Below are 58,888 nucleotides of genomic sequence, written 5' to 3' on the forward strand. Positions count from 1 at the left end.
GTCAAATAACTTTGACTTATTATTTCAACTAATTGTTCTGATGAGTATATGTATAGACTTCATGGATATTTTTAAGACATTTTTTTATGGATATTTTAAAGGCATAATATCATACTAAAGGAAGATCTATGACACAATTACATGATAGCTATATACTAAAATTAAAATCACTCTTAATACCAAGATTGTGAAAATATGATCAGACATAGAACTAGGAGTAGTTCAGAGTTCAAGGGTTCAAACAAGGTCGAATCAGATGATTTAATAAATATGAAAATTATTTAAATAAAATTTAAATGCAAGAATAATCATGCTTGTAATAATATAAATTTTTTATTAAAGAATAAATTGGATTCACACATTAATAATATTTTATATAATTTTAAATTTAAATATATTTATTCTTTATATTTAATTCAAATTTAAAAAAAAAATTAGCTTACGTATAAATTTATAAATTTAATATAAATTATAATTAATTTATATTATATATTTAAATATAATTTACACCTATAAATAATTTATTAAATTTATATTTATAAATTATTAAGATTAGATAATTTATTAATAAAATTAATAATAAATAAATAAATAATTTTATAGTACATAATTAGAAATGAAATATATAATTTATTTAACATTATTAATTAAAAATAAATGCCATTTACATCATAAAAAGTATACTTAAAAAATCTATTTAAAAATATATAATGTATGCTATAAACTTAAGAAGTAAAAACTTTAAATTATTTAGTCTCACATCACTTAAAAAACTTCATCTTAGCAATGCTTACATTATATATTGCCTTTTGAGTTTGAATGTGATAAGAACTCACATTAAGTGATAGAGCCTTATGAAATGCGTAATTGGATATTTTTTATATAAAAATTAAGTAAAAAATATTTTTTCATATAAAAGTAATTTTTGTTGACCACTTATTAACTAGAATGGGTTAAGAAAAAAAATATTTTTTTTTTTTATTAATTCCATGCGATTTGAATTCAAGAAAATGAAAAAGGTCATATCTGCAAATAAGACAAATTAAAAAAATAGCAGCATTTAAAATAAATAATTAAATAACAAAGCAATATCACCAAAGAAAGATGAGGGCAAGGCAACCATATAAATTAGAAGTCATTAAAATCTTAACGTTCTTCTTTGTTCATGGCTTCATGCCTTCCCACCTACAGCTAATGCCTGAACGAAAACATAAAAATAGGAAAGAACACCCAAAGATATTATTTCCTGGTTGCCCTAAAACAAACCAGTAAGAATACCCTCTCTCTTTCTCTCTCCTTCCAGGTTTATTCCCTAGAAGGATCTTAAGCAGTTAAGAGGCCTTAAATGTTTCCTTCAAGTAGCTCCTACTCCAAGAAAGTCTATGAAAGTTGGTGAGGAAGAAGAGAGAGATCTTTCAATATTTCCATGGCTTCCATCCATTCTAATTACCTCAACCTCAGCAGAATGCGCAGGAGTTTCTCCTGATGAGGATGATGAAGCTGCTGAGGTATTGTAAGGAAGATATCTAGGTGATTGATGCATTGCAAACAAAACTGAAGCTTGATGACTATAAGAGCCCTGCAAGATCTGAATCTCATGATCGTTTTGCCTGAACATATCCGTCCTCTCTTGATCAGCATTGTGGCCTGGAAAAGTTTGCGTAAGCTTCCAAAATGTATGATGGCTTTCCATTAATTTAATTTAATGGAAAGTAAAGTTAAAAACTTCAACTTATTAAGTGAATCAAAAGTCTAATGTTTATTAAGAATAGATTCAGTCCTTTCAGCTTTCGATGCCATTTTAAGCTAGCTTCACATGGTGCTCAATGGCGAAGTGTTAAGAAAACTATACCAAACTAGTCCATATTTATTGGGTAAAGTTTCATGATATATAGAAACAAGAAAAGACCGCACAGAAGCAACAGAGGGGGATCACATGTACTGTATATTCAATGTTACAGATGGAACAATATATGCACGTAATTTTATGTCAGTGGCAAATGCCAAGTCAGAGATATCAAAAAATTCACAACCAGGGTAAAACCAATCAGAAGAAACAAGAAAACTATGTCAGTATTGAATTAATGGCAGATGGACGCAGTACTGGTAGAAATTAAAGAAGAGGAACTAGCTAACTAGAGAAGAAAGGTAACATACCAGAAATGATGAAATCAGAGGGTTTTTGCTTTAAGGAGCCCATTCCCGCAGTTGGTATGTGATAAGCTGGGGGAGTGCTTGAACTGACCATGGAAGAAGAGAAATAGAAGGGGGGGTGAGGCCTTGAAGATGTAGTATTCTCGTCAAGCCTCAAGTGCATGGCTTGGCTTAGCTTCCTCCTCCTATAAGCAGTAGATTGCTCCCTGTACTTCCTTGCCATGATTACATGCCAGTGATTCTTCACTGCATTATCAGTTCTGCCAGGAAAGAGCCTTGCAATCATAGCCCATTTGTTACCATAAAGTCTGTGAGCAGCCATGAGTTTCTCCTCCTCTTCTTCAGTGAAAGCACTTCTATTGATCCTTGGATCCAGTTGATTGAACCATCTAAGCCTACAACTTTTTCCTGGAAAAAAGAAAAAGAAAAAGCACAAGTCACAAGACAAAATTAAGAAATAGCTAGCAAGTATGTATTCTTATGAGTAATTATAATAAATATGCACCTGATCTTCCCTCAAGCTTCTCGGCTATGAGATTCCAGTTCTGAGGGCCATAAATAGCAACAAGTTCTTTTAGCTTGGAGTCCTCTGCTGGCCGCCAATGGCCTCTAGCGCAGAGCTTGGACTGGTCACTGCTGTCATTTGTGTTCTCACCTCCTCCATCTCTGCTGATCTCCTCCTCTGCAACATCTATAGTGTGTTTTTCCCCAAACAACTCACTTGTATCAGAGCTTTCCGTGAAGGGAAAGAAGTGATGAGTTGAGTGAGAGGACGAAGGATTAATGGAGAGGGAAACCATTTGAGAAAAGAAAGATTTTGTGGAGGAAGGAGAGGAAGAGTGGGAGTCGACTTGCTGAGGTTGAGCTTGGATGAATCTGTTCACCATGCCATGGGCAGTGCCACTGCAGTGATGCAGGGCCATGCTAAGGGAAAGGGAATTGGAAGAAAAAAAAACGAGAAAAAGATGAAAGTGAAAGAGAGAGTTTACTTCTCCTCCTAAAAGAAACCTAGTAGAAGTCTTCTTATCTTTCACCAATCACCAGGCTGACTCTGGCCCAGCTCTTTCCCCTTGCCCTTCTTTTACTTCCCAACCTCTCCTACACACGTGTGTTCAATTCATATACATGTGTGGCAGTACTGCTTTAAGGCAAGACACGAAAACATTAACTTTAACCTACATACTAACATAAAAATAATAAATGATTAGGCTTTTATTCATGAACTTAGTTCAGTCACTATTATATCATATCTGTATTTCAGCTTTGTTGGTCTAACCTCGCAAAAATAGGAGAGATTATTCTGTACGGACATCAGACGAAAAGAATTGTCCGATTTTATTTCTGTGAATGAGAAAAATGCAGGATAAACAGTAAAAGCGCAACTGAGTTTTTATTGTTCAAAGAGACAAAACGGACGGTTCTCCCCGTCCGGTGCCCTCACAGAATAATTCATCCAAAAATAGGGGCCTCTTACATGGTTTCTCAATGCTTTGCAAGGTAAATTTAATGATTTACATGATAACTTAAAATATTTTTACTGTTAGTAAAAAAAATTATGACCTCCCAGCTTATCTTCGGAACAAGCTTTTATCTCAAGTGTCCAACTGAATTTTTTTTCTAATAAAAGCTCTCACTCACTTTCACACAATACCGCCTCTCTCTCTCTCTCTCTCTCTCTCTCTCTCTCTCTCCTATGTAAAGAAAACCCACTGTGCTGGCTGGTTGCGTGAGAGCAGCAGATCTCCAACCACACCTTTCTTTTCAAATGACAGTAAGAGTGGAAATTTTGTTCTACCACAGTAAATATCTCAGAAAAACCATTTTTTTTTTCTCTTGCAAGTTGAAACTCCTCATTTCTCTCTCTAGTGTTGCAAATGCAGACAGAAACAGTATGTCTCTATAATTGAGTTCACTTGCTTTCGGCTAACCACCTGAAGACGACCGACGAAGGAAGAATGATGTGAATATGTTATTTTATCTAATGGGAACTGTTCGCAATAAGACATCAATTGTCTATCCTTCTTCTTGTTACTTTCATAGCCTTTTAGAGTTTTGGCACAAAGTCATTTATGGAAAATTTGTAAAGAAGCATGCAGTTTGGTTGTCAATTTTTTTTTTAATTTTTTTTTCTGCAAATTCAATCAAGGCATTCGAAGTCTGATGTGTATGTTATGCCTCGGCACTTATCATTTCAATAAATAATAAAATAAATAAATATTAATTTAAAAACCACTTCATCTGAAATGCACTTATGTATCAATGTTTTGAAATCAATATTTTTTTTAATTTTTTTTTCCTTCATTATTCATGGATCAATTAGTCATGTACCAATTTCTAGCTAAATAGTATTATATGTATCCCACTTTGTTCTAGGTGTTAGGTGTTTTGGCTCTAATCATAAAGTCTTAAATTTGAGGTTTAAGATATAAGAGAGAGTTTGTAATTAAATTCTCTCGGAGTTCTACCAATTTTTTATTACTATCTTTGCCAATTATAGGAAAGTATGGACTTTTATAACTTCAAGTATAATAGATTATTTCATATGGTTCAGATCCCATGATAATTTCCTTTTCGAGTTTTCCAAATGAAATTTTTAGTATATTCTACATTCTTTATTTTCTACTCCCTGGAATGTCATTTGAGGCTTCGTGCATGTTGGTCATGTGACAAATTCAGGATCTTATCTAAATTATCACAATTCATATCCTAATAGCACTAAATAAATCTTATGATTGGCTCTTATCTATAGACTTAAATTTTAGATTGAAATGAATTTACAAATGGTTTAATTAGCTCAACTTTAATCACTATTTATTCTAGATTCACTAGCAAACAATATAATATGTAATGCTACAAATTAGTAGATATATACAACACGTTAGACTATTCCATTTCACTTATGTCATAAGTCACTCTCCATTATGTATACTAGATGACTTAACAAATTAAAAACAATAAGTCTATGTCCATATGTTGGAGAGAATCCATGATGATGGATGGTGATCTCTATTGATAGAGATGATGCCCCCCAAAATGACTTTGGTTAGTTACGATATGCATGAAGATTGGTGGATGTGAAATGGCAGATCGGACAAGCGACCTTCTCCTTCATATCAAGTCTAAAGTTTCTTTGGGAGAGTAGACAAGGGCACGTTTTTGGTCTCCAACTATTTAGTTTAACCAAAGAGAGAAATGGACAGAATACACCACACCAGCCAAAGACAATTTACAAGCAAGTACTTCATTATCCTAGCTGACATCATATTATCTTCATCTTTGGCCTAATTTATGAATGATTTGTTAACTAGTTTACATCACATTTACTGCAAATGATCTAATACAATGCTATCATATGCTTATAAAATATATTCCCAAATACTTTATATTTATCAACAATCCATTTTAGTCAATCATAAAGAAGAGAAAACAAATTGATGTGACCTTCTTTACAACACTAACATACAATGAGATCTACAAGAAAAGAAACCTACTATTTATTTAGTGTTTTGAAAATAGTTGAGTGCTACCCCCACTATTAAATAAGTAGGCCATGCAATTTGAGAAATTAGAATAGGTACATGCATGATAACATTAGTTAATTCGATGCAACTAGTTCATATATAAATCTATGGCTTAGGTTTGTTAACTAAAGTAAGTAACTAGTCAAATCAGTTGCTTGATGTCAGGAGTTTGTTTGTTAATAAAGAGGTTTCCTAAAGGTAGAATCTAGCTAGTGGCAGCCTACCGGCAATTTTTTGGGTAATCAACATTACTTTGGCCCTTTGTTTTACACTTTCATGAGCATAAATAGAGAGTAACATTTTTTTATGGTAATTAGGTAGGTTAGAGTAGCACTCAAGCTAGCTTAGCTTCTATAGAAGTATAACGATGCTATCTAATTCAATTATTTCAATTTTTTCCCCTTTTAGACTTGTGGGACATTTGTACTGTTGTAGTGTTTATTTTTAAAAAAAAAATTTAATGGAAAGATGAGCTCTTTTGACTATGATTGATTAGGAATTAATAAATTAATTCACTCAAGTGCAGGCCAGGATGAGGAGCAAAAATTCATAACAATTCGTTCGTATATATATAATAATCATGTAATTTCTATCAATATATCTATGCAGAGTAAAATCACGAGAATTTAAGAACTTGGTGAGATAGTGCGCGCAGCTCGCTGGTTGAGTGAAGCTTTTCCTCCCATGCAGCTGATGTTCGAATCCCCTAATTGTCCAAAAAAAAAAAAAATTAAGAATCTGGAGAGAATAATTGAAAGAAATGAGGGGACCAACTGGTACATTAAGTCATAAAACTAATTTTGTCTAAGTGGCCAAGGACATTGTTGCAATATATGTCGTACATAAATAATAATCTTTATAGAGATACTTTTATATGAATAAAGTTGGTTTAAACTGATTCCAAATAATTCACTCTCAAATGGGTTAATATCATTTTCAAGTTAATTAAAACTCAAAGAAAAAAATCAATAGATCTTCAATTTTCGAATAAAATGGTAAGCTTGTCTCTGATTTTTGAGAGATTATTCTGTGCGGTGTCCGAATGCATTCGGAGGTCAATCCTGATGCTCCTTGTCACCAAATACACAGTGTATTGAGTGACGTAGCATATCAAGATTAACCTCTGGACGCATCCAGGCACCGCAGGCAATAATTTTGTCTGATTTTCTAGTAATTTCTCTTAAAGCTATTGCTGGTACACTAATTAGGAAGCATAAGGGAATACAAAACCAAACATCAGAAAAGAAGAATCCCATAGAAATCAGTGCATTGGGTAATACACTAATACTTATCTCCTCGTGTAGAACACAGACAAATCCTTACACAGAAAGGCTGTGTAAGAAAATCAGCCAATTGTCAAATAGAATATGTTAGTTTGCAGATGGGCCCTCCATGTAAAAGAAAAGTCTGTAGCACAAGATTGATTTGAAGCTCTTCCTTTGGATTTATTTAGAAATGATAGGTTCAAATTCGCCATCATACTTGATGATGCTTCCCCCTAAATTTTATTCTAACAATAGAGGACAAAGCAACAGCTGCAAAAGTACTGAGAAACTATTGAGGCAAAATAACATAGTAGCAAGAGAAAGCGAAGGGCATCCAGTATTGAACCATAATAAAGAAGACTTGTTTTCTGCTTTTCCACACTTTGCAACTTTTGCCATCTATCAACCTAGCAAGTCATCGCAGCATCCAATGTTTTGAAGCTGGACAAAGTCCATCTACATATTGTATTAGTGGTGTCATTGATCAGTTGAGCTCCCGTGATCTGGTTAGCTATGGCTAACTTGAATATCAAATTTTTTTAGTTCAGTCTGGCTCGTACCCAAAATGTCCGAGTCAACTCTAAGATTTTATTTGGGACATTTTTATTGCTACTATCTAAAACGGCTTTTAAGTACAAAAATTTCTAGTTCAAAAAAAAAAAATTGTACTGAAAAGTTGTTTTAGAAAGCATCCAAAAAAATTGTCCCAAACGAAACCTAACGTATAACTCAAAAAACAAATCCAAAATTGCTAGCTTGAAATGACTTCAAATTGACATGTGTTAAATATAAATATATTCAATATTTAATGAATAATATACATACATAAATCTTTATATATTGCAATAATAATAATTTTTTAATATTTTATATCAAGATGATCAAATAAAAAGGTTGTGACATGACTTGACCTGTAATGACTCCATTTTTAGCTGACTAAAAATCAACATGACTTCGATTTTTGGCGAGTAGCCGAGTACTGCCGCCCATTAGTTTTATCTATTACAACCTACACAGAGGCAACATAGAAGCAATCTTTTAAATGTTTTTTCCACTACATATATATATAAGATGAAGTCTTTGAAGAATGGTTTAATATTGAGTTTATTCATAGAATCGACAATAAAAACAAACTAAGATCTTTATGTGTTAGTATTAATTATGCCCTAAAAGAGCATGTTATCTCTTTGGAGACATCAGACAAAATTGGAACGATACAGAGAAGATTAGCATAGCCTCTACACAAGGGTGACACGCCATAAGTCGAGAAATGGTCCCTAAAAGGGAAAATTATTAGGTCCGGTGACGTAGAGATACGTTCGAACACCAATAAAATATTTACATGTGGAATGTACACGTGTCTGCGGAATTTTAAGTCAAGCGCGTCAAAAGCACAGGTAAAGCGCAGGTGAAGTGCAGGTAAAACACAGTCAAAGCGTATGTAAAACACAGTCAAAGTGCAGTCAAAGCGCAGTCCACGTAGTAAGTTTTAATTTGAAGTCTGGACTTATTTTTAGGTCCAGTGATCAGACCTAATAATTTTTCTTCTAAAAGAGCCTGTTTGTGTTAGTTCATTGACCTTTCTCTTCTAATTAAGGGATCTTGAATCAAATATTTCAAGCACCGGAGATGTACTGAAATATCTCCACGTGGTTCATGACCTATGATTATAGATTTTTATCTCATCATGAAAAAAAACAATTGCTTTATTACAGTATTCCTCATCTTTACAATTACAATGCACGGAATATACTGAAGGGGATGAAGACATGCATATTTTTACGTGTACGTGCATCATTTTCCATGCATTTTGCATGTCCAATTTTTTTATGGAAGTGTGGACCTCCTAAGCAATTTTTGCAAAGGAAGTATGCATAGCCTTTTGAAAGAACTGAATTGATATGTTGGTTGGGAGGATTTTTTTTTTTTTCTTAAATTTGCATATATAATATGAATAAATTTATAATTAAAATTTTGTTTGAAATAATTTTTTTACTTCTTTATAAAACTGTTGTAGGGAGAGTAAATTCTTAAAGTTGTTATAGAAACAGAGTTCTAGTACAATTTTTTATAAAGTAGTAGACAAAAAGCAGTAGCCCAACTGAAATTATGGTTGCGATTTGAAAAACAAAACGGTAATAAAATTGTCTAAATGAAGACTAAGGCTTCGTTTGGGACAGCTTTTTTATTGCTTTCTAAAATGGAGTTTTAGTACAAAAATAAAAAAAAATTGTACTAAAACTCCGCTTTAGAAAGCAATAAAAAAACCGTTCCAAACGAAGCCTAAGGTCTCGCTTGGGCTGGCTTTTTACTGCTTCTTGCAGCAGCTTTTTAATACTAAAATTTTAATTTGTATCTTAAAAAGTTATTTTAAGAATAAAAAAAAAGCTGTCTCAAACGAAGTCTAAATTGATTCAAAATTATATATGACTTTCCAAACTCTCGTATTTTTATTTAATTATTAGTATTTTTTAACAATAGAAAATCTATGATATTATGATAAGTAAGATTTTAAACATGTGCCCTTAAGACTTTGCTTTGAAGCATAATTGAGATAATTATAGGGCTTTCAATAATATATCAGTCTAGTACAAACTGTAAATGTTATCTGATACTAAATGGTAATCAAAATTGAGAAAATAGCTGCTTTCACCTTAAAAATAAAGGGAAAATAAAACAAAAAAAGTTGGATGAAATGGAGAATGTATAGAGGATTAGAGGGGTCAAGATTTGACACGACACGAAAATCCGACCCAGAATTTTCGTGTTAGACCCGACCCGTTTTTAAAACGGGTCGGGTTCGGGTTCCCGGATTCGACCCGTTTAAAAAACTGGTTGGGTTCGGGTTGACCCGGCGGGTTGCCGGGTCAACCCGGAAACCCGTTTGAAGCCCTGCCAGGGTTAGGGTCGATCCGTTTGAACCCGGGTCAGTTCCGAGTCCGACCCGTGACCCGAAATTGACACCCCTAGAGGATAACGGCCTAGCAAATTTTCTAATTAATTAAGCATATTTAAACCTTACTGAATTACAAGACAATTTAATAAAATATATAAAAAAAAGTCTAGAGAAATTCAATCACTAGATATGAGATTTGACCACATTCCCGAACTTCATTAACAAAAAAAAAAAGGTTAAATCAAAGTAACTAATTATATCGCTATAGAAAGATGAACAAGAAAGAACATTTTATTTTTTTGATAGAAATATATGAAACAATCTATCTAACACAAATTGATTAGAACCACTCTAACCAACTATAAAAACCCAAAGTTCTTAAAATGGATTTATTTGAAAATTTTGAAATTTCTCAATTGATGGGGAGCAATGCTGGGGCGCTGGAATTTGACACGGTGGTGCTAAGCTGTATGTTTTAGAATAACTCTGGATTGAGCATATAGTGTTGCGGCAGTGGATCATAAGCAGTACGATGCTATGCACTGAATTGTATTATATATATAATTTTTTTTCTACTCATCCATTTCCTTCCCTCCTTATTAGGCTTACCAGGGAAGGAAGAGAAGAATGCAGAGATGAGAAGTGGAGAAGGAGAGGAGAGTGAATCAGTAGTTATTTTGTGTGCCTTGTGGTCATCCTCCACTACAGAAAAATCACTTAGTACCGGCGGTTATCATAAGCTTTCCAGCGGTTTTTTAAAAAACTAGCGGCTTTGCGGCGGTTTAAAAGTCGCCGGTAAAAACCGCGTAGGAAATCGTTTCCAGCGGTATGTTTCCGACTGCTTTAAGCACCGGCGGTTTACCGGCGGACCATACCGCCAGTAGTTTTCTGGCGGTCATAACACTGATGACCGTCGGTTATTTACCGGCGGCATACCAGCTGTTTAACCGCCAGTTTGGTTGGATTTTTTCGGCGGCCAAACCGCCAGAATACCGTCGGTCATAGTAGAAGGAATTACCAGCTGCGCCACCGCCAGCATATCACCGGAGAACCACCGGTGCGTATCGTCGGAGAACCGCCGGAAACTACCGGCGGTTATAGTGAACTTCTAGTGGCTGACGACCAGTATCAAGGTTTCCAGCGAACAAACCGCCGGTTGGCCGCTGGAAACCTGTAGCATTTGAAAAAAAAAATTATTAGCTTTTTCCTTCTGTCCTTTAGGTGATGAGGTGTGCACTTTTACCATATCTAAGATGCTTTTAATGGAACTAATACATTTAAATTATTTTTTAAAATCTTTTAAAGGTCATGACAAATTTTTTTTTGTTGGTTACACTAGCTTTAGACTTTCTTGTGTAGGATGTTTATTTCTTGCAATTTTGTGAAATTAACCCAAAATCCTAAATCATTAACCCAAAAGTTGTCCTACTAGTTCCATGAATCTTTTGTACCACCAATTTATATTATCTTTGAAGAAGGGTCAAAGAAATTTTCATCAATAGTTCTAATAAGATTCAAATAAGTTCAAGCAAGGCTTTGACATTTCAAAGTTGGTTCAAATAATACTAAATTGTTGGTTTAAAATGTTACTAAGATTCATGAAGGTTCGGTCATTGTCAACTATTGTTTGATCATGCCCTAATCATATTCAATATTGGTGGAAAAAACATGACCTTTAGGATTGCAGAGTTTACTTTAGTGACTGGTTTGAATCTTTAAGTATTTATAAATGATGCTTAGTTCACGAGAATGACAAGAAGTAGCATGCTATTTGAAAGGTACTTTGATGGGGGTAAGAGTCTCAGGAACATAGACATTGAAAACTAATTGAATGAAGTGAATTAACAAAAATGATTTATGAAATCTTAGGTAGTGCTTCTTTAAAGATGGCATCCTTCTTAACCATGAGAAGCACAATGTTGTCTTCGTTAAAATGATTCTCATGGTAACAGCTTAGGATGTACTTTTTTAGGTACCTGTGAGATAGGATGTCATATGAGATGATATGATGAGGACCAAAAAGAGACATGTTGCACTATGAGGCATATATAGTAGGGAAAAGTGCCTTAATTAGTCCAATACAATGTAATTGTACATATAGTATCACTAGGATAGTTTGCTTATGAAGAGATGAAATGAATTTTATTTTCATTTTAGAGTAAGAAATAGTTAAATAAGGTGGAGAGTAGCTAAATAATATTAAAGAATAAATAAGATTAGAGTAGAAGTAGATGCATTACCAATCTTCCACAGAGCTTTTTTATATTGGCCATCTCAAGAGAGGACGGATGAGGATTAAGAAGAAAGTGAGAAGGTGCCTACCATTGACCCAACCTTTGATTATGAAAGAACAAATCATAGGAGCAAAATACCCATATTTGAAAGAACAAATGATTAGGAGTATCATTGATACAGAAGGTGCCTACCATTTCCCTTCCATATACCCATTGCACTACCATTGCTAGCATAGGAGCAAAATACCCATTGCCCTTCCATATATTCACAAAATCCTAACCTGTGAATATGAAAGAATAAATGATTAATTAAAAAAAAACTCAAACCTATGGGACTCGGATACCAGTTTCATGCAGGAGTGGGGGCGAGATCTTCGACCTTGCTTTGATGCCAGAGCGGGGACCAGATATTCGGCCAGAGGAAGCTTGTCGGCGGTCGGAGGGAGTGTCTCAATCGCCAGAGGGCGGAGAAGACGGCGGCTACTTTCAGAAGGGAGAGAGAGGACGATGCAAGCAAATGAAATGGAAGGCTGGAGATGGCTAATTTTAGGGCTTTTTTTATCGGCGTTTTGGTAGTTCTGTCCGCCATAAAAAATCACTTAACACTGGCGGTTTAAACCAATGGTAAGAACTAATGCCGGCATACTAACCGGTGGTTATTTGACCACCGCTAATTCCGACAGAGGTCAATTAAATAATCGTCAGTTAAACCATCGATAAACACTGGCGGTCTAACCGCGGGTTAAACCACCGTTAGTACCAGAGGCTACATAACCGCCGGTCCGGAACGCCAAAAATTCATGAATTTTTTGTAGTTCTCGCTCCCTGGTTTCAATTCTTCTAGTTTTTCTTTCTGCCCCAGCCTTGCTCTCAATCGAATGGAGCTATCTCCTTCCAATCCATGGGGCTCAACCAAACCATCCTCCACAGTTAAAAATCAAGGCCTATTTTTTTTTCTGGTTCTAGTATTTTCTCTAACTTATATTCTTTCAAAGATTGGTTGTCGGTATGAGCTCTTCCTCATTTCTTTCTTTTTTCCTTTATGAATACTAATGTTAAGGGTGTCCCTATTGTAATTTTTATTGAGGATGTGTTGGAAAAGTTTCCTGCTCTATTTGAATTTACTTTGGTTGAAAATTTTGTTATGTGAACGACCGAATCTAAATGTTATCAGTGAGTTATTCATAAACCTTAACTATATGGTATGTTTTCTGTTGGCCTTATGGATATCAAACATATTGTCATTTAACTTGCTAATGACTTGGACTATAATAGGGTGTTTGCAAGAGGTGATATTACTATATTAATAATTATCAAATATGAAGTTGGCTCTCTTCTTTAATATTAAGGATGAGTCACCTATTATTCTTGTTAGGATCTCGTTTCGTAATCTTAGCTTACATGTATTCAACCCCCAAGTCTCACATGCCACTGGCTCAATTTTTGGTCATCCACTTAAAATTGACCAAGCCACTACCTCATGTTCACTTCCTTCTGTTGCTAGAGTGCTTATTGAATTGGATATTACCAAAAAAAAAAACATCCAAAAGAAATATGATTGGATTGGCCCTGAATCATTTGGTTATATGTTGAAAGTTGAATTACAAAATGTTCCTATTTTTATAATTATTGCAAAATTCATGGTCATGCTTCCGCTCAGCATTTTATTTTATATATCCCCACTTGAGAAAAAGAGAAAACCAAAGATATTGACAATAACATGCCTCTTAATGTGCTTTATGTTGATAGTGATGATGCTAACATTCAAGATGTTAATAAGGATTGTGTGAATCCATATGATATTATTCCTACTGATAGCCCTAAATCCTTGGAGGATATTGAGGAATTTGTTTTTATGGCTATTATTAACTCAAATTTAGAAACTTCTCCTTTACTTAATCTTAACTTTTGTAGGTCGATCATGATCATTCTTCTACTAGTATTGATATTTCCAATTTAATTCCCATAGTTTTCATTCCTTTTTATCTTGCTGGTTTGTCTCAGGCTAATTTGTAGGGTTTGCATCAGAAGGTCATGCTTTCTTATGAGGATCGTAATGATCCCTATGTTAGATTTTTCCCTTATGGTCATTCTGATTCTATTTGGGAAGATGGAGAGCTTCATTCTGTTGATTATTTTCATAAATATGTCGATTTAAATGTTATACAAGACACTAAAGATGATTCTTTTCTTGCTTCTGGTAGGAAAAAGAGGAAAGATAAAAAGAAAATTTTGAAGAACATTCTATATAAAGTTAGAATCACTAGATGCAATGATGCTCTTACTTTTAGGTATTAACCTAGTTTTGGCTTCTATAAGTATGTTGATTTTTTTTCTTGATTTTGTTGGTTGGTGTTGCTTATGAGGGTATAGTTTATACACTACATAAAAGTTAGAAGTTTGCAGCAAATTTGAGGCGAACTTTACGACAGATTATTTTTTGCCAAAAACGATGATGAAATTGCGATGGAAATTTTTGTGGAGATTGGCAGTGAAATTTCTGGTGCCAATTTACGACGAAAATTATTGTCGTAAATCCGCTGTAAGATGAGTTATAATATAAATAAAAAAAACTTTTTAATGTGTTTTGTCTCCGTGACCGAGTGGGGAAGGGAGATGATTTTTGAGTGGAGTTGGTTCGATCAAGGCTGGAAGCCAGTCAGGTGGGAGATGGAGCTGGCAGTCAGATCAAGTGTTGGAAGCCAGTCATGCGGGAGAGGGTAGCAGGTAGTCTGATTATGCATGAGCATCCAGTCAGGACCGGAGATGGTGCTGGCAATCGGAAGTCCGGTCAGGCTGCGGCAGCAAGCAGTCTGGTCAGGCGTGGGCAGCTTGCCTATTTAGGAAATATTATAATAATTATTATTGCTTAAATTTAGCCGCAAATCCATCGTAAATCCTCAAAAGTATTTGGGTGGATTTTTTCCCATCGTAAATAATTTTATGACGCTACTTTTGGCGTCAGATTATATTCCACTGCAAATCATATATATTTTGTAACATATTTTACTTATTTTGCAGTGTATTTGTCCACTGCAAAAATGCAACTTTTCTGTAGTTATATCTTGTTGGTTTGATTAATGTTGATTTATTTATGTTACATTTTCCTTTATATCTCTTTATGGAGTTGGTGGTATTATAGATGGTTATTATTATTATTATTATTTTGCTTGGACTGTATTTACTTTTATTGGGGGATTGGAGAAGGTTTTTCTTGCAATGATTGTAATTTTTTGGCAATGGTTGAGAAGTTAATTTTACAGCTACCAATATTGATGTTCAATTTTGGACTTTTATTGGTGATTTGGTCTATTGGTGTAAAGTGGTTTATGGCTAGTTGGGTCTTTTAGTGCTTTATCAATGGTTTATTAAAGCTCAAGCTTTGCTTTTATATATTGCATTCATTTTGAAGGGTTGAGGATTTGGACTTTCCTAATATTATTGGTAGGGTTGCTGATTTTCTTCTCTAATGGTTCCTTTTTGTTGGCCGGTTGGATGCTAATGACTCATATTATGCAATTGTTTTGTTAACTTCTCATTATTGTTTAATTCATGATACTACCCTTTTTTGAGCTTGTGGGTGTCCTTCTCTTGCCTCCATGCTTCCAACTTGCATTTATTTGGTTGGTTTTCCTTGACCTTTTTTTTCTTTCATTTATAGTGTTATTTAGTGTTTGGTGTTTGGTTGTTTGTGTGGGTTCAAGGCTCGGGTGTTTGGCTCTATATCCCAATGTGATATCTTTGCTTGATCTGTGATATAGTGTTTGATTCTTGTTTGATATGATGATGCGGTGGGTTGGGTTTGTAGCCTTTTTTGGAGTTATGCTGTTGTGCTTGTTGTCTTTTGATGATTCTTTGTTTGTTCTACTAGCTTGGTTGAATCCGTTTGCATCTTATGTTGCTTTGTTGTTCGTTCCGATTCCTTTTCAAGTTTTGGTTATTGTTGAAGTTTGTTGCTAGTGTGCTCAATAAATTGCTTGGTGAACTACTTGTGGTATTGTTGTTGGTCCTATTTGGGCTGCTAAGTTGGCTTGAGCTTTTGGGTTTCTTTTTTTGGAGGGGTGGCTCTTTGTCTCTCTTTAGTCCTATTTATCTTGTATCTTATTAGAAATTGTTGGCTCCTTAGATTTCTTTTTTTTTTTTTTTACTGTAGCTCTTTGAGTATTAGTAAGCTTTTGATTCTTTAAAGTACTTGTAACCTTTTTGTTAAATTAACACATAAGTCTATTATGAGTTTTTTCCAAAAAAAAAAAAATCAATACATCAATCATCTAATTAAGGATAAATCATTCCATTAATGATTGTTTGCATAATATTAGTCATTGTACATAAAGTATATAAGAATTAAATAGTAACCAAATGTATGTTGATGTTGTGCTATAATATAAATATATAAGAAATAATTTCCTCCAAGCCCAATTAGAGAGATGGATAAGTATGTAATTGTGTCATCCAATCATGAATTAAGCTATGAGAAGAAATGCAAACTATAAAACAAAACTTTAATATTTTAGGCCTTTCTAAATCAAAATAGGTGAAAAAAAAAATACCCTTAATTACTGATTATTACCAAAATCTTGGCTTGGTTTAATTCATTTATTTTCATCTTTATCCTTTTTTTATTTGTGAAGCAGCTCATGTTTCTACACAGAGAGTGTGTAATTTTTTTATTTCTTGCATCACATTAAAAGAGAAATACCAGTTATATATACATAAATATAAAGCTGATGAGCAACGTACAAATCACATGCATGCCTTCAAGCCAATTCTCGAATCAAAAACTTCTTGAATCTGGTCAAAAACCCTCAAGATTAAGAGATGGAAGAGCAGAACAGAACTACTCGTCTGCTTCCACCATTATTCTGTACTTGCTTACTATTACTTGCCAGCAAAAAAAGTTCTTGTAGCTTTTACCAGTCCACAGTTCGCGGATGGAGCTCTTCTCTGTCGGAATGAGTTGCCAATTGAGTAGATTTCTTGTCCAATCGGCTATAACTATAGTTTACCAGGAAACTTTGATGCAATATTATAGAGAGAGAGTAGGGCCGCAAGCGAACCAAACGTCCGACGAGCTACTCGCTGTTCGGTTCGATTAAAGCTCGTTTGTGATCGTTTAATTAACTAAACAAACAAATTTGAACAATATTTTAAATACTCGATTCTTAAATAAACAGACTTGAACACTAATGCGTTCGGCTCATTTATGTTCGCGAACAACATCATGAGAGAGAGAGAAAGGTTCTGATCAGGTAATTGTTGATGAATGCGTGCATCATGAAAGAGAGTGATACAATTCACGTGGGAATAGCTCACAACAAATCTAATGGACAAAGCCTTCTCCTGCACCCGCCCATACAATATTTCAGAGTACTAGCGAAGGTGGAGGTCTTATTGGAAAAGACTGGAAATGAAAGGACTTTGGATGTATTTGAGCTTTCCGGTAAACCTTCTGCAGCAAGGGTAATGATTTTTCTTTTATTTATGTTCAATGAATTTTGCTTTGGTGTCGTTATTTGACTCCATATATTTATCTCTTGGATTAAGATTTGCATCTCTGACAATTCTATGAGATATATTTTTATTGTAAGTAAAAGTATGAGCTACACTCTTACTAAGAATATAGTAAATCAAACTCAAAGATTGCTCTTAGAGTTTAACTAACCATAATTAATTGTTAATTATTGACTTAAAGAGAATTTTCCATTTTCAATTATTTTCAAAAATTCATATTGTTACAACTAATACTCTATTGTACTGTGTAATGCCCTTCATCTTTCGTGATCACAATTGATACGTCATCAAAAAAGTATATTGATCGGGCATGAATCTCGATGCAAAATCAAGTTAGAAACTTTCGAAATTAAATTTGGGACCATCCAAACTACGATTTCAGTAAACTTACAGTCAAACTGAACGTCTCGGAAATACGAACCCAACGCACCAAATTCGACTCAATCCGAGCCCAAATGAGTACAAATCAAAGGACCTGAAGTACTGTTGGAAGGTTCGAACCACAATTTGGATTACCAAATGGTTTCCAAACATTACGTGCTTATAGTCGAATTAAGCGGCTCGACGAGATGAATCCAACGAGCCCAAGATCGTCGAATTCCGACATCATTAAGACCTTCAAATGTCTGACAAACGATCCACGATCAAGGGATTCAATATCGATCGTCCATCCAATCACTCTCCATTTACCCTTGATCTCTCACCTATTTACGGGCCATGCAACTCCAGAAATATATAAATAAACTCATCCTTTCTCTTGAAAGGAGGGCTCCAAGCAAGAGAGCAAGAGAGAGATCGAAGATCACTCTTGTCTCATCGCTCCTTCTCGACCACCGCCTGAGTTTCGCCGGACCACCACCTGACGTCGTTGCTCCGCTGGACCACCACTTAAGGCCCTGAGCTCTGCTGGACCACCATTTGAGGCCCTCACCTCCGCCGGACCACCGTCTGACATTATTGCTCCATCGAACCACCACTTAAGGCCCTGAGCTCCGCTGGACCACCACTAGAATCCCTCACCTCCACTGGACCATCGTCTGACGTCGTTGCTCCGCCGGACCACCACTTAAGCCCCCGAGCTCCACCGGACCACCACTTGAGGCCTTAATCTCCACCAGACCACCGCCTGACGTCGGTTCTCTGTCGGACCACCACTTAAGGCCCTTAGTTCCGCCAGACCACCACTTGAGGCCCTAACCTCCGTCGGACCACCGTCTAATGTCGTTGCTCTGCCGGACCACCACTTGAGGTCCTGAGCTCCGCTAAACCACCACTTGAAGCCCTCACCTCCACTAGACCACCACTTGAGGCCATGAGCTCCGCTGGACCACCACTCGAGGCACTGAGTTCCGTCGGGCCGCCACTTGAGGCTCTAAGCTTCGTCGGACCACCACTTGAAGCCCTCACCTCCGCCGGACCACCACTTGAGGCCCTGAGCTCCGCCGAACAACCACCTGAGGCCCAGACTTCTCCATGACCACCACCTGAGGCCCGAACTTCTGTCGGACCACCACCTGACGCCCGAACTTCTGTCGGACCCTCACTTGAGGCCCTGTGTTCCACCATGCCACCACTTGATGCCTGAACTTCTCCCGAACCACCAACTGATGCCCAGACTTCTATCGGACAACCACTTGAGCCCCGGACTTCTCCCATACCACCATAAAATACCCGGACTTCTACCAGATCACCACCTAACACCCAGAATTCTACCCATGATACCTCCCTTTTACTATGATCTTTCGAACCACTATCTCCTGCCGACTGTGGTCCTTCCGACCTCCTTCACCAGACAACGGCCTTTCTGACCCTTGTCTCTTTCCGACCTCCATCGCCTACTACGATCTTTCTGACCTCTATCTTATCGACTATGGTCATGCCGACCAAGCAAACATGTCTATGCTAATTATTGTAACAACCACCATGTAATGTGCTCTATATGACATACATTTGTGACATCAAGCCAATGTCTTCTCCCTAAGAAGGGCCTCATTTGTAATCGACTGCAAATACTAGTAGATTCATTCAAATTGCGTCAGACCCCGTGATTTTTTTCCCCTTTTCAGAGGTTTCCATGTAAAAACTCTAATATGTCTCTTATGAATGCTACACCCTCTCTCTTATCTGCTTGTCTTCTGGATCTTTGTACAACGCTAAGACATTAAAATTATATATTTCTCTACCGCCGTGAACATTTTAGGATGCAACAACAACATTCAACAAATATTTTTTTTTCTATCGTAACTCTAATATATATGTCATAGTTTGTATTATATTTGTGCGGTCCCTTCTTCTCGATCACCTGAAAATTCAATGATCTTCAATCATAGTGTTAACCACATCACCAATCTTTGTAATAATGACAATATCCGAAACCAAGTTATAAATACAATCTAGATAAATATAAATTGAGAAAATGGGCTAGCAAGAAGAACTTGATCCAAGCCTTAATTTTAATATCAAATTGGGGCAAAGCATAAAGAGATAAGAGATCTGAACTTGAGCCCTGCTTGACTCAAAACTCAAGCTTCCTAATAAACTCCGGCTGAGCTTAAGCCTTCTTAAAGCTTTCAATTTCACCAACAAAGTAATAATATTAAGAAAAAAAATCATTCATTTAAAAGAACCTACGATTCCATTGGTTAAAGAAGATTTATACAGACAAGGTCATGAGTTCATTTACACACTTAGCATTTATCACTTATTATTTATTAAAAAAAAAATACTTATAAAGATCAGAATCCTTCACAGTAAGAAGAATTGGAAGCTATAATAATTATATGAAAGCTCATAACGCTTCCCTTCAATGCAGCACCACTTCCAAATTCTTATTTGAGGAAAATGGTCAAGTTTTGGCAACTGACAGGTGGGTTGGCTGCAGTAAATTACAGCAGAAGAGGACCACTTAGCCTTGTCAGGCTTTTGTTAGGGCTCAGCCAGCAAGATTTTGGTCTTTAAGCTCTCTCTCTCTCTCTCCCCCCTAAGGCAAAGGACATGCTATGACGTCCAAATAACGCAACCATTGCTCCCCAGCCATGTCCTGAGCTCTGCAGTTGCTGAATGCACTGAGTCAGAGAAGCACAGAGGCCAAGGAAAAGTGAAAGACAAGAGAGAGAGAGAGAGAGAGAGAGAGCAGGAGGTGGCTCCATGATCTCGTTCTGCATTTAAGGAAACCATCAGAAATGGAGGAAGGGACACTAATAGAGCTTCCGAGTTCCAAACTCAATCAGGAAGGAGAGGAAACAGAAAATCTAAATGTAATCAGAACTGTTTAAGAACTGTAACATGGAAAGAATTAACTAAGAGGTTGGCACTGCTTGTCTTTTACCTTAAAAAATATATTCTCTGGTCATCGTTTCTTACTTTTGGCAAACATAAATAACAGTAAACTTCAATTTTGAAAGAAATTTTGAAAGAGCACTGCAATAATGGTTAGATTGCAACCAATAAGGTCCCCTGTAAGAATAACATCTATAATTGCAAAAAAGAAAAAGATTGCGTGTATCTCCACACTCCATATAGTGCCCTCATTGACCAAAGCTCCATGAAACAAGCCCAAATTTTAAAGTGAACCTCTCTCTCTCTCTCTCTCTCCCTGCATTTATTAAAAGCTTAATCAGTTCCAAGGACAGTAGACCGTTTAAGGCAAAAGTTAAGGAAAGAATAACAGAAGTTATAAGCATGTTATATAGCTATCTTCACGCCTTTCTAATGGCTTATTTACAGAAAAACCTCGTGTAGAAAAGTATGGGGGAGAATACTGATGAGCAGAGTTAGATACTAGACATCATGACAATATTGGATCAGTCCAAGTAAATATATTTCCATCATAGAATAAAATTACTGCATTTGGAACTAAAATATTTCATCTCTGAAAACAAACAGACATAAAATGCCATAATTTTCAGTACAGATATTTTGCTCATCGCATCCATCTTATGATGTCAAAGCTAATACAGGCGCCTGCAGAATATCAGCAACATCTTAGTTTCAGAGTACTGCCTTCGTTGAGATATCAAGCTTTTCTATATAACAATCTTTTTCGATGCAAAAATATTTACAAAAGCCCATTTTCTTTTACTGACCAAACCTTCGTAACAAATCATTATTTGCTTACAAAATGCAGAACATTAATTTTCAATGAGAAGTCTCTATCAAAGAGGATTAATTATTATGTGTGGACGCCAAACATCATCCGAAGACCAACGAGAATGTGACACGTCACCCTTTGCTCGGTACCACGGCTCCGTACTACTTAGTACCACGGCTCCGTACTATTCGGTACCGCTCAGTACTGCGGCTCAGTACTGATGATGTAGCGCATTCTGAATAGCCTTCGGACAACGTTTTGTGCACGGTCTCCCGCGCAGAATAATTTCTCATCAAAGAGGCATGTGGATTCAGGCACCATCACTAACAACTAAGAAAAAGAAACAGATGGCAATATGAGCTAGTTATCCCGCTCCCTTTCTCTGGTCCTTGGTCAGTCAGGCAGAGAACCTTAACTGCAGAAGATTCGAGGCAGCAACCTTAATTGCAGACGATTCGTCCTTATCTCTCAGTATTATTCCAATCTGTTTCTCTCTCCTTGTGGGGGACATTGAGAGTTTTAGCTCAAGTTATGCCAAAGGAGATAATTTACAATTATAAAACATCAAAAACAGAGAAAGGGGAGTAGCTAAAACAAACAAGATCTGTAGCAACCCATGAAAAAATTCAAACCTTAACAGAATAAAAAAACATCAATACAAATCTGTGGGCCGGAAAGCCAGAAGTGGATTCAAAGGACTCCAAAAGCCTAAGCCATGGAGGCAAGGGGGCTGGATCCGTCAACACAAGAGAAAGAGAGAATAATCTTCAATGTATTCATCTCCTTGAGGGAGGAAGACCTTTATAAACAATTACATGTATATTACATAAAAAGAGGATCTCTCTTAATATGGAAAATAACTTCTAAATTTATAAAGTAAGAATATCCTATAATAATTATATTAGTATGACAAGGACTGATTTTAGGAATATAATCAATGGGTGATTTAAAAAGTGATCCAGAGAAAAATATAACACAATCTGTGCTGATATTCTTTTTTAAATTCATGCATAAATATCAATTATGCCCAACTTGATAATTGCATCAAAAACAACTTTTTCTATACGGATTTTGTGAGAACATTAGTTGGTTGATCTTCAAACTACACAAATACTTAGTCTTGACCTTGATACTTAAATTCCAAGGAAGTATTTGAGTTAATAAAAAATCTTTCATTTCAAACTTCGCTCCAATAAGTTTTTTGTAAAAATATTAATTTTATCTAGGTCATGTCCTATCAATATCATGTCGTGCATATACACATTCACAGTTACCTTACCACTTATGTGTTTTATAAATAAAGCATGGTTTGACTTACTCTACTTATAACCATACTCTTTAGTTGTGGATGAGAACCTACTGATCAAGACTAAAAGAGACTACTTTAGTTCATATAATGGCTTTCTCAACTTGCATACACAACATTTTCTTGAATATTTGCATTTAGCTCCAAGAGGTAAATCCATATAGACTTCTTCTAAGTATCCATTATGAAAACCATTACTTACATCGAACTATAACAAGGGAAAATATCAATCTGCTGCGATGAAAATGAGAATCCAATTAGTGTTAAACGTGGCTATTGGTGCAAAAAGTATCTTAGTAATCAATTCCATATTTATGTGTGTATCCTTTTGCAGTTAACTTTACTTTCTATCTAGTATTATTGTCATTCTCGTTGAGTTTAATTGTGAGCACCCATCTAGATCCAATGGTTTTCTTTTTCTTTGAGTAAATGGGCAAATTTTCCGAAGTCGTATTCCTTTGAAGAGCATATCTCTTCGTTCATAGCTTTAGTCCAATTTTGATCTGTTAATGCATCATGCACACAACTAGGAATATATAGAGGATAATTGATTGATGATAATTGCATGAGTCCCATAGTCCTTAAAGAGAAACATGATAACTAATTAGGCATTTTGTTTTGGCCTTAGAATCAGCCTCATATTATTTTTTTTTAGTATCTCTAGTGGATCTCTATGGATATTTATTAGCAACATTTACTTATAAGCTTGAATGTTTCATTTTGAATCAAGATTACCTATGGAGGAACATTTTAGGTAGATACTTTGATTAATGGTGTAGACATGGGCAGCTCACACAACTCAATTGATGAATAAAGGAGAAAAAAGGAGGTGGGGGTCTTGATCACTCAAAAATTCTAATTTTCTGGAAAATGGCGAGCACCAATGTGTTGAACTATTTGTGATTGACCGACAACAAAAACAAATATGATTCAAGATAAAATAAAGAGTTTTAAAACTAAAAAATAAATCTAATGTTTATTTTTTAAATAATGTTTATTTTTTTAAATAATCAAAAGAGCAATGTACAAGCCTTCAGTGTCAGCCAAATATTTTCTCGATTTTTATCTTCACCCGTTTGATTTGCTTAACTAAGCTTCATATAAGAGAGGATGTGATTTGGCATATAATAGATCATATTCAAGGGACGAAAAATCCCTCCCCAATAAAAGGAGATGTACTGCAATTAGCTATCAAAATAATGAATTGCGAAGAACGGAGAAAAGTCATGTCTTGTGATCAGATGCACCAATATCAATAATCCATGTATTATCATTACAATTGATAGGATAAAACAAAAGCTTTACCAAGAATACCTATATGGATAATGTTGGTTGTAGGTTCCTCTTACTTTTCTTCCTCTTTGAATGCTGACATAGCCTTAGCCTTTTGTTAGACCGGCCCAAGGGCTACTGAACCATTGATGGACCGGTTCACATTTACAGGAGGCGGGCCAAAAGGGGGGGCGAAACTAGGGAGGAGCCCACGCACTAATGAAACTTTGGGTTGAAGAGAAAATTCAAATTAGGGGATGTTTAGGGATTAATAATTTGTCCTTTTGCTTTAATTAGTTTCTTCTTGCTAGGATTAGGGCTATCTTGCATTAAATCTAAAATTTGAGATCTTTGTGTTGGTTTTGGACTCTAGACTTTAGCTAGAGATTTGGAGAGCTGAATCTTCCTCTCGAATTGAAGATTTGTTGCTTCGGGTTGTTTCTTTTCTTCTATTATTGAATTTCAAGAGCTTTCTTCTTGGTTTTTCCTATAGATTTTGAAAATTTTGCATAGTGATTGCTAAATTTCTCTGAAATTCAACAGTTTTATCTTTTTTTTTGTGGCTATTTCCTATCAACTTTCCTACAATATTCTTTCAAGATTTATTTTTCTCGTAAAAATCTCGTAATATTTTTTTTTCAATTGATCGATTTTATCACAATTAGAGCATACCAACCCTTCAGTGGAGAAAGGAGTGTTGGTTTTTCTCATGTATTTGCCACATAGAAAATATGAAAAAGAATATAAAAATAAAACATAATATATTCAAAGAAAGAATTTGAGGGAGATTAAACAAAAGAATACGAATGAGATTCAAAGAAATAGTATAGACATAACTCAAACCTGCTCTGATACCATCTTAGTGTTGACCTCGTTTTTTATCATGTGTTTGTTACAAATGATGATTACATACAAATGTTATGGATTCCTTTCTCTATGGATTTTGATAATGGTAGATTTTCCCTATACTTACTAAATTTTATCACTTCTTATTTTAATATTTCGCACATCAGTTGATTTAGATAATAATAATACAACAACAACAACATCAAGCCTTTTCCCACTACGTGGGGTCGGATACATGAATCCTTTTTCATCATTATGTCCTACTAAAAGTCAAATTCTCATTTAAATCTAATAAAGAAATATCATTTTTAATATTTTCTAACCAAGACTTTTTAGGTCTACCTCTACCTTTCTAGTTGATTTAAATAATAATAATAATAATAATAATAATAATACTTCTTAATGATTGGAGAAGGCAAGGTGTGTGGATATGTCATGATTTAAAGCGGATTTGAAAAATTCTATATGTCAATAATCTTTTGGTGAGAATTACACTTGTTATCCTAAATGGCTCCTAATTTTGTAGAAGTGGCTAAATGTTCTTTCTTTAAAATTTTAAGAATGGCTAATTGCATTCTCTTTCTTTCCCAAGCAAAAAGAGACAATAATCTAGAGCCTTTCATTGCTTCCAAAACTCATTTGGGCACAAAAGCAAGTTTCTAAGTTTGGGTTAAAGCTCCTTTTGAAATTTTTGGTGACATATAGCATGAAAGTAGAAAGTTTGTTGGAGAGCAATCATATATCTTCTTTCTTAATGGCAAGCATTCAAATGTCCTTTATGGTATTTTGAAGAAGAGTTCGAGAATTTTCATACTCCTCAAATACGAGTATGGCATAGATCCAAGAGCAATATTGTTTTATGTTAATTGGAATATTTTCTTGAATTTTGGAAAGAATAAAAAGGCATCGAATTACCTTTCTACTTTTAATTTCATTTAGAGGAAAATGTTAGGTTAAAACATGAGCATATCTTAATTTATCTTTACTTGTTTGAGTTTTATGTGGAAAGTCATGCTGGCATGTATGTTGGAAAGTTTCATATCTTATGTTTCAAGTATGAGTTTGGCATGGAGTCAATTTAACATTGTGTTGAATAGTTGAAGTATTTTCTTGGAATGAGGGAAAACCCGGTTGCATTGAATCCTCCTTAAGATTGAACTTTAGTTGAGATTCAACATCAAACGAGTTGTTCACTTGCTATGATGCACCGACACTTCTCCTCAAAGAGGCGTGCAGTGTCCGGCACCGTGTCCGACACGACACTCGTCCGACACTCCTCCGACACGTGTCGGACACGCCGAAAATGTGTCCGATTAAAAAAATATTAAAAACAAATTGGACACGCGTATCTTAAATATTTTATAATTTTTTTAAAAATATAATTTCTTTTTTTGGCAAGATTTAAACTAAATTTCTTATTTTCTATCCACAACACCAAATCAACGTCTGCATTTAATACCATTCATCGAATATTCTCATTTTTATTTCTCTTTGGCAGTGAAGGTATTTTCATCTCCTCTCTTTTTGCACAATTACAAATCTTTTTCTTGTTGAACCAGAGTTGAAAACAGTGATATTCAATGATGATGATATTAAATGCCAAAAGCAAACCTCTAAAGCTAATCATAGTAGTTGAAGCTTGAATACTTGATGTTGTAGTAAGTGATTATTTGCTTGTATTTTTGTGGTTGTACTAGACATTTTGTACTAAATATTTTATATTATAAGCTAGAAAAGTTATCAAGTCATTCATTTATTATTGTTTGTCATTTTTAATATGATATTACATTAATATTTATACATTGTATAAAAAATGTATTGCCGTGTTTGCGCCGTACCCGTGTCCTATATTTTCAAAAAAAAACCGTGTCCCGTGTTCGTGTCGTGTCGTGTCCGTGTCGCCGTGTCCGTGTCCGTGCATTATAGTTCACTTGTCATTTGGTTTGGAGGAGTACAGTTTTGGTTTTCATTCTCAAAAATGTGTATGGTTTCATTGTGATGGCTTTGGTGAAAGTATGAAAGGTGATTTAATATATGTTCAAAACTCCATTTTTAATCTTCAAAAGCATCTTTTATATATTGTATTAGTTACTTGATGTGTTAAGGAAATGTTTTACACTATCTTGTTTTGTGTGTTTATTTTGGGAAGAATAATGTTGGAATATATCTTTACATGAGTAAAATGAGAAGTTACTTGAAATGCTTCTTATTAGTTTTGGTGGAGTGAGGTGTGTTGGAAAGTGAGTTTGTTTGGATGATTATTCAAAAGTGGTTTAAAAGAGAGGCATAGCTCCTTTTCTCCTTCTTTCTCTATCTCTCTTCATTCTTTACAGTTTCTCTCTACTTGTTAAATGCTTCCAAAATCTAAATCCCAAAGAACAAACAACCAAACTAGTGTGCAAGCCCGAAAAAAGGTACGTTATTTAAATTGCATTTATTTATTTTTATTATTTACATATTAAATATTAACATGCACTAATACAATCTTTGCTTTCTTTTTAGTGTTCTTTGCGATGGACTTTTGGAGAGCAAAAAAGAAAGGAGCTATCAGGAGCAATAGACGAAGGAGCCTACATATATGAGTATTAGTCGCCATAATTCATTCCGATGGGGGTGCTATGGGCGAAACCACTAGGTCATAGCCCCCGGTGTTGTAAATTTCCTCAAAACTTAGAAAGCCCAAGGAGCCTTTTGGTGTGTGCGCCCTCTCAGCATAAGGATCTTGTAGAAACTTCATTTTTTTTACTAGGTTGTGTTTATTTATTTTAGATCCCTACACTTATTTACACATATGCGTATGTCTAAAGGGTTAAAAACAAACTATTTTCCATCCTATCGAACACTAGTGACATTTAAGGACAAAAACCAAAAATTAAGTCTTAGAAAATTTAGACTTATGAGGCATACACCTTTTAGGATAGAAACAGGGGGTAAAACCCCCGCACCCCCCAGCAAGCACGATAAACTTGAGGTCCAAGGCAACAAAACAACCTAATTAATCAACACAATTAGATCCCACACATAACACAAACTATGCTCCAAGAGGATATGAAGAATATAGCAATAAAGTCATATGCACAAGGGAATGAGTTTCTAGAGACTTTAAAAATAGCTTTTTGAACTTCCATATTAGAGATCAGCTTTGTGAGGACCTATAAAGAGACATCAGCAAGAGAAAGCTAAGAGGGTAGGGAAGGTGAGATGAAACATGATTGTTGTTTAAGAGGTTAATATAGTAATTTGGTAAGGTCTTGGCAAAATAAGATGGAGAAGTGAGGGAACCAAAAGAGGATATTTCTCAAATTTTCATTTTTCCTAACCATGATCTTGGAATATTAAAAATTAAGATCATCTTCATCTTGGTAAGTCACTTGGCCTTAGCTCTTTAAGCCGCCCAAGTGGATTCTCGTCTAATAATATGAGCAATTTAAATTCCAAAATGAATTCTTAATCAATAGGGTTACCATGTAAGAGAGTGAGTAAAGCAGATTTTATTTGTCCATAATAGAGTTCATGTTCTCAGCAAATTTAGAAGTAAAACACTAACTTTGGCTTTTGAGTGTGTTTCTAAAAGCTTATGATTTTGATAGATAATGGATATGGGACCAAACCAAGCTCAAGATCTGCTTATCTCAGTCATCAAAGTTCAAAAGTTTGTAAACATAAATTAATGAGATCGAGTAGGAAATAACCCAGCAATAATATCACGATAGGAGAGTGATCTTAAGCTTAACAGCAGTAGAACTTTGACTTGTGATACAAGGATATTGATCCAGCCAAGACAGGTTGGCAAGAGCTCGATCCAATTTAGCCCCCATGAGATCAATCTTATTGCTAAAACAGGAAAATAAATGTGAAAACTCAATAGATCAGAAAGGAATAATGGAGGATATAAGGTTCTCGGACAACGATGAAAATGATGACCATAACTCCAACTCTTGGGAGCTTGCGGAATGATGAAAATGATGACCATAACTCCAACCCTTGGGAGCTTGCGGGCGTTTTGAGGGGCAGTTATCCTACACATCAGAAAAAAAATAACAATTAAAGAATAAATAAGATATTTTCAATCGTAAAAAAAAGCAGTTATCCTACAAACAACCAAAAGAATGACAACGAGAGCATACACAAGATATTTTCAATGGTAATTAACCTTCTATAAGAAATTATCTCTTCTCTTTCCAAATCCTCAGGGAGAGACAGAGGGATGACAAAAAGAAAAGGTAATCCGAAACAAGGGAAGAACCTAGCAAGGAATTATTACAAATCTGAAATTAAAAAAAAAAAATTATATGGATTTGCCACGTGTTAAGAAGCAAACAGGAGGATGCAAACATTTAACTTACCAGCCTGTCTCAATTTGGGCTCACGAGGGTGGAGGCAAATTGATGGAACAATTACTTGGGTATCCATCCCATTCCCATTATCTAACAGTTCAATTTAAAAGTATGCAGGTAACTTGATTCTCTCAAATTTTAAAAGCTCCTAGCATTCATTGTAAGATAGTAGCACCATAATCTCTATTTTAACCAAAAGAATTCAAAAAAAGAATCATTTTTCACTTATGAAACATTACAATGGCTCTTTCATCAGTTAAAATCACATAAACCATCAGTACTCATCAAAATATCCTCACCAATAAATAGAAGACCAACAAAATAATGAAGTTGTAGCTTCTTGGATATTAGAATGTCTAGTTCTTGATATCACGATCAGAATTATTTTAAAGAAGCAAAGGTTGGTGAAGAATGGCATACTACTTGGGATGCACGCATATACCATCACATGGTAGATGAAGCTAAGAAATCTACATACAATTACCTGTTGATTTTAAATGATTATCTTTGATAGAAAATAGATAAAACCTACTCAAATATAGAGAGCCAAAAAAAAAACATAAAACAGAAAAGAAAATAATCACACAAAAAACATATTTTTTTTTATGTAAGTTCACTCAATTGATGACTACCTCCTATTGAGGTCGCTATAAATTTCATTCTAATTTTATTGTGAAGAATTATAATCACAATTCTTCTAATACAACAGAAAGACCCCCCATCCCACCTTTTAAGAAGAAAACCTTTAGTTAACCAAAAATATAATAAATTTTCAAAATGCCCTTAATAAAATAACTACAAAGATTGGATATCTTTCAAGGGATCCACTCCTAAACCACTGGGAGAGGGGCTCCCCACCCATTGCAATCCCTGCAACGACCTTGCCATAACTCAACATGCAACTAAGTATATGACGTATGTTTTCTAAGAATTAAAATTGTGCTCCACAATTTAACAATCTTCCCATTATAAATGCTTCAAATTCAATATTTTTCTTCCCTGTATTGGATTCTACATCAAGAAGTTCACTGGAACGCAAGTGCCAAAGAACAATACTCGTAAAGCTTTAGAGATAAGAGTAAAAGGAGAGGAAGTTATCAGCTTAGATCCTGGCAGGAAGATATCCGATCCAGTATCGTTTCTGATACAATGAAAGGTAAATATCGTGCAGCTTATGCAGTGGACAGAAGCTGGTACAAGCTGTGACAGGATCTGTATTTTGCAGAGTTTTCAAAAAGCAACAGGCCTGCCAGTCAAACCAAACGACCTGAAACCAGCTGTCAATCCAATTCAATTTGGTAAGCTTCAAACCAACTCTTTCAGAATGCATTTTATTAAGTTTGGATGTAATTGAAGAAGTTAAAATAAGTTTTTTTAGGTCCTTAAATTATACCACCTCTAATGTAGTCATTGCTTATTACTTGGAATTCTATAACTATATTCAAAGGTTAAAGGAAATTGTTCCTAAATTATAACATCTTCATTAACTAAATGGATTTTGTTGGGCGAGCCAGCGGGGTCGGACCTGCTCCAAGTTTGTTAACATTGTTAGGTTGGCAATAACATTCTGGAATTTTAATTAGCATAACAACATATATTACAGCGTTATAGCAAGAAATACAGTAAATAACAATCGCCTCATTTAATTTTGGTTAGTAATACAAGATGCATAAATTAGAATTAGATTTTTGAACTAAAAGTAAACCTACAATCACAATCATATATAATCACCTAGAATACTCATGTAGTCTCACAATCCCTTTCCTACATGCCAACCTATCAACTAAATCAATCCATCTCATAGACAATAATATTGTAACAATATTAATTAATTATATGACTTGTCACCTCGCATATTTTTCTCATTTTATTCCCAAAATACCTCTCCCCTTTTCTAAACTCATCTTTTTTAGTTCTGTGGCAGCCATTCCACAATTAGCTAAAGGAGGTGAGGGCAAAAGAGTTAAAGAGAGAAAAGGAGAGATCGAAGGTTGTAAAGGTCGATTTAGGAGTTGGTCTAGCTGGAAAAATTGTTCACCGTGACAATTTAAATTTCCCTACCCCAAAAATTAGTGAATTCAATTCACATGCGTTTTCTTATTCTTTCATCATATAGATGAAATGAGGATTTGATAACTTATGGAAAGCTTTTACCAAGGAAATTTAGGCATTTTACATCCTTAGCATTCCCATTTATATTTACCATTCCTACCAAAGTTTGGCAAGTCAATAATGTGAGCTACGCATTCTTCCAACATTCTACTCTATGAGATGGTGCTTTATCATGTGTATGGATGTGGATTGTGATGTTATGATGTTTAATTATCATACTACCTACTATTCCATAGGCAACATGCAACATACATTGCAAACATGATTTGCATGTCATCCAATCCATAAGGTTTTTGTCGTAGATGTGTTCTTATGCGCTAGGTGGTGTTCCACATGCAATCATACAAATTTTACAAGTGATCCAACATGATTCTGCTAATGTTCATGCATATTGGAATATGCCTATAGTCCTATATTATTATATAGAATTACCTATTGTTACACATCATTCTATATTCTCTTTACTGTCATGAATGAAGTGTATGAACTAAAGAACCATGGCTATGTTATATAAATATTGAGAAACTATACATATGATGGAAAGATCATACCTGTTAATGGCAAATGGTGCACCATGGCGCAAAGGTCCCTTTGGAGCTATGGCGCATAGCGCACGGCGCGGCGCGCGCCATTTTGAACATAGCGCAAACTATATAAAAATTATAAAATAATAAGCATGAATATAAAATATTATTAAAAATGAAATGCAACCATAACATATACAAGTTCGACTAAGTAACATCCAAATATCTCATAAATCAAATATTACAATCTTTTTTTTTAAGATTAAATAAAAATTTAATCTACACTTCTTGGGAATCATCGTCATCAGCAAATTTTAAAAAAGCTTCATTATCTTCATCAACATTGTCTCCTATTTCATAATCCTCTTCATTACCCTCCTCATCCTCATTCTCAATAGCAACATCATGCCTAATTGAAGATTCCTTCTCTTTTCCTTTAGATCTTTCCCGAATATTATAACTTTTATCATAAACACCATTAGCTTTAGCAACATTTGTCCAAGTTAAATCTTCCTCTCCAGCAATAAAGTCATTTTCTTCATCAGACTCATCATCTAATTTTCCTGTTAGCCATTCATTTGCATCATCTATCTCAGTCAAAGAAATATGATTAATCACATCACGATGATTGAATTTCCGAATCAGTGCTCTATTATATTTCACATAAACTAAATCCTTTAGGCGACCATGATCCAATTTGCTTCTTCGTTCGCTATGAAGCTGCAATTAAAATATTATTACATTACTATATTATGAACATATATAAAAAATCAACACATACATTGTAAAATACTTACATGTTTAAATACTCCAATTGCGTTCGCATCCAGATGTACATGTTAGACTTAGGACTTTGATAGCAAAGCTTTGTAAATTATGAGCTCCTTGTCCACATACCAACCACCGATCAGCTCGAAGAAATGAATTTTTTTTTCAATATTATATAGCAAATCAGTCTTAATTTTTTTGTAAATAATGATACCTGAAAATCGAGTAGTTATTTGTCTTACAGCTGGAAAAATACCAAATAATCCTTCACCCCTAATGTATAAACTTAATTTATTACTGATTTTATCTTCTTCAGCTACATCTTGATATAATCCTCCAATATATTGGTGAAGACCATCAGTTATTTTCTTATCCTTGGCAATATCAGGGTTTTTGAAGAAATATTCAGGATTTAAAAAATGTCCCGCTGCATGTAGAGGTCGGTGTAATTGCACTTCCCATCTTTTATTAATCATTTTAAAAATTTAATCATACTTATCACTGTTATTGAAGCTTGCAGCAATTGCCTCTTTTGCTCTATCAATTGCTTCATATATGTAAGTCATTGGGAGCTTCTTCTCTCCATCAACTAATCTTAGAACCTTTAATAAAGGACAGCTATTTTTAAGGCAAACACTATAGTGTTCCAAAATGATTGCTATAAGATTGTTTTGCTTTAGCCTCTTTCGCATAAGGATCCAAGATAAATTCCTCACAAAAAATAAAAATATAAAAAAAAAAATAGTAATGCTTAAAAGTTTGCTTAAGAAATACAACCCTATGTAAGATGATAAGCTGACGGGTTTATCTTCTTATAGAGAGAGCGAAGATGTTGGCCTTAAATACTGAAGGTGAAAATTTGGATGTGTTATTTGTATATAATTAGGAGTATTGTATGCCTTTAGCTGACGGGCAGAATGTGTGATCCTGTTATAACTAGAAAGAGAAGCATATCCACTTAGTTGTTCAAAATATTGTTTGTGTTATTATTACTATTAATGAGCGGGAAATACATTACTTACATGATTATAGAGTGAAATGACTGATCATATAACTATGACACTGATTATTGTTATTCATGCATATGTTATTTATAGTTTATCCATTATATATCTTTCACATAATTACTGATATGACTTGACATATGAACAAATGAAATATTATAAATTATATAAATGTAAACTGTTTTATTAATGTGATGCCATGCATACATAAACTTTTTATTGATTACACTGATATACTGCAAATGCACATATTGTTTTCCTTTTCATGCATTAGATTTTGTGGTAGTTCATATAACCTATTGAACTTATTGGTCATCATATTGTATTCACGTGTCTGTTTAGTTTCAAGGAAGGGTAAGGAATTCAATGATGTAGAGACTAAGATCATTCAAGTTTCTTTTTAAGAGTGTTTTGAAAAATACTTCATTTTCACTTGCCTTTATTTTCCTTTAGATTTATCTTCCTTGACTTTTCCTCCAAGATTTGTTTTTTATTGGCATCCTTGCTCTCTTGCTTTTCTAGCTCTTCTTGGAAATTGTGCTATGAATATGCATGAGAGAAAAGATACATGGTTGAGAGTGGATGCTCACATAGAAAGTATTAGAAAGGGTTGTTTTTGTGTATATGCGTGTGTGTCAAAGAGAGAGAGAGAGTAGGGGGGTGGGGGACAGAGAAGGGTGGGTCAATCAAATGTTATAAAAGAATCGAGGTAATTTAGATTTATTCCTTCCTGATCTGAAAAATTACAATATGATGGCTTCCTATTTATAAATAATAGGACGCTTATCTAATAACAAGATGAGTTGGAACTTATAACACCAAAAAATATGTAATACAAAGTGATATAAGAAGAGAATTAAGAAAAAGGGATAAGAATAGACAAGTTCACTGATCTCTTTTCCCTTCCCTTGCATTGGTCTACCAGCATACTTATGAATGAGGTTTTTGACAAAAAAATAATAATAATAAAAAATAATAATAATAATAATAATAAATAAAAATAAAAAAATGAATGAGGTTTTTGACATCCAATGTGATGAGCCAAAAAATGGTGGTACCTTCTTTATCTACAGTCCATTTGGTTGATTTAAGCCCCTTTATGGCTTGACGTAGGTTTATGTGAGTCCATGAGACCCTTATAGCTCACCAAACTGGATTAGGAAAGAACCTGATTTTAATGAACCAACTAACAATTCACCTGAAGACAGTTAGCTCAGCTCAATGAAGTGGAGAGCCTCCTAGATCGTCCATAGATTTGAACCTCGGCTTAATAAACATGTTTAAGTGGTGCTTTTACCTGGTTATATTACTACTCAAGTTACTTTTAGTTCTATAAAGTTTGTAGAGGGTTGAATTGCATGACCAATCCTTAAAATAGTATTTCCAGGGCTCAAAGCTTTGAACTTCTGTGCTTTCAAACTAGTAATCTTTACCACACAGCCCTAGGGATGTAAGTGAGTCAACCTGATTCGAGCCCTACTCGTTAACGAGCTCACGAGTCGAGCTTGTCGAGCAACGAGTTCAAGCTCAAGCCTATACTCGAGCTAGTATATTAAATGAGCTCAAGCTCAAGCTCAGCATAGCTTGGCTCGTAAGCTTGTTGAGTCACTCGATTAACTTAAATTATATTTAAAAATTATTTAAATTAGTAGTATGTAATATTTTTATCTTTTTAAATCAACTCTCTATTAAAAAATTGAGCTCAATAATCGAGTAAAGCTCGAGCTTTCCAAATGAGCTCGAGCAATCAAGTCGAGCTTGAACTTAGTAAATGAGCTTGAGCTTAGTAAGAACTAAACAAGCTTAGCTCGATTAGCCAGATACTCGACTCAACTCATTTACATCCATGCTCAGTGTTAGAATAGCCCAGCTCATACTTATATCTCTCTATATTTACTCCTAATGGCTGTTTAGTAAATACGTTCTCTGTATCCTAATAATGCTCTATAAGTACTTATCCCTGTACATGGAAAGAGATACTGGATAATAAAATCTTTATTCTTCTTCTTCTCTGTATTAGTTTCTACACTCAGCCCATTCTTGGAGTTTTACAAATTCCAGAATGTTGAATCTGCAACATCAAATGTAACTGCAACTAAAAACAATCCATCATGAACCCTAACATGATGCAATAAATTCTGTAGATTTAAAAAGCTTATTGGTATATCAATTCTTTTACCTTATGGCAAAGCTAATATGTGGTTCCACAAATACTTATGGGACTCCAATGGCAAGGGATATTGCGCCCGGAAAGCATATAATTATTAAAAAAAAGGGAAAAAATAACAAAAAGGATACTCACATCAGACTTAGCTACAATCTCTCGCCCCTAGACTTTCAAGCGCATCTCAAGAAGCAGCTCCAGAATTCACCATCACCACAAATGAGACATTTTTTATCTTGAATTCCGCATTGGCACGTCTTAATTCTCCCCTCAAGACTGAACATTAAGTACTGAGGAAACAACAACTCTATAAATTTTCTCCACATCTCCCAACCAAAAACTCCAAGTTGGGCCGAAATTTCTCCTCGATGGTTAATGCAAGCAGCCCCGGCAACCTCGGCAACATCTTAACTACCTCGCTATCGGAAATCATTCTGAGAAATCGAGCTTGGGCATGGCGGTTTGCTCGACAACGTAGACAAGTAGGAAGGCGGTGGGAGCTGTAACATTGCCAAAGTTGGTGGTGACGGGGGACGGTGTGATGGTGGGCAAATTATTGCATCCGGTCACCTGACATCCGGACAACCAATCCGGATGCGTCACATCACTCAAATACATCGGGACCCAGTGTATTTTGCTGACGTGGCGTGTCTGGATTGGTGTCCGGACGTATCCGGACACCGGACGCAATAATTTGCCGTGATGGTGAGCAGGGCGAGCGAGAGAAAGAATTAGGGTGTGAGGTTTCCAAGGATTTTGCTTGTGAAAAAAATTATTATTTTTATAGGACATTTAGGTCATTTAAAATATTATTAAAAATTTTAATTATTCATATTTTTTTAAATCCTATTATTATTTTTTAGGAAAATTTACATACATATCACTATATACTTATTATTTTACATATTTAACACCTCATACATTAATATTACACATATACTACTCAAATCCTTAATTTATATCGATTCTACCACTTTGTGTAACGCCTACCTCACGACGTCTATTTTCCCGCGCACCTGTGACGGACGTCTTTACTCCCGCTGAAATCCTCATTGTCGATACAGCTCGCAAATTACCTTTGTCGGACGTCTCGCCATTTTCCTTCATCTGAGGCCAATACAGCTCCTGATCGCATTGTCCTAATTGCTAGAAGTTGCCATTAGATCCTCATTTTCTTCGCACCTCATGGTATTGTCTTCCGCCTCCTGGCTGCTACAAGTTGCTGTTAGATATCAAACATCCTAAACCGTAATTTCTTCATGGCTGCTATAAGTTGCCATTAGATATCTAATTACAAGTTGACACTAGTTTCCGTATTCCCTTGTTTTTTTTAACAGAGAATCATGCCCTTATTTTTAAACTTCCATGGCATTAAGAAACACTGTTTGCTGTTTAAAACAGGCATTGAAGGAAATCGTGTATTTATTCGTAGCTAATACTGATGTGTTCTAAGACAACCGATTCTGTAAGTGTTGAATGATTCATATACAAGACTTTATAAATGTTTAAATAACATTTTAACCATTGATACTGCATGCTTATGGTGACAATATTGAAAATAATTTATACGAAGAGCAGAAAGAGTATATTTCTGTTGTATTTAAGTATGGTGGAATCTGGGTTCAAACCAATGACCAACATAGAAAGAGGTACGATGGTGGCAAACAAAGGACTGTTAAAGTTGAGAAAGGACAACTCACAATTTTCGCGCTTAGAGGAGAGATTGCTAGAATATGCTCATGGCTTAAGGGTCATCCATATAATATGTATTATTACATTTTTGGTACATCACTGAAGGAGTACAAACTATCAAAGCTCATTGCAAAAAAAAAATGACAGAACATTTGTGTTTTTTGGAGTTCATATGAGTTAAGTTAATGTGATTTTGAGCAACTATTCTGCATATACTTATATCTGCATATACCGGATTATGACATTATGCTTGTGAACTATACTTATATCTGCATATACTTATCAGTTAATGTGATTTTGAGCAACTATTCTACAGCTATTATCGGATTATGACATCCGAATTGGATCTAATCCTGCATATCAATAGCTGGTTTTACCGGTCCATAATTCTGCATATACTTATATCTGAACTGCAGCCAATACCGGATTTTGACTGTGACATCCGAATTGGAGCACATCAATAGCAGGTTTTACATCAATAGCAGGTTTTACATTGCTAAATTTGATAATTCTTCTAGTTCTGCATATACTTATATCTTATATTGTTGTTATTAATGCAAAAAAATAATTAGATCAATAGCAGATGACCAAATTGGAGCTACTACATGATTTTGAGCTTCCATCTTATATCAATAGCAGATGACTTCAGATCTATAATTTGGGATGCAAATACAAACTAACATTAAACCAACAAGTACTCCATTGCACGAAGTTTTTTTAGTTCCACAAAAGCTGAAAATACATGATTCCTTTTCATACAATAGAAGGAGAAAATAAGTAATTTCTCCAAGATATTTGAACAAAAGCAAGCACAACATACACTTGAACACAACATAACACTAACCAAAATAAACTCGTAATGTAATGTCAATAAAAACCATCACTAACAAAACTTTCAGTGTAAGACGAATTGAGTCAAACTCCTTAGAATTCCTTGCATCATATGCCTTTAATTCATAATGTGTGACATAAGATGTGTCTTCTAGCTCATCCACCCATTTAAAGTAACTGCAGTCGTCCTCACTTCTATTATAAATACACTTATAGAATTGTCTTCCACTGTTTGGTCCTCAGTGGCAGGTAAATAATACACATTTTAGATGACAATGGCAGTACACCTTAGAATGTTGCGGCATTTTTTTCACAACGGATGAACTCGAAGAACTCATTAAAACGTTTGCAAAACCTGAAAATATGCACAATAGCAGCAGATTTATACATAAGCAAATAGCAATTTATACTTTAATAAGAAAGGAAAATTTCATAAATCTGTAATTATAAAAAGTTTATAAAAATCTGGATGTTTATAAAAAATCTGGATGTTTAGCAAATAGCAGCAGATTCATCACTACGGTATCTTCTTTACTAGCTACAAAATCATTTTGAAGTCTGCCAAAGAACTTTCCTAGGAAAAGCTGAACAATGTGTGGCAATATTTGAAGATACAGTCCAGCAGATTCATACACCTTATAATGAATACCGACAAACCTTAGAATGAAGACAGACGAACCTATCCACCATATTCATACAGCTTAGAATGAAGACCGGAAAACCTGAAGGAGGTCCAGCTAACACCAGGTAGGTTTCGGACAAGAAGCTAGTTTTTGAGCAAACAAATCATTTTGAAAAAATTTGAGAGAATGCATCAGGAATACCCTAACTGACTATCTCAGATTCGCGTCTGTTGCGTCCTGGAAAATTCGCGGCGATAGAGAAATATAAAGATTAATGCCTTAGCTTTGTACGAAGATCCAGAACACAAGCAGATCAAAGAGATGAGGGTGTAGCGTTCATAAGAGACACCAGAGTTTTTACGTGGAAACCCCTAAAAAAGGGGGCAGAAAAGGTCGTGAGGAAGGCAGAAAACGTCGTGAGGTAGGCGTTACACGAAGTGGTAGAAACGATATAAATTAGGAATTTGAGTGGTATATGTGTAATATTAATATATTAGATGTTAAATATGTAAAATAATAAATATATAGTGATATGTATGTAAATTTCCCTATTTTTTATTAGTGGCCAATTTGAACTTCGTCCTAGTGAAAATTTTGATAAAAACTCTTGCACACAGAATATTGGGCGATTTACATAAATATCACACATTTTTATGTATTTGAATGTCTTATTTATTTTTTTATTTATCTATCCAATATTTAAAATTTTAAATTATGTAAAAGTAACATTAGTGCTATTTTATTTAAAATAAAATGCATACTTTCAAGCATATTATTTGATGTAACTTAAGAGTATTTAATTTCTGAAAAAGGAATGTGAAGTTATTTTTATATAAGTATAAAATAAATACATGTGATTATTTTATGTGATATATATAAATTTTCAAAATAAAATATTTCATGAAAATAATAGGATTTTAAAAATATATATGAAATAATTAAAACTTTTTATAATAATTTTGAATTATTTTCAGATAAAAAATAATTTAATATTTTTATATAAATGTTTTTTTAACCATTCAACTATCTCAAGTGACCTTCTAATACAATATTTTTCCTCAGAAGGAAAATAAATCATATCAAAAAGGAGATTGAGGCAATAGGAGTTCTTAAAAATATTGACAGTATGTTAAGCATGACAATATGTTAAATTTGATGACAAATTTTTCTGAAATTATCAAAGTTTCAAATAATTTTATGGTTTCGAAAGGTCCAGCATAAAATTAGAATGAGTTATCCGATGTTATGTGACATGTAACACTTGACTTAAATGCTTATGAACGTGCCTAGTTTTAAACATAATGTATTGCTTCATGCGAGATGGCTCCCGTGCATCTAGATGCATAAAAGATGTTATGTTTTGTGCAAAAATGAAGCAACCTTATGTTTACGCGCTAGGTTTGTTGGTTACAAAAGACTAATCAAATGTGCTAAGCTGCACATTATAATTGAGCTTACAGGCATTATCGAAAGAATTCCTTCATGTTGTCAGACTCATTCTTGTTTTGTTCAGTTTAGCATCTTAAATGGAGTTTTTTCTTACATCAATGTGACTATATGTGCCTCGCAGGAACTCGTCATTCTCATCATTGCCTTGACCCTTTGGTTCGCTTTTTGTTGGATTTGGCTTACTCTCTATTTTTTTTTGTGATGCTATTGGGTTGGCTGATTTAACCCAGCTAGCGAATATTTATGGCACATGAGTTATCGTGGACTTTGCTTCTATCAATTAGTGGCTACTTTTGTGTGCCCAAACATAAAAAATAACAATCCTTTCATTTGCATGACACTCTTAATATTTTAGAGTTCAACAATAAACTTCATAATTGTTGCTTGCAAAGTGAACCCTCAATTTGTGATATAACTCTCAACAATGCTCAATGGGTAGTCTCCAACCCTTCTTCAAGGCATGGAGATTGCTTCATAGAATGAGACCCTTCCACCCCTTACGTTAGGGTATCATCTCATAACATTCTCGTTCCTTAGGCGGTCATCTTAAAGTCTCATTATATTGTTGTAAATATGACTCATTTAAAAAAATGAACCTTAGAGTCATGAACTTCTTGCTATAGTTGCTTAATTAAAATGTGATATTGTCTTATCCTCTGTGCAAATTTTGTGTTTTTTTTCCCTCGTGTCTTTTAAATGGTTATTGCAGATGAGATCATAGTTGTATAGATGTTGTACTACCTGGTTGATCCTGCTAATAGTAATATGTTGTCTCAAAGATTAACTCATGCATGCATAAGTTTGAACTATTTTATGCCGTGAAATTGCAAATGACTCATTAAATCAATTATGATTAATTTGATGTTACGTGCTACTCGAATAATCATAATAATTCTAAAGCTAATGCATACATCAAAATCCCAACTTATGATCATAGTAATTCATAATATCTTATATAAGTATTGATGTCATTATAAATTCTAAGACTTTTCGAATTGGCATAAATTGCACAAATTACGTTAATATATTCTTCAACAAATTTTTTTCCATGTAATTAAGCTATTGTGGTGTTTCTGCTGAATTAATATCCATACGTGGTGGGATTTTTTCTATTGGTGGGCTTGGGCCAACTTTGCTGGCCCCAATTTGTAAACACAGTTTGATCAACAACACGAAGAGGACGCCAATGGCCAATTTAATTGTGGTTTATATTTTGATATACTTAAGATTTAAACATTGTTATAATTTAAAATAATATAAGGCTGCTAGTATGCATTATATGATATCTTTGAATTACATTAACTTCAACATAAATTAGACAATTTTGAATCCATCTTAATACATTGACACAATTTTTTTTCCCAGTGATAACTAGGGGTGTCAATATTTGACACGACCTGAAACTCGATCCGAATCTAACACGAAAAATTTTAGGTTTGGGTCAACCCGTTTAATATACGGGTTGAGTTTGGGTTGACCCGGAAACTCAAAAATGACTCGGTTGATCCGTTTAAAAAACCCTAGGCCCACTCGGACCCGCGATTATGAGGTTATTCCTGTTCGCGACACGCGGACCACGCGGTTTTCGTCCGCCATCTTCAGCTCATGTGAACGTCGCGACTTGCGAAGCCCACCGTCTTCACTCTTCAGCTGATGCAATGCCCGCCATCTTCGCGATGCGATTTGAGGTTTCTGCCCACCGGCCCTGCCGTCGTCTACCAAGATGAGACGGCACCGTAAGGACCACAACGTCTACGAACAGGTCGTCTTCAAACTTCCGTCATTCGTCTTCAAAGCTCCGCCTCCGCCAGTCCACCTTCAAATCTCCTCTCTGAGGACTGCGACGTCTGCAGTTCGCATTTTGCATTTTGCAAGCTCGACCGAGGGTTTGTAGGTCGCGCGTGTCAATCCATAACCTACGTGGGTCGAGTCAGGGGTGGATTTTTTGACCCGTTTGTAAAAACGGGTAGGATTAGGGTCAATCCGTTTAGACCCGGATTAATCCGGGTTCAACCTGAATCCGACGCACTGTCCCATTTTGACACCCCTAGTGATAACTGATAAGTAAGTAATCCTTATAAGACTAATTTCTTATGTCCATATAATCTAAGTTAATAAAAACAAGCCATGAAGAGATGTATATTTTAATAAATCCAAATTATTCATTTGATTACTATTATTTTGAACGTAAATTATCAAAGCAATAGATATTGTTATAATTTTTTTTTTTAATGTAACTACTAAAATAATAAATCTAGTAAGTCAAAATTTGAATGTCATCATTGGTTGTAGATCAACCAACGTTTACATTCATATTTTGATTAACAAGTGACTTTTCGCCTGAAATAATTTTAAAACTAAATATTGGAATTTGTCTGTCATAGCTCAACACGATAGGACTTGTCATTATTGGGTTGAGTTGTGACATCACCTTACCAATTCATACTTTAAACCTTGATAAATCTCTAATTTACATTAAAGCCTTATTGATTTTGTTCCATGCCCTCTAGCAAATAACTATTCTAAAGTTCTTTTCATTGAAAAGAAAGACTTGCAAGTTGCAAGAACTGTGCAATTAATAGATTGTCATGTGAGCTTTTTAATAAAAAAATTAACGGTAGCCCCTTTATATAATTAGAAGCCCTAAAATTCCCATGAAGAGTTGTTGGGAATTAGTAGGATGATTAAATTGTACGTTACAAGTGTTCTCTGCATGCTCATAACGTGAATCTAAAGTTGCTTTAATATTTGGTCTCCAACTTCATGGATTTGGATTAGTAAGTAATAAATATAAGCAAAAAGGCGTGTGAAAAGCTTTTAGAAAGGAACCACAACATAAACTTTCATTTTTATTCTGCTTCTATCATCTTTTATGTATTTATATAGCAATCAAAATTGTAGAATTTACATATTTACTATATAAATTTAACTATTCATACAATATAACATATAGTTAACTCTTGTTCATAACCGTGATGAAACTCTCGATGATAAAGAAAGTTACGATGGGTTTTAGACTTTTAGTTGAATGACAAAGAAGAGAAGAGCAAGTCGTGATAGGATTTTGCTAATAATAGTCACAACGGGGCTTTGCAAGGATGGGGATTCACAAGACCAATAATGTATGAGCTAGCGACGGTTAATGGGGTCTCACAGGCAAATGGAAACATGTCTATCATTATGTGAAAGATAAGGAATTCAGTCGCCAGTGAAGATCTAGAGCGCTATGACCAGTGGTGACAAAACCTTAAAAGAAGCTAGTTTTTAATTTTTGTGTTATTTTAAAATTTGAATATTACGTAGGTACATAATAAAATTTAAAATATTAAATATGTAAATTCTATAATATTAAGTGCTATATACACATGTAAATTCCCTTTAAATTTTCTAGCTGGAGGAGCTGCTCATAAATTGGTTTAGACTATGGTGGATCATATATATGACTTTATTATATATGAGTTTTACACTGCTTTGTTGATTTTAATGATTTTAATTTTAGAACTTTGTTGACATGTTTCTTTGAGTTCATTGAGTCATTGAATGCTTAACATTTTATTGCAAATTTATATTGGTTTCTTGAATGACTTATTAAAGTTATTGATTATAATAATGAGAATATTTAAGTGAATTATAAAATTGTTCAAGATGGGTGTTAAGTGAATCAACATGATATTTATTTGCATGCCGTGATTGATAATCAATTTCATAAGAATAATATTTATGACTCGATCATGAGATCCAGTGAGCTGCTCAAATCTTGCAAGCATATAGTTAAAATGAGCATCTAGTTCAGAGGAATAAGACAAGTCCAAGATTATTCAATTCGAAGGTCTTTAAGGCATTTAATGCTAAAAGAATCATCTGAACTCCAATTTCAGCAAATTTATAGTCGAACTGATCGTATCGGACTCGAAGCACTGTTGGAAGGTTCGAATCACAATTTGAGTTATCAAACGGTCTCCGATTTTAACGAGCTTATAGTCGAATCGAGCGGCTCGACGAGATGAATCCAACAAGCCCAAGATCGCCGAATTCTAACATCACTAAGTCCTTCAAATGTCCAACAAACGGTGCACGATCGAAGGATTCAATATCAGCCGTCCATTCAACCACTGCCTATTTGCCACTGATCTCACACCTATTTACAAGTCATGCCACTCCAGAAAAATTATAAATAGAGCCCTCATTCTTCACAAGAGGACTCAAGTAAGAAGAGAGAGAAGAAGAGAAGAGAAGGAGGAGAATCTGCTCCTCCTCGACCATCGTCGGAGTTCTTTCCGCCGCCTGAATACGTCGGAATTCCGCAGGATATTCGGGAAACGCCAGGATTTTGCACAACTTTGTTTTAATTCAGGAGAAACTTAGCGTAATCTGATTGTCCTAACTTGTGGGACGAATCAGCTTCTTGTAATTTACACAACACTAGTGGAACTTTTTAACTGGGCTTGACCCCGTGGTTTTTCCCCTTTTCAGAGTTTTCCACGTAAAAATCATGATGTTCACTTTCTTTTCTGTTTGTGTGCTGAATATTCGTACAACGCTCAGACGTGAATTTGCAAACTCTACCACCGCGTATATTCTAGCCCGCAACACTTATATTTTAACTCAATCTCATTTTCTTAACCCGATATGATTCTCTAATATTAAAGTAAATATAAATTGATCTTAAAAGAATTTGATTATAATTATAAAGTTGCATATACAACTCAATTTGATTTATTGGTTGAGAGTTTTGACTATCAACCAAAATGCCTTGGGTTCTAGTCTTGCATACATGATGTGTGTGTGAGTTTACCTTAGCTGACTAAAATGTACCCAAAAAAAATTATAAAGCTAAATAATTATTAATGTTCCATAAATATGAGCAAAGTAGAAGCATAAATCGACTAGAAAGTTTCTGCTAACTAAATACATCGTCATAATTTTTTTTTCGAATGATAACTAAAAAGTATGTAGTCCTTATAAGACTAATTTCTTAAATATGATTTTGAACGTGATTATTAAAACCATATATATTGTTATGATTTTTTTTAATGTAACTACTAAAATAATAAATCTAATAAGTCAAAATTTGAATGTCATCATTGGTTGTAGATTAGCCAAGGTTTACATTCATATTTTGGTTAACAAGTACCCTTTCACCTGAAATAATTTCAAACTTAGATATTGAAATTTATCTGTCACAACTCAACACAATATGACTTGTCATGATCGGATTGGATTGTGACATCACCTTACCAATTCATGCTTTAAACCTTAATAAATCTCTAATTTACATTATAGCCTTATTGATTTTGTTCCATGCCCTCTAGCAAATAACTATTCTAAAGTTCTTTTCATTGAAAAGAAAGACTTGCAAGTTGCAAGAACTGTGCAATTAATAGATTGTCATGTGAGCTTTTTAATAAAAAAATTAACGGTAGCCCCTTTATATAATTAGAAGCCCTAAAATTCCCATGAAGAGTGGTTGGGAATTAGTAGGATGATTAAATTGTACACTACAAGTGTTCTCTACATGCTCATAACGTGAATCTAAAGTTGCTTTAATATTTGGTCTCCAACTTCATGGATTTGGATTAGTGAGTAATAAATATAAGCAAAAAGGTGGGTAAAAAGCTTTTAGAAAGGAACCACAACATAAACTTTCATTTTTATTCTGCTTCTATCATCTTTTATGTATTTATATAGCAATCAAAATTGTAGAATTTACATATTTGCCATATAAATTTAACTATTCATACGATATATATAACATATAGTTAACTCTTGTTCATAGCCGTGATGAAACTCTCGATGATAAAGAAAGTTATAATGGGTTTTAGTCGAATGACAAATAAGAGAAGAGGAAGTCGTGATAGGAATTTGCTAATAATAGTCACGATGGGGCTTTGCAAGGATCGAGATTCACAAGACCAATAATGTGTGAGCTAGCGACGGTTAATGGGGTCTCACGGGCAAATGGAGACATGTCTATCATTATGTCAAAGATAAGGAATCCAGTCGCCAGTAAAGGGCGATATGACAAGTAATATGTTTTGGTGACAAAACCTTAAATGAAGTTAGTTGTTAATTTTTGTGTTATTTTAAAATTTGAATATTACGTAGGTACATAATAAAATTTAAAATATTAAATATGTAAATTCTATAATATTAAGTGCTATATATACATGTAAATTCCCTTTAAATTTTCTAGCTGGGGGAGCTGCTCATAAATTGGTTTGGACTATGGTGGATCATATATATGAGTTTTACACTGCTTTGTTGATTTTAATGATTTTAATTTTAGAACTTTGTTGACATGTTTCTTTGAGTTCATTGAGTCATTGAATGCTTAACATTTTATTGCAAATTTATATTGGTTTCTTGAATGACTTATTAAAGTTATTGATTATAATAATGAGAATATTTAGGTGAATTATAAAATTGTTCAAGATGGGTGTTAAGTGAATCAACATGATATTTATTTGCATGCCGTGATTGATAATCAATTTCATAAGAATAATATTTATGACTCGATCATGAGAACTAGTGAACTGATCAGATAGATAAAAAAATATATTAGCACCCTTAATGGTGGAGAATGATCCTTAGAGCTTTGATTGATGTTTCTTAATTAGGCTTGTCTACTTGAAAGACAAATTATTAGTATGATAGATGAAAATATATATTAGTACAATAGTCATATAATTAGACTTGTCTACTTGTTTTAGCTTATGTAGAATTCTTAGAAGAATGTAGATTTGAAGAAATATATCACTCATTGCTATTTATAAGCTTTGACATTCAAAATTAGTAAGCTTCTTAGCAATGAGAATTCAATGAATGTGTTATTAATAACATAATACAATTCTTCATGCAGGGAGAATAGGCTAGCTCATAACATCGCCAATTTATAGGAAATATTGGAGAACATCCAACTCCCTGTTGAATAGGAAAAATTTTTATTCATGATAGCAAGTATGGAATCTGATAGAATATTTAAATTAAACAATTTTGGAATTAAATTCAGGATCATATGAACTTCAATTTCAACAAATTTAGAGTCAAAATGAACGTTTCAATGAGATGGATCCTTTGACATCAAAAAATATTTTTTATTCCACCTAAATGAGCTTAAATCATGCACTGAAGTATCGTTAAAATCTTAGCAGTACTGTTTGATGGGTCAAATTATCTTCAAATCTTGCAAGCATATAGTTAAAATGAGCATCTAGTTCAGAGGAATTAGACAATTCCAAGATCATTCAATTCGAAGGCCATTAAGGCATTTAATGCTAAAAGAATCATATATGATGGAGGGAATGAACATAATGGTCAAATGGAGTATTTAGATATTTTGATTAGAATTACCAAAATACTATAAATAATTTCAAATAAACTATCTTTCTTTGCATGAAAGGGACTTTAATTTAAAATTGGATAGAGCTCAGAAATATAAGAAGTCTAGAACCATATCTAACAATCAATGTTGATGTTTACAATCAACAAAGATTGTTATCAAACAGCCGTCACAAACTCCTTGCTCCGTCATCGTTGCATGACTATCATTAACCATCTATCATCACTATTTGACCATCGTGCAATCATCATTGCCCAATTGTCATCACTTGGCTTGCATAATTAGATTGTCATCATTTGAATGTCATCTCTTGATCATCACCATCACCCTTTGTTGTTTATCCAACATTTTCTATTGCTCAATATTTTATTAACTTGTGTTCTCCAATTAAGAGAAAGAGCAAACTTTTGCAATCTTGCGTGCATAGTAGATTATTCTAATCAGATCAAGTTATGTTATTTTTTCATTCTAGGGTTATCTATGTAAAAATTCAATAATCATTTGTAAACTTCTCAGGAAAAAATTGGCCCTGAAATCTATGAATTTAATTATCTTAATATTTTGAGATTATATATTGATTGTCAATATTTGCACATTTGTGCTCGTTGTGTGCCAAAACATTTACGGTGACAGAGAGATATAGAGAGTTCAACATCCTAATTTTGTATAAAAATTCAGCACATATACATATAAGAGAGAAATAGATGATGTAAGTCATAAGAGACGCCAAAATTTTTTACATGAAAAACAACAAGGCTTCACACAGTTGAAATGATTCCACCAGAGTTTATTCTTAATCACAAACAATGCCCTTCATAGGGGGAGGATGTTGACATAATGTAGCACATACACATCATAAAAACACATTATATTATTGGACTTGGAAGAATCCAATGGTATGAGAGTTGTTCTTAAGAGATTGATGGCATATTTGCTTGGTCGATAGGATGATAGTCGGATAGCAGTGGCTAGAGGACTAGAGTCAGGAGACTAAGATTGGAGGGATCATTATAGGGCGATGGTGGTCGAAGGACCGTAACTAGGGGTGTCAATATTTGACAAGAAACAAAAATACTACCGAACCCGACAATAAATTTTTAGGTTAGACCAGACCCGTTTCCAAAACGGGTCGGGTTCAGGTTCACAGATTCGACCCGTTTGAAAAACGAATCAGGTTCGGGTTGACCCGTTGGGTTGCAGGGTCAACCCAGAAACCCGTTTGAACCCCTGCCCGCGAATCTGCTCGCCCATCGCCCGTGTTCCCGTGGATCTGCTGCCCCCCACCGGCACGCCCAAGACTGCTCGAGCGACTGCCCGCGTGCCCGCATGGCTGTAATATCAAAAAAATCTGCTCCAGGATCGTCCAGGACGATCTGGATCGTCCTGGGACCGATCTGAGTATTATAAAGCTGAAATCAGTCGTTTTGAAGAGAGAGAAAAATCAAATTAAAAATATCTGATTTTCTGAGGAGAGAGAAAGTCGAGAGATTTTGGAGAAAAGTTGATTTTCGGACGACGCGGAGCCGTTTTCGTCCGAAGTGACTGTTCAGAATATTGCTGTACGCGAGGTAAGGCACATTCCGCCTTTCTCAATTTTCAGTTCCGTCGAGTTTGGCGATATATTCTGTTCGGATTTTGTTTCCGTTACGGTTTTTCGTCCGTATCTTTTGATTGGTTCAGTTTTTACCGCGTAACTTTCTGTATATTGTTGACGTGCCGAGTGTGCACATTTTGGTTATTTTCCGAAGATTTTTGTCCGGGTATTTTTGATTCGACGGGGTTTCATTTCGACTGGATTTTTCTGTGTACTTGAAAATTCTCTGTGCAGTAGAATAAATGTTCTGGAATGTGATTATCTATATTCTGTGCGAATTTGGTAAATTTTCTTTGCAGGAAATTTTGTGTAAATTCTGTCTACTGCCGTTGTGCTGCCCGATTTTTATCTGATTTCTGATTTGCCCGGATTTCTTCTGAATTGAAATGCTATGTGTATAAGCTATAAAAGGGAGCTATAAGGGGCCTGAATCCTATGAGATTCAGTTAGTGTCTGGGAAATCTGAAATGAGCTCAAATCTGAAATCTGATATCTGTTCTGTTCCGGATCCGATGAATTCTGTTCTCGTGCTCTAAACACATCTGTTCTGGTGCCGTGAGCACAAAGGGAGGCATAAGGGGCCTGGATCCTATGAGATTCAGTCAGTGTCTGGGAAGGGAGACATAAGGGGCCGGAATTCGTAGAGATTCCGTCAGAGTCAGGGCATTTAGCTATTATATATATCTGATATCTGAGTTTCGTATCTGCTCTGTTGATATCTGTTCTGTTGATACGATCTGCCATCTGATTTCTGATCTGTGTAATTTGATATCTGTTCCGTTTAGTTCTGATTTGATATGATCTGAATTTCTGATTTCTGTACGATTCTGACTCTGTTGATTTATTCTGTTCTGATTTGTATTCTGAGGTGATCTGATCTGTACGACTCTGATTCTGATGTGATCTGTCCGTATCTGTTCTGATTTGTTCTGTTTCGTTCTGATATGTCCGATTTGATATCTGTACGATTCTGTTCCGATTTCTGTTCTGATTTCTGTCTGATGAGTAAAATCCAATATCATTTGTAAACTTCTTAGGAAAAACTTGGCCCTGAAATCTATGAATTTAATTATCTTATTATTTTGAGATTATATATTGATTGTCAATATGTGCACATTTGTGCTCGTTGTGTGCCAAAATATTTACGGTGATAGAGAGATATAAAGAGTTTAACATCCTAATTTTGTACAAAATTCAGCACATATACATATAAGAGATAGAGAGAGGGATGATGTAAGTCATAAGAGACACCAAAAATTTTTTCATGAAAAACAACAAGGCTTCAAACAGTTGAAATGATTACACTAGAGTTTATTCTTAATCACAAACAATGCCCTTCATAGGGGGAAGATGTTGACATAATGTAGCACATACACATCATAAAAACACATTATATTATTGGACTTGGAAGAATCCAATGGTATGAGAGATGTTCTTAAGAGATTGATGGCCTATTTGCTTGGTCAATAGGACGATAGTCAGATTGCAGTGGCCAGAGGACTAGAGTAAGGAGACTAAGATTGGAGGGATCATTGTAGGGCGATGGTGGTTGGAGGACCGTAACTAGGGGTGTCAATATTTGATAAGACACGAAAACACGACCTAAAATCGACCCGGAATTTTCAGGTTAGACCCAACCAGTTTCCAAAATGGGTCGGGTTCAGGGGTTCCCGGATTCGACCCGTTTGAAAAATGGGTCGAGTTCGGGTTGACCTGACGGGTTTGCTGTTCAACCCGGAAACCAGTTTGAACCCCTGCGCGCGGACCTACCGGCCCTGTGCCCGCGTGTCTGCGGACCTGCCCGCCCCCTACCAACACGCCCGAGGCTACCCGAGTGGCTGCCCACACGCCCTCACGGCTGCTTGTGTGCCCGCCCGCTCATGCGGCTGCCCGCACTCCTGCTACTACTCGAGCAGTCCTGCGGTTGCCCGCGACCCCGCCTGCCCAGCGCACCTGCCTCGCAAACCCTACCAGCGCACCCGCCCCCGCGACCACGCCCGCTGCTCATGTCCACACCCGGTTTCCCGCACATTCGTGCCCGCGCGCTAGGCAGCCCTCCTTCCCGAGTTGAGTCGGGTCAACCCGGCAACCCGTCGGGTCGGTCGGGATTCAAATTTCTGACCCATTTACTTACCCAGGTCAGGTTAAGGTGGACCCGTTTTAACCCGGGTCAGTTCCGGGTTCAACCCGAACCCGACCCACGACTCAAAATTGACACCCCTAACTGTAACTAAGCGATCGTTGTCGAAGGGATCGTAGTCGAGCGATAGAGCTCGGATGGACCGTAGGCGGGCGAAGGTGATCAGAGAGACTATAGTTATGAGACCAAGGTTGAAGGGATTTTAGTCAATTGGTAATGAAGGTTTGAGGGACCATAATAGGTGTAACAATTTGAATTTCAAAAAAAAATTAATATTAAATTTCTTTTTGAATTGGATTATTGTGGCGTTAGGCCTGAAGCGCATTATTTTTTTTCAGTACTTGTAAACAGTTATAATTATTCTTTTTTCAGTGAAGGAGGAGAGAGAAAAAGAAATTTGAATTTTTTGTCTCCGAATTGTTTTGGTGCTTTTACAAGAATTATTCAGATCGAAGTAGGTTATTCTAATTCCATCTCTATTTTCAAATATTTTGATTTTGACCGTTACTTCTCCTCAAAAAAGATTTTACTATATTTTTTTCTGCTTTATTGAACTTTTACCGCACAACTTTTTATATGTTAATGTATTGATTATCTCGAATATTTTGACTGCAATATTTATGAATTTCACCAGGAAAAATAGAATTTATTAAATTTTATATGATTTAAACTGTATAAAAATTATGTATTTGCGTCCAACAATGGCTTGGTTGAGGCCCGACAATGGTGACTAGGTGGATGTTGGACAATGGTAGGTAGGTGAAAGTCCTTTGGGAATGACCTGACATTGAGGGTTTGCTGTCAATGGTGCCCCGGTGAAGCTCCGAGATTCTTCAAGCCATAAAGCTCTTTTGATCTCTTCCCCAAGGTTTAAGGCTCCTCCAAAAACCCCATTCATGCTGGGAGCTGGCTCTATTTATAGATTTTGAGTGGCATGCTCTATAAGTATGAATAATATCCAAAGCAAATTTGGAGTACTTCATCAAACGATCCATATTGATCCTTTCAATTATAGAACGTTCATTCAACATTTAAGTGCCTTAATGATGTTAGAATTAAGCAATCTTGGACTTGTTGGATTCGTCTGGTCGAGTCGCTCGATTTGAATATAAACATGACATATTTAGAGATCATTTGATCATCCAATTCTATTTTTGAAGCTTTTAAATATACTTTAGGCCATTGATTTGGGCCCATTTTGGCTCGAATTCGATCAATTTTTGTGTCATTGGGTTTGTCTTGCCGAGACATCCAGTTTGACCATGTTTGTTGAGATTAGAATTCAGATGGTCTCAAATTTATTTTTGGAAGTTTCAAATTCAAATGTGCCTTTGAGATTCATGCGTGATCAAAATGATTTTTGGTGACATAATAGTATTGTTCTAAAGTTTGTTCTTATAACATAATTAGATATCGTTGAAATAACTTGAAATTAATGTTGAATTTTAATTGATAATAAAGATAATCACAAAGATTAAGAGATTATAATATATAGTAATTATAATATTAAAATGATTAAAAGTGGATAGACTATCTACGTGGCCCTCAGCAATTAGCCAAGCCATGATAGAATTTTATAACGCCAAACACTCTTAAATTTTCCATTGTTTTGGATTATGGTGTTAAACTAATTATCATTTGTGCCCTTACGCTCCTCCGTAATTTAGTTTATTGATCTCATGATGTGATCTTATTACAAGATTATTATTTCACTATATCCCAGCCGTTACGGTTAGACTTTCATTAGAGAGTGCTATCAATAAAATTATGTGCACAAATTTTATGAGAAAATATATTCTTCAAAAAGTTTTCAGTGTTTTATTATTACTTTTTTTTTTTTTTGTAATTTTGATCATACTTTTTTCATCGCTACTAATCTACTATATTCTATAGGGCTACTCACTCTCATCATAAAAAATTAAAAATAATAAGAATATTATAGATAATTTATCATTTTTTTATCATTATTATTGTGTCATGTAATATTTGCGTTGATAGAGAGATAAAGAGCTTAATATTTTAGTTTTGAACGAAGATGCAAAACTTCAAAACTCATACATATAAAAAAAGAGAGGTGTGAGAATCAAAAGAGAAAATATACTTTTTTATGTGAAAAACTCTGAAAAAATAGAAAAATCATGGGAAACTAATTGAAATGAATCTAATAGTGCTTATTATTTATTACAAATGATGTCATTTTCTTAGGGAATGCGTTGGCTTACTGTACATTATATAAAGCATATTACATAGTCGGGGTTAAGAGCTATTCTCAAGGGAATGTTGGGTTGTTCTTCTAGTTGTTAGGATCGTAATCGGACGATGGAGGTTGGAGGGATTGTAGTCGGGCAATGATGGTCGAAGGGACCATAATCTAAGGACGATTGTCAGAGGGATCATAGTCGACAGACGACAATGGTATGAGGGACAGTAGTTGGCAGGTGACGAAGGTGGGAGGGACCGTTGTGTCAGCATGTGAAGAAGGTGGGAGGGTATGTGTAGTCGACGGGTCACGAAGGTTAGAGGGACCCTAGTAGACGGGCGATGAAGGTAAGAGGGACCGTAGTTGACGGGCGAGGAGGGTCAGAGGGATTGTAGTCGGTGGAGGTGTTATAACTCGAATTTTTGAAATGATTTTTTTTAAATGAAAAATCTGAATTTCAGTGTCATGTCTTGGCAAAGAATGAACATAGGGGAGGAGAGAAGATTATTCATAGCTTTTTCGTCAGTCAATTTTGTTTAAAAATTTCTTCTATTAATTGTAAGTAACTCAAATCTCATTTTAGTTTTTAATGATTTTAAGTTTGACAATTTTTTCTCCTAAAATTATAAAAATGTATTTTCTCATAATTTATCGAGTTTTTATCATATAACTTTTTGTATATAATAGATATGAATAATGCAAATATTTTAATAGTAACATCACTGAATTTCACCGGGTAGAATTAAAGTTATGATTTTATGAAATTATAGATATCACAGATTTTTTTTGTAGCGAACATAATTGACTATTTCATACTATATTTTAATTGTGATATTTGAATAAACAATAAATGTTGGTTGTTAACACTATAAAATATGTTAGCTGTTAAAACATAATTTCCAGTGCAGGAGGGTGAGACGATGAGTTCCTTTAAAAATGATTTGTGATGTTATCCCAGTTGTAGTTTGTAACATATGTCCAAATTATATCGACGGGTAGAGAGTGACGACTCTTAATGATTATTAAAAGCTGCATGCAATAATAATAATAAAATATGAAAGATAATAAGATAAAGAAAGAACATATGAAATGGCGAAAATATCATATTAAAGCTGGATATCCTGCGTTGCATAACCATATACTGATGCATGCATATACTAATAGCATTGATAAATAGAGTAGTAATATGTATACATAGATAACATATCAATGAACACAAGTATTGATTGCATATAATCGATAGGATGGATGTAAGATGATAAAACTGATAATTTTGACACCTATGTGCATGTAATTTTTTTTAGTGATGCTTGAATGATTATAATACAGTTGTTTCACTAATTTACTAATATCATGCATGTTATTGATTCATATATTCATTGTAATGATTTTCCTACTTTTATTATTGATTATTTTGAGCTTTACAAATGATGACTGATCATTGATGAGGTTGATCTTATTGACTGAACTAAGTAAGCTTTAGTGGGTTTGGTTTAATGCTGAGCTTTTTGTCTCATTATGTGAATTTATGATTTTAAGTTAGGGATGAGTTAGGACCAGTTGGAGTGAAAATTGACTGAGATCTTTAAGTTTTCTTTTGATTTTATTTTTATTTTCTCTTATTCTTTTGTAATCAGGAGTTTATGATAGAGAAGTAATTATACTGATCTTGTGGCTATTATATATTAATTTTTGAAGAATGAATATACTTGACTAATTTGAGTCATACAATTATTAGTTATTTTCCCTAAATATATAGATTTTTTATTTTGATGATTTATAGAGGCTCTGATTGATTAATTAAGAAGATAAAATATATAATTTTTTTCAAATTTGATTATGGTGCATTATAGGATGTCCAGCGGTGATCAACAAACGGGCTATGGTCGGAGGCCTGGTCGAGGTCATGCGGTGTGAGCAGTCGGGTGAAGGTCGACGGATGTTGGTGGTCAGGTGGTGGTATAACCATGATCGGCGGACGGGCAGTACTCCAGCGACGGTTGGCGATAGCATGGTGGTCGATAGAAATTCGTTGGTAGTGGTACTTGGGCAGAACTCTAGGATCCTTGGAGCAAGCTCTGTCCATTATGCAATCAAAAGGTCCCAGTCCCCTCCAAGAGTCCAAGTCCTCTTTTCATGTGGGAATATGGGGTCTATTTATATATTTTGAGAGTGAAATGCCTCATAAATATGGAGAAGGTTCAGAGTAAATTCGGAGTGCTCCATTGGATGACCTATATTGATTATATTGATCATAGAGCAATCATCAAGCATTTAAGTGTCTTAATAATGTCAGAATTAAGCGATATTAGGCTTGTTAGATTCGTCTCGTCTAGCCGGTCGATTATATTATAAGTATTTCATATTTGGATATAATTTGGTCATCCAATTTATAATTCGAATCTTTCAAATGTGCTTAAGTCCCTTGATTTGGGCCTGTGTGGGCTTGAATTGGACTTATTTTAGTGTTGTTGAATTCGTTTCTTTGAGACATTCGATTTGTTTACAAGTTAGCTAAAATTGCAGTTTTGATGACTCCAAATTTAATTTTATAAACTTTTTTTTTAAACAGAACTTTTAATTAAAAAACAAAAGAGGTTACAAGAGGTTGAAATCAAAGAAAAAAACAATAAAAGAAAATAGATTGAATCAGCAAAAATAGGCTCAGTAATTGGCCGAGGCTTACAGCCCCCCGAAGCCACCATCGACCTTCCAATTTGGTGATGAACGATACGATAACAGCCGAGCAGAAGGCAACAAATTAATCACCAAAGGTTGCCAGGAATAATAACATCAAAGAGCGAGCCCCGGCCACATCATTTCCTGTTACAACTATAACCAACCAAAAAATTCGGACGAATCAGCTTGAAATAAACCAATCACAGTGCACAAAAGGAGCCAAATAAACTAACGACCCCATCTACTCCTCCCACGGGGTCTACCACGAGAAACGACAAAAACTGGACGATCACGAACAATTTTGAAATCATGTCCAGGATCCAAACCACCACCATGATCCGAAGAGGAATCGGATTCAGCATCAAGATTCATGCTCTAATAACTTAAAACTTCAATATGCCTCGAGATTCATGCTCTAATAACTTAATTTTTTTATGACATTAAATTATTATTAATTTTTTTATCATTTTAACTAATTTAATAATATTTATATCATCATGATTGAATCAATGATTAAACATTTGAATATTACAAAATCCTTTCACTCAGTTCAATGTTTGGTTAGAATTTTAAATTATTGCTGATTTTTGCCTATATATATAATCATAAAATTACCTCAAAGTTTAATGAGTTTTATTTGAATAATAATGCTATAAAAATGGATTAAAAAAGATTCATAAATGATGAAAATTAACTTTTTTATTTTTTAAATAAAAAATATTTTGATTGATATTAGTCCGGTCGTTCTAATCAAACTCCATCAAAGAACACAAAAAAAAATGATTAAAGAATGATAAATAATTACATATAAATCATCTTTCTTAATAAAATATCTTATGAGTAGAAATATGTTATGGAACTAATTAATTGATCATGAAAATTTATTTATAGAATATGAATAAATAAAATATATAATTAATGATATAAAAATTTCTATTACATTTATCTAAAGATAAATTTAAAATTATTTCGATAAAGATTGAAATGAATATATCTAGCCCTACTTCTTCTCTTTTGTTGTTATCGACGCAGGTGAGTTTACCAACAAGTAGTTAATGCTTCAGTCAGTCCTAAGATAAAGGGCTGCATCGATACTATTTAATTTTGTACGAATTTTTCCTAATATCAATGAAATAACTCATTTTTAAATGCCATTAATGAGGATAAGACAAAAAAATAAAATAAAATAAAATAAAGATTACATAGTTTAATATTTCTATATCGCACCACGCATACTTGCTAACTAATTAATTATATTGCGTTGAGAGATTATGGTTAGCAAAATCTATTTATTATTTTAATAGCCGATCTTATTATAGTAAAAATAACAGAGAATTCAGAAAATAATGCCCAAATTATTTGTTTATGATCAAATTATTTTTGTTATTTTTTAGATCTCAATCATAATTTTTATTTGATCATTATTTTTTACTATTTAAAAAAAATTTGTATTAGGAAGTTGTTTTCTGTAACGATTTTAAAAAAGCTACTTTCTCCATAATAACTTCTCAAAGTAGTAAAAAAGTCATACCAAATGAAATTTTAGATTTCGTTTGGACGACTTTTAAAACAGTTTTTTTGTATAAAAAATTATTTGTTTGTACTAAAAAAAATGTTTTAAGAAGCAATAAGAAAACAATCCCAAACGAAGCTTTAAACTTTATTTGGAACAATTTTCTTATTACTTTTTAAAACAATTTTTTAGTACTAAAAGTTATAATGTAAAAATATTCTATACTAGAAAACTGCTTTACAAAACTGTCTCAAACGAAGGCTTAGACTTTGTTTGGGACGGCTTTCTTATTGCTTCTTAAAGCAGCTTTCTAATATAAAAATTTTAATTTTTGTACTAAGAAGTTGTTTTAGGAAGCAGAAGAAAGCCGTTCCAAACGAAGCTTTAGTCTTGGGCTTCATTTGGAAAGACTTGCTAACTGTTTCTTAAGACAATTTTTTACTACATAAATTTTAATTTTATATTAAAAAACTACTTTAAAAAATAATAAAAAACCGTCCTAAATAAAGTCTTAGAATATCATGAATCCTAATTTTATCTCTTGATCAAACAAAATTGATCCAAAATAAATCATGATATTGTAATTCTGATATAAATTAGTTCCAATTTAATCTTTTAATTTTTTAAAATTGATCCTAATTTAATTTTAAAGGAACATCTTAGATCAATTTTATATAATCTAAGGATTAAATTGAAGTAATATTATTTTCTAAAATTAAAATGACGATGTATTGATAATTGAAAGACTAATTTAAAACTTAAGCTTTATTTGAGAGCTGGGACGGTTTTTTTATTATTTTGTAAAGTTTTTTTTTTAGTAAAAA

The 58,888-nt window shown here is 34.4% G+C and overlaps 1 protein-coding gene, 1 long non-coding RNA gene and 1 other non-coding gene across 3 annotated transcripts; 1 reads left to right on the plus strand and 2 right to left on the minus strand.

Annotated features, from left to right (window-relative positions):
• Nucleotides 1-1,171: 1,171 nt before the first annotated feature.
• On the minus strand, nt 1,172-3,083 carry LOC110107882 (transcription factor MYB117-like). Its single transcript, XM_028696874.1, has 4 exons — nt 2,660-3,083; nt 2,158-2,562; nt 1,451-1,647; nt 1,172-1,198 (listed from the first exon to the last, which is right to left on the minus strand). Exons 1-4 carry the CDS (start codon nt 3,075-3,077, stop codon nt 1,172-1,174), a joined length of 1,047 nt encoding a protein of 348 aa, XP_028552707.1. The 5' UTR covers nt 3,078-3,083.
• A 5,038-nt stretch (nt 3,084-8,121) lies between these two features.
• LOC114580192 lies at nt 8,122-8,225 on the plus strand. Its single transcript, XR_003701512.1, has one exon. It is a non-coding gene; the product is annotated as a U6 spliceosomal RNA (small nuclear RNA).
• A 20,684-nt stretch (nt 8,226-28,909) lies between these two features.
• On the minus strand, nt 28,910-36,741 carry LOC110107859. The gene is made up of 2 exons (XR_003701481.1): nt 36,143-36,741; nt 28,910-29,114 (listed from the first exon to the last, which is right to left on the minus strand). It is a non-coding gene; the product is annotated as an uncharacterized LOC110107859 (long non-coding RNA).
• Between the last annotated feature and the right edge of the window lie 22,147 nt (nt 36,742-58,888).

This window comes from Dendrobium catenatum, unplaced genomic scaffold, assembly GCF_001605985.2.
Source record: "Dendrobium catenatum unplaced genomic scaffold, ASM160598v2 fragScaff_scaffold_847, whole genome shotgun sequence".
NCBI lineage: Eukaryota > Viridiplantae > Streptophyta > Magnoliopsida > Asparagales > Orchidaceae > Dendrobium > Dendrobium catenatum.

What these genes read in the sequence shown, in the direction of transcription:
- LOC110107882 (XM_028696874.1), bottom strand. Translation starts at nt 3,077, where the DNA reads ATGGCCCTGCATCACTGCAGTGGCACTGCCCATGGCATGGTGAACAGA. An exon ending in CTCTGATTTCATCATTTCTG is followed by an intron (nt 1,648 to 2,157) that starts GTATGTTACCTT and finishes AAACTTTTCCAG; the next exon opens with GCCACAATGCTGATCAAGAG. An exon ending in CGCATTCTGCTGAGGTTGAG is followed by an intron (nt 1,199 to 1,450) that starts GTAATTAGAATG and finishes GTTTTCGTTCAG; the next exon opens with GCATTAGCTGTAGGTGGGAA.